At 44.8% G+C, this 65,936-nt stretch overlaps 1 protein-coding gene across 1 annotated transcript; it reads left to right on the top strand.

Annotated features, from left to right (window-relative positions):
* The first annotated feature begins 24,840 nt into the window (after positions 1-24,840).
* Positions 24,841-38,440, top strand: ROR1 (receptor tyrosine kinase-like orphan receptor 1). The gene is made up of 5 exons (XM_008937090.1): positions 24,841-24,979; positions 26,145-26,462; positions 27,301-27,546; positions 32,303-32,514; positions 35,719-38,440. Exons 1-5 carry the CDS (start codon positions 24,841-24,843, stop codon positions 37,141-37,143), a joined length of 2,340 nt encoding a protein of 779 aa, XP_008935338.1. The 3' UTR covers positions 37,144-38,440.
* The last annotated feature ends 27,496 nt before the right edge of the window (positions 38,441-65,936 follow it).

Consider the following 65,936-nt stretch of genomic DNA (forward strand, 5'->3'; position numbering starts at 1 on the left):
GGTAAGAGTTGAGCCCACGTTACACAAGTCAGTGTCACACAAGAGCATTTGAAGGACTGCTGGCTGGAGGCAGCAGTGCTCCTCAGCACAGGGGAGCACAGCACCTTGTACAGCTCTCCTAAATTCGCTGAAAAGAGAATTTGTTTAAGTTGTTCTAGAGATGAAAGGATAGTTTTTCTGATATTTTGATGGCAAATTTCTGCAAATATGAAGAGAAATTGGAGCCTGCTCCCTGTGAGACCCTTTGAATGCATCAGTCCTCAGACTGTTATGTTGTTTCATAGTTTTGGTGCCATTTTAGGACTCCTCATTGTTATTAGATGAGCATTAAGTATGGTCATAAAAAATACCTGCTTTTCTCAGTCAAAACCAACCTCATCTATGCCAGCCTCAGCTGTCAAGTTCCAGGGTTATAGATGTGCTCTGTGGTCAACTTCCCACCCTGTCATTCAAGACTCATGGGAGTCCAAGGGGGAAACACTTTCCTCAGGAACAGTCCTGGAAGCTGCATCATGAAATATCTTTCTGCCTTTTGTTTGAAAGTGAGGATGTTGGTGCTGGTGCTTTGGCTAAACTGGCTGTAGCTCTGTGGGTTCAGTGGGTTTTGGTTCCCCAAAACACACTGGTGAGCACCTAGGTCTCTCTCCCCTTGCTGTGCAGACTGAGTGCTGGTCTTGAGCAAACAGACACTCACTTACCTCATCATCAGGACAGATCACATTATCTTATAGTGGATAAATGAAGGCTAAAGATGGAAAGCACTTTGAAGGATGTTTTGGAAATGAAAACTTGGATAGTGTTTGTGCCTTATCAGCGTGAGTTTCTTTCACTCTGATAAGACAATGAGCAAAATTGATGTCAAGTAGCAGCCGTGTTCGGTGGGTGTGCTTTTCCCATGTTGTCTTTATCAATCTTCCACGAGTGGAAGGCTCTGTTCATTTAAGGATTTAATTGGAGGGTCATGTTTTTTAAAAAAATCCATAGGCTCAGCACTTTTTCTTCTCAGAATTTATAGATGCAGAGTTCTGCACTGGTGTGATGGCAGGAAAACAGATGGGCCAACTGCAGCTTAAAAAGGTTAAACGGATGACTTTTGTAAAAGTCTTACTTGCAAATCAGTCTGAAGTGAAGGAGAGAAAATCCAACAGAAACATATCACTGCAGTCCATAAGGGCATCAGGAACCCAAAGTATTGCTGCCCTGCAAAGCACTGCCTGACCTGAACGTCCTTCCTTTAACTCTCTAGTGCTTGGCAGAGCTCAGCTTTAGAGCCCTTATCTGTGAGTGTGGAGTTGCATTCCATTAACGTGCTCTGCTGCTCTGCATCTCCAGCACAGCTTGAGGAAGCTTCTTTCCTTAGTAAAAAAAAACCACATGACCAAACCATGCTCCAGCTTTGTAAATAAATCGTTATTTTATCTGTTTTACTATTGTGTCTTTGCAGATACAGCACCAGCTTCAAGCAGCTCAGTGAGCTGTGGGGTGAGTGCCACTGCCCTGAGAGCTGGGTGGGTGCCCAGGAACCTCATGGGCTGCTGGAATAGTTTCCCTCAAGTGGGTGGTGTCAAGGGCACCTCCACAACTGGCAGGAGTCTCGGGGGGCCTCTCCTGGCAGATAAGTCAGGTCCTCCTCACTCTTGGTGTAAAAGGCCCTCCGTCAGTTAATTTAACCCCTTCTTTTTTCCATGAAACATATGAATGCAGACTCAAATTTAACTGATTGAATGATTTGAGGAAGATCAAAAGGAGCATTTTCCTAATTAACTCATGCCATGCTTGTGCACTGCATATTTCTGTGCATGAACTGCACACACATATATAGGCACTGCTGTAGCCATTGCTTCTAGAAGTTTCCTGAAAGACCACAACTTTAACACTGGTTTTGAAGTTCCCATGTTTCACAGCACTTTGAAACTCACTTTTTATCCATCCTCCATGGTAAAGTTTGGTCCTTTAAAGACATAGAAGTGTGTATCTTAACCTCTCTCTGGTTGCCACAGAGATTGAAATGAGGGCTGAGGTCAGAGCACAGCAGATTCCTGGAGATCAGAGAATTTGATGTAACAATAGAGACACTTTTCCCTGGAAAATAATTGTGTGCCCAATCTTTGTTATTGTCATCATTTTTTTTTTGTCATTCTGTGTTTCCAGTACCTGGAGTGATGGCCCTGTTCTTGCTCTGAACTTCACCCACTCCAGGAGGAATCCTAGGTGCAAGTCACTGAAATCAGAGAACGTGGAGCACACTTCCACTCTGTGCGAGCACTGCCACAAGCTATAGTGGGAAAGGAAACAAAAATGCCTTTCTACATCATCCAGTCTAAAAATGAGCTTGACAAACCCTTCTGGAGTGTAGTCCAGTGGGAAGAGTCCTGGAAAATGCTCTGCATGCTCTCTGTTGGAGCTGTACAAAACCAATTTATAGCTGTGAGCCTGTTGCAAATAGTCATAACCTGTGGGTGAAATAGTTCACTCAGCAACACAGGCTTTTGACTTTATTGCAGTGCAAACGTGGGAAGAACAGCGTGACACCTCTTGGAAGTGTTTTGCAAGCTTGCAAGGCATGGTGGTTTAGGTTTTAGAGGAGAAAAATGTCTAGCTCATCAATATTACTGCTCTTGGATGTGCAGCAGTTGCTGTGAGGCAGAGAGACAACGATGTGAATGTAAATCAGACTGGATGTGTATACCACAGACTGGCACCTCCTGAGTAGAGTATATTCAGGCTTTGTGTCAGTGTTGCTCCTCAACAGTCCTTTTTATTCTTAATGGAGCCTTTTCTCTCTATATATAAGCTAAATATGGTATTGTTTTGTTCTTTATTTAACCACGGGGAGTGAGGAGAGAAAGAGGAGAGGGCTGTAATTTTAAGGGGCATTCAATTCATAAAATCAAATGGAGTTTTTGATTCCCAGAAATAGCTTGCAAGGCTTGTGAAACCACAAACCCCACAGGGTTCTCCCATCCTCTTTTTCAGTGATTAAGATTTTTTTTTTTTTTTCAGTTAAACACATCTGGGTTTTTTAGTAGACCAGATCTTTTCTACAGTGGCTCTCTGTGGCTGTCAGCGTGGTTCCTTCAATGCAAAAACTCACAACCACTGGCCAGGATCCAGGTGAGACTGGGCCAACTGTGTATTTGATTGTGGATGTCAAAGAGTAACAGAGAGATCTTCCCCTTGTGGCCACAGACACTAAATTTTATAGAAGAAAAAATGCCAATAAAGAGACAAAAGCAGATTTACTGGAGAGCCACCCCAGCAGCACCCTGGGACTGACCTCTCTGCTGCTGCCTGCTGCCCGCCCACAGCACTTACAGGTTCAGGGCTGACCTGCTGGAAAGCAGCTCTACAGAGAAGGACCTGGGAGTGCTGGTGGACAACAGGTTAACCATGACCAAGCAATGTGTTCTGGTAGCCAAGAAGGCAAATGGTCTTCTGGGGTGCATGAAGAAGAGTGTGGACAGCAGGAGGTTCTCCTCCCCCTCTACTCTGCCCTACTTAAGCCAGCTCTGGAGTATTTGGTCCCATTCTGGCCTCCCCAGTTCAGGAGAGACAAGGAGCTACTGGAGAGAGTCCAATAGAGGGCTGTGGAGATGCTGAGGGGTCTGGAGCATCTCTGTGCCAGGACAGGCTGAGAGCCCTGGGGCTGCTGAGCTGCAGAAGAGAAGCCTCAGAGGGGATCTGAGCAGTGCTGAGCAAGAGCTAAAGGGCCCCCGGGGGGCAAGAGGCTGGGGCCAGACTCTGGTCAGTGGTGCCCAGGGACAGGACAAGGGGCAACGGGCACCAGCTGGAACCCAGGAGGTGCCACCTGAGCAGGAGGAGAAACTTCTTTGGGGTGAGGGTGGCCGAGCCTGGAGCAGCTGCCCAGAGAGGCTGTGGAGGCTCCTCCTCTGGAGAGATCCCAAACCCTCCTGGCTGTGCCCCTGGGCACCCTGCTGGGGGGGAGCTGCTGGATGAGATGTTCTCCAGATGTCCCTTCCAACCTCCACCAGTTCCAGTCCTGTGATGTATTTTGTGGCTGTCACAGAAACTGCCTCCCTACTGCTTAGTGACAGTGGAGGTTCTGAATGAGGACTGAAGGCAAGTCCCACAAGTTGGCACAGGACATTTTATAGCCCCACTGCACGTTGTGCCACAGCTTGTACGTATGACATAGAGGATTTGAGATGCAAACCTGAAGTGGGACACTCTATGTGGAGGGCACCTTAAATAGGTTTGTGCAAAAAATAGTCAGGGGATATGAAGATGAAGGTGGAGTCTGAGTGGCTGATGCTGACAGAAACCAGGTTACGTTTCATGGTGTTACTTCATTCAAGTGAAAATAATATTCTCTTCTTTTTGCCAGGGTTTGAGAGTCAGATTATCTGCTGTGAGCATGCCAGTTGTGGAATTGGAATGTTTCTGGGGAGAGCCAGACTTCTCCTCTTCATTGGGTCTTTGATCTGGTGCACACTTATCTGCTGTGCTGCTGTCTCACCTTTCCTTTGCTCTGATTACTCTGCTGTGGTTTTCTTTGGGACATTCCTGTAGCCTAGGGAGCAGTAAGACAACTGCAGAGGCACCAGGGTGTGTGGTTTAGGAAGGGACATGCTCTTGGAGCAAGCAAAAATAAGTTAAAACCTCTGGGTAAATGTAGTACAGGGTTTAGGAAGCCATATTTGTGTCTTGTATTAAATGAATTGGTTATAGACAGTATTCTAGTGTATTTTATCTACACCAGGGTAGTTAAAACCTGTGCCCCTGGATTATTGTTCTGTGGCCACGCATCATCCACTGCTTTTCATGTGAGCAACACTGAAAAAAAGTGAGTTCTTTGCCACAGAGCTCTTACCTCAGCTCATTCTGATGAAGTGGGTTATGTTGTATTTTGTTATGTCATGGTAAGCCTGCAGAAAAGAAACTGGCCTGTAGTTTGGGGAAAGATTGAGCTCAGAAAGAGCTTTTCAGTTTTGAAAGGGTATCTGAGAAAAATTGTTCCCAGTTTTAGCTGATCTGATCTGCCTGTAGGGCAAACAGAAAACCTTCTGTCTTCACACAGCATAGAGAGGTATGACACAACGTGGAGACATAGCTGTATTATCTGAAAACAAATTCATTACACTGATGTCAATATTTTTTTAAGTAAGTGGGGAGGGAGACACGTTGGCCATGGGGAGCCAGAGCTCCCTAATGCACTTGTATAATATGAGGGAAAAGATAATTTGCTGTTAAGAACTGGATTTGTTTTCATTCTGCATGGGATCACCCATAGCAACTACCTATGGAAATAAACATTTGGTATAGAAATGGCCTCTGTATAATGCTACAGTCAGTATTTAAAGAGTATTTGGGCTTTTATTTCTACGAGGCTTTAATACAACCTGATTTCATAGTCAGTATCCCCTGACGTTGCACACAGGAGTTGTAGCAAGGCCACAGGAGACTGAGGGAGCTGGAACCTTGACCCCAGCATTTTGTCCCCTGGTCCTGAGTGCAGTTTGGCTGCTTATGAGCAGCACCATTCACTGCTCACCACATCTTTCAGAGCCACGAGTCTACACAGGCAGCTTCATGCAGCATCCTGCTACACCCAGCTCACTCCTCTGGTACCTAAGGATGGGAACAACGAGCACTGCTACTTCATTGCCTGGCAAAATCAGTTCTCAGCTCTGTGTGGTGGCCTTGCTCAAGAAGTGGTAATACACATCCTCGTGCTAATTCCCACCCTGCATCCAAACAGAGCAGAGAAAAAGCCCAGAGAGTGAGTTTTAGACAACGAGAGTTTCTCGACATGCCCTCTGTGGTGGGCAGTGTGGGTTGTGTGAGTGGAACAAGGGAAGGTGAAATGCTGAAATTGTCTCTACTTGCTTAGGAAGTGTTCAGCTTTCAGCATTTTGGAAATTCTGGGCCAAGTCCTGTGTTTTTCTATATTTTGTTGCTTCTTAGCATATTAGTTCAGCCTGGCTGCATGAGTCCTGTTGTGCTGAGCTTGTTTCACCACCTTTAATAAATGCTGAGGGGGACACTGGAAGGTGAGTTTGTGCTGGCATTATAAACTAGGCTCAGGTACCTTAGTGTCATTTTTTAACACTGTTGATCTAGGAACTTTTCAGGTCCCAGGCAGAAACTGGGGAAGGGCTGATACATCAAGTGTGGACAGAGGATGGATTTTCCTTTCCCTAACTGGTAATCTCACTGGTCAGTGTTTATACAAACACTTAAAGAAATCCTGTAATTACCCTGTAATTATTATAAAAATCCTGTTTGACCCTGAGTTACAGACTGTGCATATTTTCCTGATTTTTTTTAAAAAAGGAACAAACTCAGGATCACTTGGAATTTTTTTTCAGTTGTGCAACAGAAAAGAAAAAAAAATCAGGAAAATCTGAGAAGTTGTATTACTTAACCTGATCATCTGCAGCCTTCCGGGTACTGTATTTATGGAGATACTGTTTAGCTGTTAAAAAAAAATAATAATTACACACAGTTGGCAATCTACATCTAAGTCTGATAATAAACTGAGTCTTATAAATTAAACCAAGTAGTCAGACCTGCCAAGTATTGCTCCCATTAATGCTGTACAGCCTTAATGTCACACAGAGGCCTCTTTCCCACTGAACTCCCTGGCAGGAGTTGTCTGGGTAGGAGTTCAATCCACCCCAGGACAGAGGATCTGTGCTACTAAGCTCCACTGGATTTGATTAAAAATATGGAGCCTGCAATATTTGGTTCTGTTCCATGCTGAAATGAAGCTCAGCCCATTAGGCATTTTTCTCAGAAAATAAATGTTGCGTAGCTCCTAGCCCAGCACACGCTGACTTGAGAGGAGGAAGGTGCTGGCTCTGCTTTAGAGCAGAGGTGGAACCTGGTTTTCCCATGTTTCATGTGGTCATTGCAGATAACAGCTGTTTTGAAGCCAACCCAAAAATTTCTTCTGGAGCTGCTGCAAGACTGCGGCAGGAATTGTATCCAAACCACTGTGTTTTTGTGAAACATTCCAGTTTTCAGAAGATGATGTTTTCTCTCCGAGACAATTTTCATCAGAAAAACTCTCATTTCGCTCTAATTGTAAGAGCAATTTAAATGACTTACAAGAATTTCTTTGAGCCCGAAGGCTGTGAGGCAAGATCTGACAATATTACAATTAATTTCACCCTTCCTGGACTGGGTCAGGTTACAGCTCTGGCTAAACAGAGCCTGTCTTTGTGCTGCTGTAGTTTGGAAAGGACTTGCCCCCATGAATGTATGTCTTGTCCTCAAAGAGGGCAAATCAAAAATTGTGTTTTGGAGTGTCTCTGATTCACGTGGGATTAGACCTGATTTGTGTTATGCTCAGACAACACAATATCTTGATGTTTCGGCCAGAGATTCTTGGTCTGTTGTTTTATTTGCTTGTATTTACGACACAGCACCTTCTTCAGTGGCTCTTCACCTAAGAGCTGCTAAAATGGAGATATGGGTGATGTTGTTTTGGGGAGGAGAGACTTATTTTATGATGTAGCCCAGGTGCCAGAACCTCCTTCCTCCCTGTCCCAGGCTCTTGGAGCATTCTGTTCTATTTTGGGGGTTTGCTGGTTGTCAGGGTTTACAGTCTATCTTAAGCAGTTTAAAAAAAAACACTATAATGAAAAGCTAAAATACTGGAAACCAGCTTTCTTGATTTCCCTCCCCACCAGCCTGTGTTGGGATAAGACAGTCAACGTGAGATTTTGGTGTTGCTGGAGAGTATTGTCTGGCTGTTGCCTCCTTAGCACTGTTGCCCAATGTGTACAGGTGTTATTTCTGAGGAGGTGGGTGTAAAGGTCTTTAAATGCAGGAGAAAAGATGGGGAATAATTGTACAATCTGGTATAAAATGATTTCTAGCTGTCATGGAATGAGTTAAATGGATAAATGAAACTGTGGATCAGTCATCTTTATTATGATGATTTTCTGATCACTTTTATTACGAGGAGCAAGCACATTTAAGAGTCATGTATGGTCTTGTTTTACCTCAAAACCTGCTAGTTCTGGTGGTCAAATGTCCTTATAGAACTTTCTGGGCTTCTGGTGGTTTGCACAGCCATGGAAGTTGGTCTGGTGTAAGGGCTGAAATAAAGAAATAGCCAGTTAATGTCTGAGGTCATGTCCAAGGTACAGTGGGATTCCCCTACACCATAAGGCCTTTAATTATAAGGGAAACCCTACTTAAAAAAATCCTACTTAAAGGCCTATAATGTTTCTGTGGTTGTAATAAAATATCCTGCATAACCAGGTAATAAAACCTCAGTGGGCAAATCTCAATCTCTTTCTCATTTTGTTCTTTTACTTAAGTGTGCAGCTGTTGTTGATATTCCTTAAACAAATGGTCTTTGGCTATTTTCAGTTTGTCTTGATGAGGAACCAAAAAAAGGAGGAGCAATGAGGGATCTGTCAGAGGTTCTTCAGATCGTAGTGGCATGTGGTGGCTCAGCTCTGGGCACAACTTCAAGCAGGTTTTTGTTTTATCTGCTGGCTGCCAGCTTCGCTACCAGTGAGCTGAAAAATGGATTAAGATGAAACATTGGAAAATTAGGGTAGTGAAAGCTCCAGTTGCTTGTGGTAGGAATTATTCAAGAGAACAAAAAAATAGTAATAATAATAATTACAGTCTTGGAAACAAAGCGTGGGTGCTGGAGGGGGGAGAGGCAGTGCCTGTGGCCTCTGTGTGGTGAGTTTGTTTCCTGTCCTGGGCTCTCCTACACCACATGAAAAGACATCTCTGTCCATATATAACCCCCTTCTTCCTGACCCCCTCCTGCTGGGTCCTTTATGCTTCTCCTTCCTCTTCAGATGGACTCAGCACCAAGACTTTGCTTTTTCTCCTAATGAGGCATCCCAGGACTGGGTCACTGCTTGTACCTCCAAAGCACTACCCCAGCCAAGAGCTGGGTGGCTGCAGATTTTCCTTCCTTCATCTCCCCCTGTGTATCTTTAGATATGTTAAGTCTTCTTTAGATCTTCCTCCTATCCCAAGGAACAAGTGCTAGGACAAGAGTAAGTGGCCTCAGGATGTGCCAGAGGAGGTTTAGGTTGGACATTAGGAACAATATCTTCCCTGAAAGGGCTCAGGCTGCCCAGGGCAGTGGTGGAGTCCCCACCCCTGGAGGGGTTTCCAAGCCGTGGAGATGTGGTGTGAGGGACACGGGGCAGTGGGGACCTGGCAGTGCTGGGTTAACAGTTAGACTTGATGATCTTAAACGTCTCTTCCAATCAAAATGATTCTGTGACCACCTGAAAATCAGCAATTTAAAAGGGCCACCCAATGCTCTTGGCAGCCACACTGTAATCAGCCAACGTCAGGGGTGTTGGGAGCCAGAGCCCTGTGATGAAGGGGCTGTGAAAGCCCATGTGAAGCTGGAGGGAACAATCTTCACCCTCAACTAACAGTGTGGCTCCTTGTTGCAAGGACGTGTCAATCACACGAGCTCAGCTTAGGAGTTTACCCTGGGCTTCCGCAGCCTTTAGGAGAACCCGTGGTTTCAGTCTTGGGGCAAGTGTTTATTCAGCCTAGTAAAAACATTAAAAATGGGAATAAATCTGTATTGACCCAAGGTGTTTTCACTGCTGCAGTACAGTGTAAAACCTTCAGAATAAGTTCTCCTCTAAAGATAACATCATTGTGCAGCCTGCCTGTATGCAGTTACCTACTCGGTCACAACTTGTGTTACTTCATCACAAAATCATTAAGTGTGAGGAAGAAGATTATAAGGTGTTACATTATTTATCCTGATAATTAAAAACACACACGAAGCTCTGGCTTTGGCCACTCAAAGCCATAACCTTGGGCAACTTCAAATACTGTAAAAGGAGTTAATCATCGATTGCAGAATGTGTCAAGTTTATTGATCTTGTTAACAGGAAAGTGAGTGTGGTTACCTCGTTGGGGAAGGAAGGTGGTTATCATCTGACCTGTTATTAGTTGGATGCTATTATCGATGCCTGAACCAACAAAGGTCCATGTTAAGCAAAAATTAATCACAAATGTTCCCCTGCCATAGTTTTCCAGACAAATTTCTTGTGTCAGTAAATTTACTTTAAATAAATAAATTTTCTCTCAGTCCCAGTTTTGCTGGAGATGAATGGGCACATTCTTTTGCCACGGTTCTGCCTGGCAGTTAGCACCGAGAGCACTTAGCAAGCCCATCTCCTTTCAAAGTTTGCAGCTAGTTTAGAAATTTGGAGGTTGTAGAGAGAGGAGAGAACGTTGCAGCCTTGGGACTGACCATCCCAGGGACTACACAGGCTGTAGTGCTCCTCTCAGCTATGTTATATTCTGAATCCAGTGGTTTTGAATTAACAGGGGCACATCCTTGGGGGGAAAAAAAAAAAACAACAACAAAGAAGTGTCATGTTGATTTTATCTAACTTTGACTTCTGAACATGCTTGTGCTGTGTCAAGTCAAATGCCTTTATAAGATTCTAAATATACAAACGTTGTTATCTTTACAACCCAACTCTTGACTTCCCCAAAGTGCGTCTGAGAGGTCTCCTTTCCATAAGCTCCTGGGAATTGCCACCAGCTCCATTACTGCCTCAAATCCTGTGTTGTTTAGGCTTCATTTCAGCCATTCCACTGTTTTGTCTTGGATGGTGTAGGACTGGCAGATGTGGAGTCACTGGGGTCTTTTCATGATGTGTGTGAGTACGGTCAAGGCCAGGGTTAAGTTGATGGCCACAAAGAGATCATGGGGACATGATCTTACAGTTCTTGAATGCAAGGAACTGACTATGATTGAAAGATCTGGTTTTAGCAGGTGCTGTTTAATTAATGTCTTTGGATAGTTTTGGACTAGAAGTTATTTTGTTGTATTTATTTGATAAATAAGTGCATTTTCTCAACAGTTCCACTTCCATCTTGTGAGAAAAAAAAAATACATCAGAATCTAAATCTTGGACTTAAAAGCATAGTAAGAGCCTCTTCTCTACTTTTTAGCTATAGTAGTTTCAGAGTTCTCCTTGTGTGATTTTAGCATCTCATGGTAAATTTTAGCATTTATTTAAAATGTAGTGTTAGCAGTTTTTCCTCCTCTATGGATGCCAACGAGCTCAGGAACAAGGAGCAGATGAGGATTTGACCTTCTGTGAGCACACTGTCTTTTGCAGATTTCAACGGAACAGAAGATAATGAGAGAAAATATTATTTCAGTAGTGATAAATGTAAAGGAGTGTTCTGGAGTGTGTTTGCTTTGAGTTGGGAGCTGTTTGGGGCAGTGGTTGGCATCGGGAGCTCCGACTGTTTCAGAGCGGCCTCGGCTGTGTGGGGATAAACCCAGAGGAACTCCCTGGGTTTCTGTGGAGCTGCTCCATATTTTTGCTCAGTGTGAATAACACAGGAATGTCACTGCGTGCTTGGGTTACAAGGCTTTTTTGTGAGACAAAATAGGCAATGGAGGTCTTGCCAAAACAAAGTTCCTGGGCCGGATCAAAGGAGCAGTGGTACATAAATACCAGTGTTTCCTTTCATTTTCATCTCACACACACTGTGCGTAGATGGCTTTGCTACATGGATTGTGTGTGTGTGTGTGTGTGTGCCCTTGGCTTCATCCTCATCTAGGTTTTTATGCAGCTGTAAAATACACTTTTTTTACTACCAGCCCATGAGAAGAGTTAGTATTGATAGGAACCAGCATTTCACCTCCTCAAAGATAAAAAACAGCTTTTAGATTTCATAAAGAACAAGTACAAAAATATGCCAGGACAGACTTTATTAAAACAACTTTCTAGAAGCAGTTCTGTTATCTTAAATAATATTTTCCCAGTGAGGGAATACATTAATATACTACATCGTGTGCATATAACCTTATCAGTACCAATTAATTTCAGAGTTACAGTTGAAGTTTTGGTGGCAGCTCAGCCCATCGTGCATGCAGAGGCAGAGAGGGAGTCTGGCAGACATGGGTGCACTTTTTTAGGAGAAATGGTAAAGGGGGTGTTGTGAGTACCTTTAATGTAGTTTGCATCAAAGAACCCAGGTAATTGTGCGTAAAACATCTTAAAAAATTGTGATCCAGTCACAAACGCAAGTTAGCAAAATTATTTCTACTGCAAAACTCAATTGAATTACTATTCTCAGTTGCTGACATGCTGGAATAATGAAATAAAACTAAATAAAGCAACTGGAATAGTTTTATTTGTTGGTAAATACAAAATGTAAAAAAAAAAAAAATTGCTATCTTGCAAACTTGGACAAGTCCAGAGAAATATGTATCTTTTTCTTCTTCTACCACTCCCATCATGAAAAAAACGTGGTTCTGGGAAGAGCAAAGAGCATTTTTCACCTTGAATGCCAATTACTGGCTGTGAATGAGCTGCAAAGTGCCATTATCTTACAAGTTTTCTACAAATACTGTAAACAAGCTGGGCTTGTCTTTGAGCTGACCTTGCAAAATTAGATGTTTCCATCTTTTTTTAGCACAACAGTAAAAAATGTTTACATAATAATTCCTTTAATGTTCCTGTGAGAAAACAGGCAGGAAGGTGACTTGCAACCTCTTTGCTCCTTTGGTGCAGCAGGAGGAAGAGGCAGTAAGTGCCTTCTTTAGGAACAAATATTTCAGAAGGGATTTGGTCCATTTCTGACTAGAAGACAGTTTTCCACAGTTCTTTCTTCAGATTAGGAGTTTCAGAATGTAGGGCTAGGCATCCTTCTCAAGGCTAACCAAAATATGAATGTTTTTGCCCCAAAATGCTTACTGAATTGTAGTTGCTTCATGCTGGTCTATGCAACCTTCTTAGAGAGGCAGGATGCTTTTAAAGGAGAGAAGTTCTCTGTGCCTTATCCAATTACCAGTAGAGAATGGATGGACAGATCTTAATTTTCACTGAAGCATATTTTCACTCATGTTTGTTGTGTTAAGAATGAGTTTCTTATCTCAAAAGGGATCTTTTTCACAAGACATTCTCAGTTTAATATAACTCGTGATGCCCTTTAAAGCAGACTGGCCATTCCCAGCTGAGGAGCCTCAATTTATGTGTCTGTCAGGAGCAGAATTTATCATAGACCTGCAAGTTATGTGAACTTTAAATGGTTTCACAGTTGTTCAACTTGACCAACAATTTCAGTAAGACTAACTGCTTAGAACAATGTTGGACTTACCAGCTACCCCCAGCTGAAGCATGAGTATGATGCTCAGAAACCCATAGTGCCCAGACTGCTCATCAGTGAAGAAAAACACTGGATTCCTACCTTGATATAGTTCCAAGGAAGGCCACTTGGAAAGATAAGTTTCCCACTAGATTTTTTAACAGAGTCTGGAATTTCAGGTCATCTTTTTCTGTGTAGTTGTTCTCCTTCCACTGTCCTTACTCTATAGTGCCCGTGCCATGAAAGGGAACAACAGATACACAGTGCAGGGCAAGAGTCACCACACGGAGCGGAGCAAGGCTACGTGTCTGTACAATTAGTTATCTGCAACTCATTATTGGTATCTGAATTAGTATTGGGACATCTAACAGTGTAGACCAGTGCTGAGCAGGCAGAGGCTCATGCCCTGTGGTACCAGTGTGCTGGATCCCCTGGCCCAGGTTCAGAAAACCCTCATGTACACCATGTGCTCGGCGTTGCTTTGGGCACAGCTCAGCCATTCAGCTCAGCAGCTTCATCACAGAATCACAGAATGGGTTGTGTTGGAAGGGACCTTCAAGATCATCTAGTTCCAACCCCCCTGCCATGGGCAGGAACACCTCCCACTAGACCAGGTTGCTCAAAGCCCCATCCCACCTGGTCTTGAACATCTCCAGTCATGAAGTATCCACAGCTTCCCTGGGCAACCTGGGCCAGTGTCTCACCACCCTCAGAGTGAAAAACTTCTGCCTAAATCTAATCTAAATCTCCCCTCTTACAGTTTGAAGCCATTACCCCTCATCCTATCACTACAAGCCCTTGTGAAAAGTCCCTTCTTAGCTTTCTTGAAGGCCACCTCAAGTACTGGAAGGCTACAGGAAGGTCTACCCAGAGCCATCTCCAGGCTCAACAACCCCAACTATCAGCCTGTCCTCATAGTTTTAGATCTGCAAAAACTTTAGTTAAATAAAAGGAGAAGTAACTTAGCTAATTTTTGCAGTAAGTTTGAGCTTATGTTGGTTACTGTTATTTTTGTGGCAATTGTGGTCTATAGTAGTTATTGATGTGTGCAAATTTTTGGTTGGATAATAGTTTAAACAAGCTAACATTCTATGTATTATTTTTAATTAACTTGTGCTGAGGCATGTGCTTCACTTTTTAATTCAAGTGTCAGATTTGTGAAGTCTGTTTTTCATCATGCTTAAGGTTAAAATATTAGGTCACCAGAAGAAAGACCTGTGTGAGCCATGTAAGACAAATTAAATGTTAGAAGGAAGGAGAGGGGAGGGAGGAGCAGAAATAAAGCTGTGACTTCAGAAAATAAGGGAGAACAGGAAAGAGTTAGGGAGAGATAAAATGGGCTGCAGAAGTTCTGTAACTCATTTTGGAGGGTTCAATATTGACTCTTGGTGCTTACAGGTTTTTGTCTCAGTTGGGAATAGCTGGAAGCTGTATTTGCAGTGTTCTGAGGCCCAGGAGTGAGTGAGATATTGCTGTCTGTAAGAAGTCCTCCTGGGCAAAAAACAATCTGCAATAGTTTTATCCAGGAATAAATAAGGTCTTTAAGACACGTTGCTGGAGAATGAGAAGTTGGGATGTCCTTCCATAGGAGAGAAAGACAAAAAAAATGCATAGGATGGAAAAATAGCTTGAAAATGAAGATACTTAACTGTGTTATTTAAATAATCTATGTGTTAACACCCTAACAAATTGTCTTTTACTCCAGATTTTCATTTTTTATGTCCTCATTTATGGATGTGTTATTTCCTGTGCATTCCAGCAGGCTTGACTATCCTGTTGTTGTAGGTGTGTATCATACAGTAGGGAGCAAAATATCTTTTGCTGAACACTTTCAGTCATCAGCAATGATTAAACAATTGTGAGAGAACCAGGAATCATCATCAGTGCTAACTGGAATATTTAAAATGTTCATTTTTCCTTAAAAAAAGGCCGTATGAGAAAAACGATTTCATGGAAGGCAAAAAGAAAGAAGTTATTTAAAACCTGGTTCTTATTCTCACCCTTTTCCAATCACAGGAGTTCAAAGTACTCTTGTCCCTGCTGTTTTCTCAAACCAATGGTCCCAAGGACCCAGCTTCTTATGCATTAAAGATGCAAGCTGCAACTTATTGCACAGTGAAATCTGAACAACCTCTGTAACTTCACAAGGCTAAATAATGAATAAATTCCATAGTATTGGGGATTTTTATCTGACCAGAGACTGAATCCAATCTAGAAGATGTCCTTGGCACTCTGACCTGTTTGTAGTCCTGTGTATATCCTCCTGGCAGACCCTGAGAGGCACAAGGGTGTGGAGTTCTCCTGTTCCTACATGGAAAACTGCCAACCTCAGACAGCACCAAGCCAACCCCATCGTAACTCTCCCATATGGCAATGCTACAGGGGGAGAGTGGTCTCTGGGGAATATCAGCTTCCTGCTCAAATAGGCTGCCTCAAAATTTTTCATGGGATGTTTGATGAAGGAGCTCCATCAGATCTGGTGGCTCGATATCCCATGTTCAAGCACAGCAGCACCAGGCTGTGATGGTCAGGCGTGGGTGGCTGCTGGAGGTGCAGCAGCTGGGCTATGGTACACTTTGAGGCTGCTCGGGAAATGTGCATTCAAAATCTCCCAGTTATTAGGGATTTGGACAAAAATCTGAGGGAATGAGCCGAGGCACTTAGAGGAAGACTCTTCTCTTTGCTTGTCTGTCTTGGTAGGGTCCATCAGCCCCTAAGGACCATCAGGGTGATGGCCTCAGCCTGGCAGGGTGGAGAAGGGGTCTGGTACCACTCAGGGCAGAGCGGCTGCGCCCGATTTATGAGGTGAAGCCGATGATCGTTCCATCAAAAACTCCTTATCTAAAGGTTAATGCCTGATGAGAGGTGGATAAGGAATGTGTGTGTGAGATCAATGCAGCTCCGTGAGGGAATCCAGGAGGAGGGAGTGTGTTTTTCTCTGCAGTACAAAGGTTTGATGGAAGAGGCAACGTTTAGCACTTGTAATCTTACCCTGCTTGACTGCTCTTCAAAAACATTTTACCTTTTTTTTTTGGCCTTTGCATCTAGAAACTCAGCCTAACCAACCTTCCAAAAGTAACCTTAAAATAGCTTTGTCAAACAAAACATAAGTGCAAGAAGTTTCCTGCCATTCCCATAACTACGAGCATATGATTTGCAGTTCATCTTGAATAATGATGTAAGAAATCTGCCAGGAAAGAGCCAAACGCTGTTACCAGGGTTGTTTCCTAACCAGCTGCAGCTGCTGAGCAGCCCCAGCCGACTCGCACCCTCGCTTGCAGGAAGGCCCATCAGATTTGCAGCCGGAATTTTGGTAGGGAAAAAGCTTGTTATAAAGTGTTTAAGAGGAGAAAAAGAGTGAATCTCAAAGGCTGACATCCCAGCTAAGTTAGTTACGTTTGGTCACTATTTCGATGCGATTCGTGGCCGCCGTTGTTGGGGTTTTCGGGGCAGCTTTTGCTTCCCCAAAATGAGTCATTCTGGGAGAGATGCTGTAAAACTTCCTTCTGATGACAAAGGAAAACACGCAGTAATTGCTTCGCTGCATCCCACCGAGGGATTAATTGCAGGAGAGATGTATTTTATTAAGCTTCCCAAGCCGTGGATGCTGCTGCACTGCCCAGATGAGGTTAGTAGAAAACACATGTCAGCTCTCACCAGTGATGTTTATGTCTCGGCACAAACCTGCCTCCTTTCAGCACTGAAACCCTCTAACGAGAAGTGACTGGGGGAAGGGAGCACAACCACGTGCAGCCCTGAGAAACGCCCAGACCGATGTGTTTGGGTTACGGTACGACTTGGGGGGGGGGGAGGTCAGGGAATTTTGGCTGTCCTAGTTTCAGCAGAGAGTGACCACAACACGTCCTTGGCGCTGGCCTGGGCTGCTCAGTGCCACCCCGTGTCCTAAGCTGTGTAAAACCAGCACCCCAAACTCATTAATTTTGGATGTTTTCTCCATCTCTGAATTAGATGCATCATGTTAAACCAATATTCAGTCTGGAATGTGAGAGAACCACCGAGTAAAGTAGTTCCTTTGGCAGATCATGCTTGCTTATTCATTTTTTAAAGTTATTATTACTATTTTTAGGAACCAGGTGTATCGGCGGTGCTGTGGGATTCTGTAAATTTAATGATGCCAAAGGACAGCATGATTTTTTTTTTTTTATTTTATGCCTGTGCTTTTCTATTGACCCATTTAAACCCTACCTGCCCTGCGACTTTAAAAGGGTGTCAAAACCGCAGCAGTTTATATTCCACAGAACTGTTCCTTAAATTACACAGTGACGTGCAAGTCTGGGCAATTCTCTTCTTTCTGCAAAGTAAAATGCAGCCCTCGCATTTCTGAAATATTGTTATGAAACAGAGCCAATACGTTCCCATTTCCAAAGCAAGGCCCAAGCAACTGGCTTTTGCTTGTCGGAAAGTATGACAGAATTTTATTCATCTGTTTGCTTTAAGGGATATCTGCCAAGTAAAAACTCTTTTCATTTTATTCTGTGTGAAGCTGGAACACGTGTACAGAACAAAATACCATTTATTTAACAATGTACAAATAGTTTACACAGCATTACTGCACGGAGAGAAGGTGTAGTGGGTATATGTAATAATAGAAATGATTTATTGATACACCTTTTAATTAACCGCCTAGTTTTCCAGAGCATGTTTCTTCTCTCCGTGCTGTCACCTATCAATGCTCATGATGAACTTGACTCCCCTAAAGCAACACCCTCTGTAGCTGCAGTTTTAGGGTGCAGCTTTGTAGGTGCATGACTCAAGTGTTGAGCAGGAGCCTTTGGTGCAGCTCTTGAGAGGACATAGGATTGTCCCCAGGCGCCGTACGGGTCCCCGGCTGTGCCGAGGTGGCCGGAGCTGAGCCCTCCACTCACAATTCTGCTGTCCTGCTGCAGCAAGGAGCAGTTTTTCCTTGGAGAAGAAGGGTGTAAAGTGCTTGGTTTTCCAAACTAGGCAAGGTTGGCTGCATTCTCCCCATCAGTACTTTGTGTTGGGTGTGAATCACTTAGTTAAACAGCTCTGACAAGTTTAGTAGTATGGTAGAACAATTTTTTTTAAGCAAGACAAAATGCCTTTCACTTTGTAAGTGACAAAATGTCTGGACAGTCTTTACACAGAGCCAGAGATACTTCATCTCCACTTGGTTGATCTCTCAGATAATTTTGCTTTATTTGCTTTGGATTTATTTGCTTTTGCTCTTCAAACTGGTTAATCTTCATCAGTCAGCCTGGCTTTGCACACACACCTTAATCCCGAGCTGGCAGTCTTAATCCTGTCTTCCATTGTCACTGATGGCCTTTCCCCTGCTGCTTTTCTTAATCTTCACTGCCTTTATACACACTCCTCTACTTATATTGCTGTCAATTAGAGATTTTGTTACCAAAATAACAGTAATCCAGCAATCCCATCTAACCAACTAACTGGCCTAAGCATAAGTATATTTTGTAGCAGGCTGGTGTTGGAACAGGCATGGGATGGAGAACAATGGTCCTACCTCATGTCTTGGGACATTCACAACATCTAAGACTTTTTCTTGCCTTGTCCTACATCTCTCATTTGCCCATTTTCACTGAAGTTGTCAAAATTAGTCCTGTATTTATGATTCTTTCTCGTTGGGTACTCATTAAAATTATTCTTAAAGCAAAAAGGGGAAAAAAAAAGACAGAAAGAAATCCTTGGGGTGTGGTAGAAATGACCACACAGTTACACCATCTTTGGAATATGAATTTTTAATACATCAGATGTCAAAAAAATAAATACAACATGATCTCACAACATTAATTTTTTTCTATTAATTTATTAGCAACTTCTAAGTGAACTCATGTAAATCTTTTGCTAAATTAAGTTCCTGGACCTGTTGCTGACATTTGCTGGAAATGGTGTTTAGATTTGGGCAAAGATATTTCGATTTTGGGCAGTACATTGGGAAGCAGACTCTGATGGAGAATCTTGCAGAAATGGTTTGCATTTGGGAAACCAGAGTGCAGAGATGCATTTGGAGGCAGTGGATACCCTGCAGCCCCTCCAGGTTCAGCACGAGCTGCTGAGAAGTAAATAGTGAGCTGCTGGTGGTTGCTTTTCCACTGCTCCAAGCTGGTTTGCCTGGGGATGCCTGAAAAGCTGCTGCTGTTTCAAGGCAGAGCAATTAGAAATTCTCCCTGGTTTCAGGCTGCAAAACAAAGTTGCTGTGCTGGGAGGCAAATTAACCTTTCAATTCACTGGAGCTGTCACACCACCAGCAGATGAGATAAAGAGACCTCTCCTGATAGATCTCGTGTAACTACCTCCCCTGGGATCCCAGTGCAGAGTCAGAGATTTTGGTCTTCCCTTCCCTTCCTGTTTTTATGCATTGCTGTATCTCCCATAAAAACCAGCCCTCTGGGGGGCTTCTGTTAATGAATCACTGTCTGAGGAGAGCCTGTTGCTGGTCCTGGGTTTGCCTGGGGAAGAGCCGAGGAGTTTGTGGCACGTGGGAAGCAGCAGCCATCAGTAAGGGGGTAACCTTTATGGAGAGGAGCACTTCCATGGCATGGCATGAAGCACCCCTGAATTTCGACGGCTCGGTGATGGATGGTCTTCAAACCACCCTGCCTTTTCTGAACGTGCCTCTTCGGTCACTGTAAGACCTTAGCACGTGGAGCCACAAGCACTCTTTTGCTTTCATGTTTACCTCTTCAATATGCCAGAGTCAGGTGGGGTGAAAGGATTTCCCAGAGTGAGGAGCAGGATCTGTCTGTGGAGTTAGGCGACACTGAGAAAGCCATTGGGAGGGTCTGAGTGAGAGAAGCAAAGGGAAGGAGGAGAGGCACAAACTTGCACCAGCCAGTCTTTGGGTTGGGGTTGGGTTTTGTTTTGTTACCATTTCAGTGTGTGAAAAGCTTCTGGTGACCCAGGGTTGACAGTTATAAATATTGCTAGCACAAAGCAGAAGTAAAGAGAGGAGATGAACCCAAGTGGTGACAGCAAATTCTCTCAGTTGTTGGCCAATTTTTTTTGCATGCTGTGACTTGGCCTCTCCTTCTGGCTCCATCTACGTGACTCTTGTTGAGACTTTTTCTGTTTTAAACTGTATGCAAAGAATGGGGTCTTTTTACTCGTGCAGCCATGTACCCATGTTCAGATGGACCCAGGGAGACATGAGGGACCTTATTACTCCTCTTGTAGCCGAGTGAGGGTCCGTCTCTTCTCCCAGTCATCACGTGACAGGACAGGAGGAAACAGCCTCAAGTTGCACCAGGGGAGGTTTAGGTTGGACATTAGGAAAAGTTTCTTCCTCTGGTGGGTTGCCCAGGGCTGTGCCAGGCTGCCCAGGGCAGTGGTGGAGTCCCCACCCCTGGAGGGGCTGCCCATGCCCAGCTGGGTGCTGAGGGACATGGGTCAGTGGTGACCTGGCAGTGCTTGGTTAGTGGTTAGACTGGATGATCTTAAAGGTGTTTTCCAACCTAAACAATTCTATGATTACAGTGCTGAGCTTTCTCTGTAGTCTCCTTGATCTGTAGAAGGGAAGATGGTGGTCAGGTCAGGGCTGCATGAAGAAGACCCAGTGCATCCCATGTTGCTGCAGGCTCTCAGTTAGGTCAGATTACAGTGGTGAATCAGTGTGGACACTCTTCAAAGCTCTCACTCAGTCTGCTGTAGACTTTGTGCAACCAGATACTTAAAGACACTGGAGTATGGTGTAAATTTGATCCGTGGTACTATTATTCCATGAAGCCAGAAGTATTGTTGCAGGAGGAACTGCAGTGGGATCTGAAAGCCACGGGCAGCTCCAAGATAAACATCAATATTTAAAAACCTGAACAGCAAAGAGAGTGGAAACCAAATCTGAAGAGAAAAAGATCATAAAAAGCTACAGTGCTGCATCTGTCAGTCATTAAAATGCAGTGCTTTCCTTTGTCTTCTGTAGTCTTCTCTGAACAGCCTCCAGGGCTGTGTGGGGTGCAGGCAGCAGGAGAAGCACCCAGACCCCAAAACCTGTGCTGTGGTTACTGCTGAATTTGCTCCCATGAGCTGGGATCCGTGGTTTTTGCCCGCTGGCTGCTTACCTCTCTAGTTCAGCACAGAATTTGCACAAGGGATTAAGTCCATCCCCAATCAGCAATGCTCAGGGCTTAGGCTGACTTCCATTTCATTAGGATTTAAGCTTGTCCATAAATTTTAACTCGCTAATTGCTCAGTCAGGCTCTAATTCACCTCCTGTTTGAGCCAAAGAGGACTCCTCCTTTTGCAGTGGGTGAAATGGGATCAGGGCCGTGAAGCAGATACACATTTGAGGAGTGGTGCTGTGATGTGCTTGCAGAAGGCACGCGAGGTATGCAAGCCATGGACTCTGCAGAAGGAACCAACCATCTCAGCCTTGCTCCCAAGAAGCTGAGAGCTGCGTTTCAGAGCCAGCCATGGAAGCAGCCACCAGTTGGCAGCAGGAGGTGGGGAATGTGTTCAGGCCCTCTAGGAGCTCTGCCTGCTCCTGTGGGCTCCCTGCCGGGCTCTGGCTCTGCTCTGGGCTGGAACGCCTGGTGAGCAGAGGGTGTTCAGCCTCAGCATCAACCTGTTCAGTGGGAAACAGGCTTGGATGGAGAACTGGTGGCCACCCCCTGAAAATGTTGTGTTGTGGGGAGCTGTGTCTTGGGGTGAGTCTATCTGGCAGAGCAGCAGTAACATTGGCTCCAGGGCTGCCCTGGATATCTCTGGATACAGCTTTGGTTGCCCATCCAGGTCCAAACGAATGACCAGGGAGGCCCTAGATGCTAGATGTAAGCATTCTCATCCAAAGCCATCTCAAAGAGCTGCAGGAGTGAGGGAAAGCAAGAGACATTGTGAAGAGATGCTGAGGGAAGAGAGGATTCCGTGTGACCCTGCGGCACTGATGGAAACGGAGGCAGGGAGTGAGATGTGGCCACTTGCCCACTGAGGAGCACGAGCAAATAACTTCCCCACAAGGAAGGATCACCAGCCTGTGATCAGGACTCTATTGTGGGAGCTGCTGCTTTGAGTTCCTGATAGCTGTCAGGAGCAATAGGTGAACCTCACGGCCCAGCACTTCCCTTCTTTATCAGCATCACCCTGCAGAGCAGCTCTGCCAGCCAGGACCAGGGGACTTCTCCTCTCACGTCTCAGGGGTTTTTCTGTCACACCTTGATGCTCCTGTTCCTTTCAATTTATCCTTCTGCCCCATTATGTCTGCTCCATTTGAGCTCCTGATCTCATGTTTCACCTCTGAGAATCCAAGGCTGGCAATCACCCCCGGGGGCAGAGGTGGTGGCATCCAGGCTCTCCTCTCTAATCTTTATTTTCTGAGATTATCTCCAAAATCCTGCTACTCAGGGCACATCCATCCAGGTAAACTGGTGTCCCTGCTCTGCTGAAATCCTGGCTGGGTGCAGGTATTGAGGTGAAATCTTCTTTATCTCAAAGGTGAGCCACAGAGTGAGGTGAGTTTGCTTTGTTGATGTGTTAATCACATTCCTCATGGTTTTGTCCTCTCTATCTACTTGTGCCTAAATTGCACCTGCTTGATCAGAGCAGTTGCTGTTAGGTGTGTAGACCCTGAGTTAAATACCATAATAAATTATAATAAATAAAAAATCAATACTAAATTGTATCCTATTGGGGGATTTATTGATCAGAAGATGGAGAATTGCCCTCCAGAGCCCGCAGTAGCTATTGTGGTTTTTTGGCTCAGGTTTCAGCTGTTTTCTTTTCCCTTCATGAACCAACAGAGAAGAATATTTTTTCCAGAGCTGACTCCATATAGAAACACATGGATGTGGTTGTGTGGCTCCCTTTAGATCCCAGAGTATCTTTGTTGGCTGAATACTATCCATTATCTGAGGCATCTCAGCCTAACACCGCTCTGGTTAATGAAGAGTTTAATTGGTAGTATAAAGGTTGCACTTTTACAATCCAGTTTCCAATGCGGTTGGGAACATCTTGGGAGCATCATCCAATGAAGCTTGGACCCCTGCCCGTTGATTCCTCTGTTGATGTGAGATGCCTGTGGAAAGAGGGTTCCATCTTTACCATCTCTCTTCCCCACCCCCCTGTCTTCACGGTCATAAATCACTGCAGTTAATTCGTGGTGTCTGGCTTCTCCCTGTGAACTGGAAAACAACCCTGTGGGAATCCTGGGACGATGCTCTGGAGCTGGTAGCTCAGGAGGGTCGTGAGATGGTCGGGGTGTCCTGGAAGGCCATCCCAGCACTTCTTCCCACTAATCCCATTAGCTGGCCCAGGCGCTGTGACCAGGCGCTGGGGAGCCCGGCTGCAGCCCGGCCCTTGTTCTAAACCCTGCACACAATGAATGGGGACTTCAAAGAGGCTCAGTGTGATTTGCATTTCCAAGCTCTCACAGCCAAGGTCTTCGGGAGGGGATGAAAGTGTCTTTTGTTAAACTTAATGGCAGAGTTGATTAAAAAAGCTCTGATTTTTCCCTATTAAGGCATAGTCTGATTCCACCATTGGGCTTTTGGCATCTGGAGGAGTATGAATTCTGTAAAATAAAAAAAAAAAAAAGCACACAAACAAAGCAATCTGTGGCCTGCCTAGCTGTGATTGTACTTAGGGGTATTCCAATATAATTTTTCCTAATTTGAGAACCATCTAGTAGATGTCTTGGGTGGGCACCAGCATGAATAGCAACGAAATAATCAGCAAATTTTCATTAGGCATCTCCCTTTGCCCCCTGGAGCCTCAGCAGAGCCAAAGCAAAAATGGGACCCAAATATCTCCCACTGGCTTCTCAAAGGAAAGTCAAAAGGGCTGATTCATGGTGTTGGGTGCATGTTTCAGCTATCACGTATGCAAACCCCTCCTCAAAACATCCATAAAACTATCTGCTGTGTGCCAGCACTTAGCTGTTGATTATCTGTTCAAAATAAGCAGTGACTGGTCTGGCCTTCAGAGGTTTGGTAATTTCCTTTCTTTGCTTTGTTTGAAGAATATTGGCAAATAATTTCACATCTGGATTTATGTATTAAATGTCTCCTATATTGCATAAAACAAAGCAAGTAATGAAAGAAATCTGTCTATTTAACTCCCATCTTAGCTTTGGTTCTGTTTTAGCAATGACTGTTACCACACTGATGGAGGATTGAAGAAACATTTCCTATTTCAAGGCTATCAGTGCTGGGAGGGGTTTGATTTTCTAGATACACTTTAAATTCTGTCTCTGCTAGCATGACTCTTCCTGTTATGTTTATCAACATTCAGCACAAGCTTGGTTCAAAAATAGAAAACAGCATGTTAGCTGCTTTAAATAAACATAAATCTTCTTTTCTGTCAGGCAGTTTGTGTTTTCTTTTCTAATCAAGGCCAAGTATATTGCTGAATGGAGCCTTGCCCTCATGCAAAAACACTCATTCCATGCAGGATTCATACATGTTCTGGCTAACCTGAAATGCATCTCACTTCTTACCAGGTAGCTGAAGGGTTTTATAACAATATTCAAAATCTCGTTGAATATAAGGATACAGGCTCATTTGTGAGATACTAAAAACTACCTGCAGCAGTGTGGGAATTCTTTGGGGTTAAGATCCCCCGGGGCACTACCTAAAGACCATATAATCCCTTATCACAGCTCTTGAGGGAGGGGAAGGGGCCAGTGGGGGCTCCTGCACCGGGAGAGCATCACCCAGAACGAATCGCAGAGCCCCAGGCAGCCCCTGGCCTCAATGCCAGCGGCAGCTCCCCGGGGGGACGTTTTGTTGGGAGGTCTCCTGGGAAGTGTTTCACTCTTTTGTGTTTCTGATGGATTTCAGAGACGAGTATGAAGAGGACGGGTTTTGCCAGCCCTACAGGGGGATCGCCTGCGCCCGGTTCATTGGCAATCGGACCATTTATATGGAGTCTCTGCATATGCAAGGTGAAATAGAAAATCAGATTACAGGTGGGTAAAACTTCTCCCCCACAAAGCCATCTTCTCAAAAGCTGCTGGAGTTCTAGAAACTGCAATAAGATTTTTCTTTGCTCTTTACCCTCTCTTGCTGTGAGCTTCCCAGCTCAAAGCTCCTTCGTCGTGCCTGTCGGCAGAGGGAGTCATCTGAAGAGTGACAATTTGAGCAGCCTTCATGTCTCTGCACAGCCAGCTCCCCCAAAAGAAACTCAGGAAAGGTTTTCCAATGAGAAAGCTGTGTATTTACAGCTGCTGGGAGTCTCCTAGCCAGGCTCTCTTATGCTGCTCTTACCCAAGCAGATTTCAGAAAAGAAGGGAGACCAGACTTAGCTGATTTTCACATGGGTGAGATCACGTAGGTGCTGGAAGAGGCTGCATAAATCATCCAGCAGGTAGTGGTTTTCCTTTAGATGTAGAAAAGAACCAATTTTCATCGTTTCTGTAGGAGATGCTGTGCTGCTGAATTCAAACTGAGGCCTTGTGGATACCATGATACCTCTCTATTTTTTTGTGTGAATTAACCTTGGCCAGATGGTAGCCACAGTATTCACCTTCTCTATATTCAGATTTTCTCTTGCTGTCAGAATATCCCAAATTCTTTACCCTGTATAGCATTCTTCCTTTGTCTCCAGATGCTGTCAGCATCATGGAAGAGACTTTTCCATTGCTTACAAGAAAGGCCAATGGTTTCTGCACAGCCAACAGTTCATAATCTTACACCATTTTGTTTGAAGAGACATTTGGGACAGTATGAAATCTGTCATCTTCCATTAATATGCTGGTGCTGTCATCCTGCAGCCTGAGGGAACTTTGGGGCTTACCTGTGTGGCAAAAGGTGTCCAAATGTTATATGACTTTGCAAACCATTGTAAATTATTTGGGGGAAAAAAAAAGACGTATAATTAGGTTTTAGGTTTTGGTAACGTGCTTAACATTAATCCTGTGTTGAAAACGAGATGGATTTTCTCTGTCAGCAAAATCAGCATCGTTAATAACTTTTAATGTAATTAGTGCTCCTATATTTGTGGAAGGCCCGTTCATCACCTGAACATCTGAAATCAATAGTCACAATGGGAAGTGGGGGGTTATCCTGGGGAGGCGAGAGCGCAGCAATAAAATTCCCACCGGGTGAAGTCAAATCCTTGTGTATATTTTCCAGCTGCCTTCACCATGATTGGCACTTCCAGCCATTTGTCAGACAAGTGCTCCCAGTTTGCCATCCCTTCACTGTGCCACTACGCCTTCCCCTACTGCGACGAGACCTCCTCGGCTCCCAAGCCACGAGACCTGTGCCGTGATGAGTGTGAAATTCTGGAGAACGTCCTGTGTCAGACCGAGTATATCTTTGCGAGGTCTAATCCCATGATTCTGATGAGATTAAAGCTGCCCAACTGTGAAGATCTTCCCCAGCCAGATAGCCCTGAAGCTGTCAATTGTATCCGGATCGGGATTCCGATGGCAGATCCCATCAATAAAAGTAAGCGAAAAGCATCTGTGCCTCCGTGGAAAAAAATGCTGCTGTGAAAAATTGGGCTGTAAGGGTTTGGGCATCAGAGCTGGAGCTGGTGCTGGGCTTTGAAAGCTCAAAGTCACCCTGCTTTCGGATTAGCCCACTCCCACATCTCTCTAGTCTGGAGTGGGTGGAAATTCAGGAACGAATCTCTGGTTTTTCCTTTAGCTGCCCATGGGCTCACACTAAATGCTGTTTATTGGTTTCAGGTCTTTTCTATTTAATATGAAACATTTGAATACTGAGGACCATGGGTAGCTTCAACCTCCCAGTCTTCCCACAGCAGCCCTGTCTGCTCTAGCAAGACCGTGGGTGCAGTGTAGGGGTGCTGCTCAAGAGGAACATTCGTAGGGGTCGGGGCATCCATGGCTGTCCCTGCCTAATACAGCCTAATTTTAGGCTTGCTCTTTGATCGGGGTGGGCTGCAGCCTGTTCACAACCCTCATACATCTGAACAGTCAAATACAAAACAGGGCTCCCACAGATTCTCCACCTTCATATGAGAATAACGGCTGCGATTCAGGCTCCCACTGTAGTTTTTACTTCTTTTGTCTATCTTATATTAAAAACGCTTGGCATGAGCTGTTTTCATTACAGAAGCATGAGCTTTAAATCCTCCCAGGAATGTGAATGCAAAGCAGGCCCCGCGTTACGGCCGCAGCAAATTGGGAGCCCAAGCTACCAAACTGGGATTCCCAGCCCTGGGCCAGCAACAGCGTGCTGGGGGATGCCAGCACCTCACCACCCTCCAATGCTGCAGCCACTTGAGCTTTGGATTATTGGTGTGACTTTTTTTTTCTTCCAGATCACAAATGCTACAACAGCACGGGAGTGGACTACCGGGGGACGGTGAGCGTGACCCGGTCGGGGCGGCAGTGCCAGCCCTGGAACTCGCAGTACCCCCACACTCACACCTTCACTGCCATCAGGTACCCCGAGCTCAACGGGGGCCACTCCTACTGCCGCAACCCCGGCAACCAGAAGGATGCCCCGTGGTGCTTCACCTTGGATGAGAACTTCAAGTCTGAGCTTTGTGACGTCCCGGCGTGTGGTAATGACTGAACTTTTGTTACTGTTGCATTTTGGAAGCAAAAGGGTCATGTCCCAACCATCCTGCAGAACAGGAGCTTGGGAGGGCGGTCCACAAAGTGTCTTTTTTGAATCCCTGATAAGAGAGCTGTAGGAGAGATTATCTGCAGTTTCATAGAGTCATTAAGTTTGGAAAAGACCTCCAAGATCATCATGTTTGTAGCTACAGCCACAGCATCCCTGCTCCAAGGAGACCTTCAAGTACTTGGTGCCTGTGCAATTGGCAAAGTGGTGGCCTTAAAATATTTGACTGCAAGAAAGCTGGGGAGGCAGTTTATACAAAGGCTTGTGGGGATAGGACATGGGGTAATGGCTTCCAACTGGAAGAGGGGAGATTTGGATTAGAAACAAGGAAGAAGTTCTGAGGGTGGTGAGACACTGGCCCAGGTTGCCCAGAGAAGCTGTGGATGATCCATCCCTGGAGGTGTTCAAGGCCAGGTTGGATGGGGCTTGGAGCAACCTGGTCTAGTGGGAGGTGCCCCTGCCCATGGGAGGGGGGTTGGAACTAGATGATTGTTAAGGTCCCTTTCCCAAACCATTCTATGGTTTTATGATTCTAGGAGCAGGGAACATCTGAACCCTCCCCAGAAGGGGAGGAAGCTGTAGTGTGTTCCCAGCCCAAGTGTCCCAGGCTCTCCAGGTTGCTGTTACGATCAGTGCAACGCCCTAGTTCAAACTGGATCGGATTCCAGAAGTTGCACTGTTGGTACTGATTCACCAAGTGATTGTATAACGTTCCCCATTCCTCTTGGTTAATTATGACCCCTTTTAATAAATGCAAACCTCGTTTCACAGTGCTCAGATCTTGTTTAAAAAACAGAGATGATCTTGCCAGATCCTTTTAGCTAGATTTTAAGTTTGTCTTTACACAACTCTCTGGCTGCATTTTGGTTTTGCAAAATGGACAAAATTGGAGATTCAGCTGTGATTGAATTGCACTTTTCTGAGACCTGGATGAAGTGGATGAAAGACCTGAACAAATGGTTCCTAACTGTTTCATGTGCCTTTAGAAATAACAACATTGATAGCATGCCAAGCACAAAATACAGCCATTGCATGGACATGCCCAAAGTGCACCCAGAAATGTTCTGGAAATTCACCACACAAAGTTTCACACAAAATTTTCTGTTGCCTACAAGTTGTCACAGTAACATTACCTTTCCCCTTGGAAAGGAGATACCTTTTGCTGTTACTGTTTGATAGCCAGAACCAAATTAAATTATTTCTGGTTATGGTTATGAATATTCCTGCGGTGAGACATGTTCTGAGCCTACTCCAAAGTCTTTTTCAATTAAGGGAAAGATGGGAATCGATGCCAAAAAGGGGGTCTAAATTATGTTCTTACTGAAAGAGTAGATCAGGGGAGAGGCAGACAGTCTGGGCTGTATCATGTGCATCTCAAACCCTCTCTAACATTCAGAGACACTTTTTCGAGTCCTGTATCCCTTCTGCTATTATTTCAGTGCATTTAACTCCAGTTATTTTTCTTGTTAATTAGGTGCAGTGTTAAGACCGATGACACAAGAATAATTCAATCTGTATAAACTATTCCAAAGATCTTTTTTCAGCCCTCCAGTACAGAAGTTTGGATCTAAGCAGGAGTCAGCAGGACTGCCCTTAGCGTGCTGCCGGCTCCTGGCTCCGCACGGCTGCGGGCGCCGCTGCCTGGGCTGGTCCCATCAGGAGACGTAGCTCAGCCCCAGGGGCTTGGGGCTTTGGGCAAGCTCAGGGGCCTCTGCACATCCACAATTTTTCAGCCATATGCATTTTGTGTTTCCCACAACTTCTGGGTAACGGGGTAACTAAGAGTTAATCAGTGGGCTGCTTGGCAAGCTCCCTCCGGATGGGTGCCGAGATCCCAGGACTGGCTCAATCTTTTGATCTGAAATAGCTGAAAGCAGGATGCTTTTGGATCGTGTTGCAGAAAGCCTCTGATTTGAATGTTGTACTAGATAATAAATGAGATAGGCTGGCTGGCTTGAAGAATTCCTGACAAGGATTTTAATTACCTCTCAGCACTGCCTTAAATAGTACTTGCTGTACGGCTGGGTTATATGGCATTATTGTTCTAAGTAGAGACAAATAGAGCTATATCAGGTGAGCAGTAACTTAACTGTGAAATGCTAATCTGCATGTTAAACCCAAAATACCCTGTGGGACTTGCAGTCTGCTGGTTTTGCCCTGGCTGAAAGAACCATTTCAGGCAGATTTTAATACGTATTGTGCATTCCGCCTCACCAGGACATGCCTAGATGGGAAATGGATTTAATTAGGGTGGCTCCCAAGAAACCTATTAACCTAATGAGGCTTCACAGCAGGGGCAGCTACTTAATAAGAATAATAATTCCCTTTGACTGGAAAAGCTCAGGTGATGAACTAGTGCCCAGGTCTATGTCTGCCTCGTGCTGATGTTTTCTTTTTCTTTCTTCAACTGTGTCTTTCAGTTGTCTCACAAGCTGCAATGGGTTCATTTCATAAAAGTTTGTCAAGCTGAATATAGGAGGATGTGAAACAGGGAGTAATTCGAGCGTGAGGCTTAGCAAAGACAAACATAAGAAGGTTTTGAAGGAGGGGGAAGAGACACTGATTGTGTGTCCATGCTAGAGAGCAGCAGGACACGTGCAGTGGGTCCGTGCTGTAGAGCTGGATGTTCACTGAAGGCAGGGTGAGGGCACACACCAGCCTTCTGCTGGCCACAGACTGTCATGGGGTCTCTATTTTAGTCCTCTCTCATTTCCCAAAGGCCATAGAAATGTTTGGACTACGTCTTCTCTCAATTAAAAACCAGACAGCACAACTTAACCTGAGAAAAAATGGTCAGAAGGAGCGTGGGGGAAGCGGAAGGACAGTGGGAGCCTGTAAGAGGAGAGGGGTTATGCAAAGCGACATCAGAACCATTTGAACTTTACCTCTGTCACAATTTGAGTCAAACCCAAGCTTCAGATCAAGTTCATGTTTAATTAAGTGCATAAAAGATATCTGTGTGGCCCACTAAGCACCTGTACAAGTCCAGCCTGGAAAACACGGACAAACAAGCTGAAATGACCCTCTAGGAATAATAAAAGATCCCCCATTGCCAGAATCCACTGAGCCTGATGCTGCCACTGGCATTCACCATCTCCTGTGGAAACAACCAGGCTGCAGCCCTGCAGCTCAGAGGGATCCCCAGAGTTCCCAAGGTGCCCTGTGGTTAGTGTGTTCATGCGTGATGATGCTCTAAGCTATGAATGCTCCTGGGAAATACCAGAGCAGAGCAGGCTGGAGAGTGCCAGGCAGGCAGGGACCTGGGGGCACTGATCAGCACTGTCTAAATAGGAACCAGCAGTGTGGCCAAGAAGGCTGCCAGCAACCTGGCTTGGATCAGCACTAGTGTGACCAGCAGGACTAGGGCAGGGATCATCGCCCTGGACTCGGCACTGGGGAGGCTGCACCCTGAGTCCGGGGGTCAGTTTTGGGCCCCTTCCTCCAAGAAGGACCTTGAGGGGCTGGAGCGTGGCCAGAGAAGGGCAACGAAGCTGCTGGGGAAGGGGATAGAGTCCCCAGTGTGGGGAGGAGCAGCTGAGGGAGCTGGGGGTGCTGAGCCTGGAGCAAAGGAGGCTCAGGGGAGACCTTCTGGCTCTGCACAGCTCCTGACAGGAGCCTGGAGCCAGGGGGGGGTCGGGCTCTGCTCCCAAGGGACAGGACAAGAGGAAAGGGCCTCAAGTTGTCCCAGGGGAGGTTGAGGTTGTCCCTGAGGAACAATTTCTTGCCCTGGAGGGTTGCCCAGGGCTGTGCCAGGCTGCCCAGGGCAGTGGTTGAATCAGCACCACAGAATGTGTTTAAAAGCTGTGTAGGTGTGGTGCTGAGGGACATGGGTTAGCAGAGGACTTGGTAGAGTTAGTTTAATGATTGGACTTGATGACCTTGAAGGGCATTTGCAATCTAAAGAGTTCTGTGATTCTGTGATTATGCTACAGCTTTTGTCTGTGGTCAGACTTTTTGAACCCCTCTTCTGACTTCCTGGGATAAACCCAAAGTCTGTTCTCTCTGTTATTTGCCATTCCCATGCATTTCCTCCCATTTCCCAGGTGTTCTCCATTTGTTCTGCTCTAGAGTCCCTCATCAACCTGTTCCTGCACCTAAAACTTATACTAGAAAGTAACTTTTCAGTTCCAGATGTTATTTTTTCCAGTGCCTTGGGTTACCACACAGATAGTTCAATGCCAGGAGATAGCAGGAGCAGGAGGCTGGAAATAAACAGGGGAACAAAACTGTTATTTCTGACTACTTCCCACATTTCTTTTGGGTGAAGGAACCTATGGCACCAAAGCCTAATATACATATTAAAATAAGGAGTCCATAATCCCACTAGAACCCCCTTTCCATAAGCTATTTTAGAACTAACTTTTCTGTGGACCTGTATTAGACCATTTGATCATTTCACCCAAGGCAATTTAGCCACCTCACAGTGTTCAGCTCTTCCATGACCATGAGTAGGTTTAAACTGTCATACCACAGGGGTGTTGTTCCTGCCTGTCCTGTGTTCTTACAGAATGTTACTCAACAAAATTAATTGTTCTGTTCATAGTAAGGAGCTCAAACAGTGTTCAGGGTGGATTGCAGCATGACCTGGATGTTTTATTCCTAGTAGCACTTCTGGTTGACCCAGGGATGTGTTTGACTCTGTGGGATACTTCATTCTTTGCTTTGGTTTGTTTATTTGTTTTATTTTTAACCAGATTATAAGGATTCCAAGGAAAAGAATAAGATGGAAATCCTGTACATCCTGGTGCCAAGTGTCACCATTCCCCTGGCCATAGCTTTGCTCTTCTTCTTCATCTGCATCTGTCGCAACAACCAGAAGTCATCCTCCCCTCCCGTTCAGCGACAGCCTAAACACGTCAGGGGGCAGAACGTGGAGATGTCCATGCTCAACGCCTATAAACCAAAGGTAACCCCTCAGTCCTGCTTCAGCAGTGCCTCTCTGGAGAGGCAGGGGCTGAAATGCTTTGGGTTTTCAGCACTGAAATATAAAGCTGGTTTCTAGTTTATGTTTAGCTCTGATTTTTGTAAGGGCTTTTCTCTGCTGGACCTGTGGAGGTAACTCCAGTGTGTCCAGAGAAATAGGAGCTGGAGGGTTTTTTGTAATGAAGCGAGGAACCCGTTAGTGAGGCATCACTAAACTGCCTCATTGGAGTTAGAAAGTGGTTGCACATAAAGATGTGATTCAGCATTTTTCTCCAGAGAGTTTCTTCGTGGCTCTGCTGTAGTCATATGTCATCTCTCACTCACTTGAAATCACTTTGGAAAGATTTGTTCTGTGTTTTTCCAGGCTTACCCATTCCCTCGGTTAAAAACAGAAATTACCAAAACAGAGCCTTCAAAATCTGCCTGCAGCTGGGGCCAGCACAGCTGATGCATAGCAGCTCTCCTTGCTGCTGTTGGTTTGCTTCAGTGCAGTCCCAGGTTCATGAAGCATTTTGTAAAATCATTTAAGATTTAAGCGTGATTAACCTTGAGCTCCTTGTTTATTGGCAGGGCAGCCGGTCTGCAAACTGTTTCAGGGCTGTAACTGCCTTCTGCCACCTACAGACAGAATAATGCCCTGCAAAAAGGGGTTGCCTTGTGTTTCACACCGTGCCAGTTCCTTTCAACAACGTGATAGGGATTGCTCTTTTGAAGTATTTTGAAGTGAAAACCAATAGCTACAATTAATCAGAAGAAACTGTGTAGGCTGCGGCAGCTGAAAGTCAGACGTGCCTTTGAGTGAGCTGTTATTTTTGTTAGAAAATAGCATGGCAAAACGAATCCAAATTCTGAGTTTATTGAGTTTCAGCAATGTGAATTCTAACCTTCAGATATTGCTGTCACTGGCATTCTTTCAGCAGAGCTAATCACTTGTCACACTCGTCCTTCAGGAGCTGTGTTCTCCATCTCTGAAGAAATTCCAGACTAGTTTTCTTCCTGGTTTGATGAAGCAGCTATGGAATGCTGCTACTGCTTGCTCTTAACTGTCAAGTTTAGAGAATTAGGTTATAATGAGTCTGTCTCCTATGAAGAAAGGCTGAGAGAGTTGGGGTGGTGCAGCCTGGAGAGGAGAAGGCTCTGGGGAGACTTCCTTGCAGCATTCAGGACTTAAAGGGGGCCTACAAGAAAGGTGGGGACAGAAGAAATTTTTTTACCCTGAGAGTGGTGAGCCCCTGTCCCAGGTTGCCCAGAGAGGTCCCAATTTCCACAGGAAAACAACAGCAATATTTGCAAATACAGAACACACTCTTCTTTTTATGTTCAAAGTCACACGCTGCAAAAAGCTTTCCCTCTTATTTGCCCTAATTCTGTATTTTCCCACTGGGAAACCCAGCTCTCCCTGCCTCAAATGATTTGATCTCCTTTCAAACAAAATTTTCAAAGAAAGGAAGTAGAATCCTCTTTTTAAATACTGTATCCAGTGTTAATGCCAACCTGGGGTAAAAACACACTTAAGCTTCAGGCTCCCAAATGAGGTAGATACATGTTTGCTCCTAGGAAGGAAAAAGTTAGCATTTCATCCAAAAGCCTGTTTCAGTTTTAAGGGATTTTAATTGCCTTCCAAAAATATAATAAACTAAGCTCATCTTGTCATTCACCTAATGGAAGGAGCTGATGAAGAGATAGAGGTGGTGGGCTTCGCTCCTACGGCTCTGCCTTTGTACTGGGTTTACTTTGGCATGCTGCCTCCTATGTATTTTACACTTCTCTACATTTTGTACACCCATGTATGACAAATACTTGTCAAACAAAAACTAAGCAGATTTATAACTGCTTAACTTGCAATGAGCCCTTCCTGCCAAAACTTTATGACTTCATTTTCTTTCATAGTTTTCCACTATGTTGGTTCAAACAGACGAACCCAGCCTCGGGTCAGACAGAGGTCATTTCACTTTCATTACTAAAATATAATTTACAATATGCCAGACCTAAACAAGTTTTAGCCTAAAGGATTTGTATAATATAAACCATCTGTTCCTCAACAATATAGCTAATTTCCTGCCATCACCGTACGGTCTACTGGCTGCCTGCTTAAATGGCTTTATTACTATTATTATTATTATTATTATTGCAGTATTTGTCTAAAAGTCATAAGTGGTCAATACAATTAGAATTCTTTATTCTAAAATGCCTTTTTTAGATTAATTTTTTTAGATGTCAGTTCTTTTCCTATGTTGCTACTGTAAAGCTGCCGTTATGTTATTTCAGGAATGCAGATGCTCATGTTCACACTAATTTACAAGTCATAGATCCTAAGCTCATTAGCCTTAAATTACTACCTACGGCTATATTGAGGACTCTAAAGGAGTAAGTTTGAGTGTAGGTGTTACAGGCACATGTGGAAGTTAATGTCTGAAAAAAATACAACTTCTTTGTGGCCTAAGAGTGAATATATGCACCCAGAATAACAAATAACTTTAAAAAATTTGTCTTTCTTCTTTGACCTCTGTCTCATTTTTCCAGTTGACTGTCCTGAGTGTTTCAGGACCAGACATTGGGTCAAGTGTGAGCAGAAATTTGTACATTGAAGGGTTAATAGGCAAGGCAAAGAAGAATTGGCTACCAGGACATGGTTTAAAAAAGAAAAATAAAAGCCCCTTTTCTGCTAAAACTTTAGGCCCTGGCCCAGAAAGCACTTCAGCATGTGCTTACTTAAAGTATGTGAATTGCCTCAATTCCTGAAATTAGTCAGATTCAATATATATATATTGAAAATATATATATATATATAAATGTCCAAGCCTAAGTGTATAAATGCCTTTGCTGAAATGCTGATGGTTCCTGCATATATTTAGATCTAATACTTACTACTTTTATCTGATCTTTTGTGGAGGGTAACAAGTAATTCTAAAGTTAGTTTTGGAGCAGGGTGCACAGGGATTAGGCAGCACTCAGCCCAGGGCTTTGCTCAGGTTGGGCTCCTGGTGTCCCTCGGGCTGATGCCGTTGCTCCAGTGCCTGTATCTCCCAGGGCTGGGCAGGGTGGTTGCCAAAGGGGTCCATGACCCAGGGAGTTCGAGCTCAGTCTGTTTGGCTTTCAGATGTCCTGGGTGCAAAGATCTTTTCCCCTAAAAAGACATTTTCACTCCTGTTCTTCCGACGTGTTTTTGCTGTCGCTTCTTTCCCAGAGCAAGGCGAAGGAGCTGCCGCTCTCCGCGGTTCGGTTCATGGAAGAGCTGGGCGAATGCGCTTTCGGCAAGATCTACAAGGGACACCTCTACCTTCCAGGGATGGACCACGCTCAGCTCGTCGCCATCAAGACCCTAAAAGACTTTAACAACCCCCAGCAGTGGGCAGAGTTCCAACAAGAAGCCTCTCTGATGGCCGAGCTCCACCACCCCAACATCGTTTGCCTCTTGGGCGTGGTGACCCAGGAGCAGCCCGTCTGCATGCTCTTTGAGTACATGAACCAGGGGGACCTCCACGAGTTCCTCATCATGCGGTCGCCCCATTCGGACGTGGGCTGCAGCAGCGACGAGGACGGGACTGTAAAATCCAGCCTGGACCACGGGGATTTCCTGCACATCGCTGTCCAGATTGCTGCAGGGATGGAGTACTTGGCCAGTCATTTTTTCGTCCACAAAGATCTCGCCGCTCGTAACATTTTAATCGGAGAACAACTTCACGTGAAGATTTCAGACCTTGGACTCTCGAGAGAAATCTACTCGGCCGATTATTACAGAGTTCAGAACAAGTCCCTCTTGCCCATCCGCTGGATGCCGCCGGAGGCCATCGTGTACGGGAAGTTCTCTTCCGACTCGGACATTTGGTCGTTTGGAGTCGTTTTGTGGGAGATATTCAGCTTCGGACTCCAGCCGTATTACGGATTTAGTAACCAAGAAGTCATAGAGATGATCAGGAAAAGGCAACTGCTGCCGTGCTCGGAAGACTGTCCCCCCAGAATGTACAGCCTGATGACGGAGTGCTGGCACGACCTGCCGTCCCGCAGGCCGCGATTTAAGGAGATCCACGCCAGGCTGCGCTCGTGGGAGGGTCTCTCCAGTCACACGAGTTCCACAACCCCCTCTGGTGGGAACGCCACCACCCAAACGACCTCCCTCAGCGCCAGTCCAGTCAGTAACCTCAGTAACCCCAGGTACCCCAACTACATGTTTCCGGCCCAGGGCATACCGCAGGGCCAAATCGCCGGGTTCGTGGGGCCGCCCATACCTCAAAACCAGCGCTACATCCCCATCAACGGGTACCCCATCCCAGCAGGGTATGCTGCTTTCCCAGCCGCCCACTATCAGCCCCCGGGGCCCCCCAGGGTCATCCAGCACTGTCCTCCTCCAAAGAGTCGTTCTCCCAGCAGCGCCAGCGGATCCACCAGCACGGGGCACGTCACGAGTTTGCCATCATCGGGATCCAACCAGGAAGCAAATATCCCTTTGCTGTCTCACATGGCGATTCCCAGTCATCCAGCGGGGATCGGTATTACAGTGTTTGGAAACAAAACTCAAAAACCCTACAAAATTGACTCGAAGCAGTCTTCCCTACTAGGAGACTCCAGCCTCCACGGACCTAACGAATCTATGATCTCAGCTGAATTGTGAATAAGCGAGGCCTTTGTACATAGAACTATTTACAGGACAAACTAGAAAAGTCGTAGAGAAGATTTATATTCAAATATTTTATTAAAGATTCTTCTGGTGGTTTAACAGACATTGCAGCAAGTATCTTCTGTGAAGTTTAACTGCTTACCAGGACGGGCAGGCTCAACTAGATGCAGATCCTTGTGGTATGAACACTCAGCTCTGGCAGTGGACCTGTTGTTTCTTTTAAGTGCCAACGACAAAAAGGGCAAGTGGGATTTTTTATTTAAAAAAAAAAAAGAAAAAGAAAAACACCAAAATGTTTTTATCCTATGCTTTTTTTCACAGCTTTTTAAACCTCTGCTGTGGTTTAAATCACAGAAACTTTTTTATACTGAAGACATATTTTAATATTTGTCTCTTTTTTTAGGAGATGCAAATATTCGGAGATCTTCTGGGTGTGCAATTTCAGTTCCAATAGCTAGTTAAAATATTTGTAAATCTTGCAGGCAAGGATTATGTTTCAAACACGTGATCTGAGAGCTGAAGAAATGGCTTCAGGTAGGATTTTGGTCTTTTGTCAAGTTGGGAGTCTGAGTTCAAGCTCAGACTAAAAAAAGTCATTTCTATGACAGCGCAATAGCTGGAGTTACCAACTTGCAGTCTACAAAATTCACCTCCTGTTGGCTGCTAAAGATGACTGGAGTTCCAAGAAATTGCCTTAAAGGAAATGAAATTAAAGTGTTTTAATTTCAGGACCTGAATCAACTTTTATTCAAAGATAACATTTCATAATCTTGTAGTTAAAGCAGAAATTTTATATCCTTTTGTTGCTATGCAACTGTTTAATGGAAAGGCTCCAAACCACAATTTTATATATGACAATCAGTTTTCCCAGGAATATTTATTATTTCAGATCAATGTCTAATTTCAGTGACTTATGACTCCAGGAACCTCTCATTCCATTAGGCAGCAAATCCATCGATAGCAATTCTGTCTGTCAATTCTAATAATGTGAATTAGTGTCAACTTTCAACTTAGAAACCTGACATTTGTGTAATTACTAAAAATTCATTCAGGTATAAGCAACCTAGATTATTCATTTGAAACCACTTTAATGAGTCACAAAAGTTCTGTGTACACTACAGTTTTTCACAGACTTTTTTTGTACTGAATAGTGTTTTAATTGTACACGGAACGAGAACAATCTTTTGCTCAGTTGACAATGTTGTATGATATGACTTTATTTTTATCTTTTTTGCACAAAAGTGTGATGATGTTTTGTACAGCAGAAGTGAAAATACATCTCTGCATTTTATATCTTGGTCTGTTTCTTTTTATTTTTAACCTGATGTAGATGTTCTTGAAATATATTATGGTGATATTCAGCCACTACCTTATACAAATACTTTTCTTTGTTTTCACTGCATGCGTTTAATCACTGTATTACTTGATGATTGATTTATTAATTACGGGCATTTCAATTAGGCAAGCATGAAAATGTAATAACAAAGGCTATTTTATAATTAAGATATGTGCATTTTTGTATTTCACGTGCCAGAGATGATATTAAACACTGATTATTTTATGCTGCTGTTTATTAAAACATTGTTTTAACATAAACACCCCGGTATTTGCTCCATCTTGGTGTAAGATATTTGGAAAGTTTCACATTTAACAGAGAGCCACAACATGCTCGCTCAGCTCAGGTCGGGAGGCTGCTGAGATGCTCACTCAAACAGGACCATGAGTTTTGCAACTACTATTTGCAGATGGATTGCTCAGGGGTCACGTGCAGAGCCTGAAATGAATATCTGACTGTGCAAATGTTTGCAGAGCGCAGGGGAGAAGCAGGGTGGTGTAACTGCTCTGTGTGCAGCCTTTGCTGTCACCTCATGGGGGTCGTTCAGCTCTGTACCAAGGGTTGGCGTTGCCCTCACAGCTCCTGGCTGATGTTCCATGTCCCATTGCATCCTGTGACCTGTTGTGGGACGTTGTGTCAAGCACCCAGAGCTGCCAAGTGTCCTCTCCGTTGTGCAGGTGTGAAACTGTGTCAGATCAGGAGCAGTCACTGATTGTACAAGCAGGATTTCTGTGAGTTCTGAGGTACTTTATGACCCTGAGATGTCAGCTTCCAACTGGATTGAATTTGCATCTGGATCAGTAATGAAACTGTATTAGTGGTGGACTTGGCAGTCTTAGGTTTATGGTTGGACTCAATGATCTTAAAGGTCTTTTCCAACCTAAATGATTCCATGATTCTACGTTATCTGTTGAGCTAAAATGTAGTTTTGAGTGAAACTTCAGACAGTAATTACATCTTACTAACTTCTGGATGTGTGTCAGGTTATCACAATCAAATGTTAAAAAATCACTTCTGAACAGAGGTAGCACCACATTTTCAGATATTTTTCTCTTGAGTTGTAGCTGCTTCCACCACCAGAGCCTAGGGAGCTGCTGTCTCACACAGACTCAGCCTTGAAGCACTCACCTGGCACCATGTTCAGCCAACAGTAACTGTGGTGTTGTTCTTGTTCCATCTTTGCTCTCATGTACTCCTGCAGAGGGGCATCAGTGCAAACAATTCTTCTGCATCTTAAGCATCAAACGGAGCACTAAGAAGGAGGAAGCCTTTTTTCCCCCCCATTTTTCCAGTGGTATTTCTTAGCTTGTACCATTAAAGGCTTGAAATTTCAGCAGCGCCAGTTTAAAGACAGTTTGCCACTTGGGAAGTAACTGGTTTCAGAAAGAGAAGAATCTATGCACAGCCAAACAAGTCTGTGGTCCTTAGGTTATGCTGCTGTTGTGAAACCTTCAGTAAAGAACAAATGAAGTCAATGGAGAAATAAGAATCTTTGTGCCATGGTTGACATGCAGACATTTGTGCAAGAAGATGTTGAGATGCCATCATCAGTGATAGCAAAGTATTTGCTCATCACTGTTGAACCACAGCCTTCACTGAGTGAACATGTGAAGAAGATGGATCTTCAGGAGGCTCTGTCTTCATCTACACACACTGGAGAAGACACCGTGGACCCATCTCACGAGACATCTGGATAGCTGGCCCCACACTGGTGGGGCTGCCATGGGGCTGTGCAGCAATGGGACACATCAAATAGTCCCTCACACCCCTCGTGGGTTTCTTTTAGAGAAACAGGAGGCAGGGTGCAAACCCATCACAGCTCTGTTGAGGGCTTTTCTTTTATCTTAAAGTAAGCCAAGTCTTTAAGGCTGAAATATTTTCAGGCTCCCAGATGTGAACCAGCTCTGAGCAATACACCTGAAGGACGTTTTCCTGCCCCTCTCCCCCTCTCTCAGCGGGTGAAGTTTGTGACCTGTGAGGCTGAAATCACTGTCGGGCTCCCAACCCCTGCACAGGGAGCAAACACCAACACGCAGAGGCAGGAATTCATCAGGGAGAGATCAGAGAGGGGCAAAAAACCTTCTAAAAAACAATTAGATAACGTGGAAAAGAAACGTTGCCAGAAATGAAGGAATTCCTCCTCAGGTGGGAATGCAGCCATGCAGATGAAAGCTGGTTTTGTGGCAGTGGAAGGAAGAAGGAATTCTCCAGATTCCTGATGCTCCATGCGAGAATCATCATCCCTTCTTCTTTCAGAGGGAGAGGACAGCCAACACTGCTGGAAATGCAGTAATGGATTGAGAAGCTCTAGAGGTTTGGAAAGAAAACCCTGAATCAACACTGTTTAGTAAGCCTTCGATCTGGAGAATCTCATTCTCTCCAGCTTAGCTTATGTTTCTGTAGAAGAGAATAAATATTTGCTGATTTAAAGACTGAAATGCAGAGTCTGGAAGGGAGGTTTGTGTCCTTTGTTCCCACAGAGGGGTGATTATAGCAGGTTTCTGCCTGCTCTGGATTGAAAGCAGAAGGTGAAGCAGAGAACTGCTTGTGGAGACATTTGGGCTGGAAAAATCAGAAATACCAGCACATGTTTATCCAGAGCATGAGAAATTGTCAAAAAGGAATCCAGTCTTTGCTTTGCTTGAGGAAGGATATCTAAGAAGGTTGCAGGCTTGGAAATACTCAATGACATTTGCTTCTTGTTCCAGTATTGTTCTGTAACCTTCATTCACCAGGAGAACTTTAAAGTCTCCACCTAACTCAAACCACTCCTGTCCATCAGGCAAGCAATACAAAAACTACCTCAAGTACAACCATATGCTCTTCCCTATGGATCCAATTCCGTGGAATGTGCACCTTCAACATCCATTGGCTCTAGTTACCACATTCATCAGAAGGTCTTTGGCTCCTTGGCAGGCTTCACTCAGTTCAGTATATTTGAGCGTTGCCTTTGCCTCCTCACCAAGTGGAGACATCTGACCAGAGGATGCCTTTTTCCTTCTGCTCCACAGCAGTAGGCCTAGCTTGGTTAAGCCAGGCCAGGCACAGCTCAGGCTATAAAGAGGAACTACATAGCCAGGACTACAACTCAGGAGGCAATGGGCTCAGCCACCCTCTGCCCTTGCACACCGTGTCCCACTAGGTGTTGGGTACACCAGAGCACTTAGGCAGCCATGACTTTTTCCCCATGCAAGCACTGGATACCATAACTGGTTATAAATAGCATATATTAATTAGAAATTCATGAATGTGATAGGCAGTGAAATAGTGCTGCCTAGATATGACAATCTACACTTATCTCAGGAAGGCTGGTTTTATGGGAAAAAATTCTTCTCATTACTTATGGCTCGGCATAAAACACACTGAAATCAAGAGGAGCCTTTGTGGTGGCTGAATTGGGCTTTCTACCTTCTGGAGAGTCCTTAGAAGTTCTAATGGGATTCATGAAACCCCTGAGCCTTCAGTCAGTACCTGTGAGAACTTTGACCTTGCAGGAGAAGCTCACAAACGGTTCTAATGCATGCACAGAATGGTATAAAGGAGGCATCCAGCCCAGCTAAGAGAGAGATGTTAACACATTGGTTCAAAAGAAAGCCTGACTTTTGGTCCAAAGGACTACAATAAACTGAAAAAAGGTCAAGTTTTTATTTGCAGGAAAAAATGACAGCATCTTTCCTGTATGTTAGAGTATTTTAAGCAGCATCTCCTTAGAACAGGAATTTGTCATCGTGCTGTGGTCAGGGGATGGAGTGAGCAGCCATGCCACACTGACTTCCCCCGCCTCTGGTTCTCCTGGAGAACCTCAGTGGAAAAAACAAGGACATTGGATTCTTCCCTGGGTTAAGCTAATGGGGAGCAAACATCTTCGGGAGAGGAGACACCTCCTTTGCACCCGAAAAATCTGCAGACTGATTCCTAAATTCCTCTCCCCAGATAGCTCAATGTCTTCGTGCACCTTTGTCCCAGATATTTCTTCAGCTTGAGGCAGAGCCAGCACATTTGTTCCAGTGAGAAGACAGTAGCCAAATGCTTCTCAGCTGCTAGACTTGCAGAGCGTGGCTAAACTGAGGAGGTCTGAGGGTGCTGGGACCAGTCTTAAAGCGTGTAGTCACCCAAACCACATCCTTGGGTTCCACGAGAGCATGTGTTCTTCTGGCTGCCTCCTCAGTGGTGACATGTTTTTGTGGCCCCAAGGCTGCTCTCTCCGTGGGCCCGTAAGCCTCCCTGAAAGATAGGATGTTCATGGAATCCAAGAAGCAATTTTTATCTTCCTGTGGGCTATCTTTTATAGGAGGAGAGAATATTGCCCCCAAGTCAGTCACTCTCTATCCCATCATATTTCTTCCTGTTTGATCTCTCAAAGATTAAAGTTCAGTATATTTCAGGACAGTTATATTGCCGAGGTAATATAAAATTATTAAAAACAGAGAGAGAGACAATATTGTGACTATACATCAAAAGCTCTTTAAAACAAAGGAGGGAAAATCATCTCGAAACTGGGATTATTAGAAGCATCTGTGGTGTCCTTTATTTTCCCTTGAGCAGTGCAACACGTTTTGGAATGGTGTCTGACTGGATCCAGCTCCCAGCCTGCTCGTGTTTTACTTTTCTGATTATTTATACCCTAAACCCAGTGGTTTATCTCCTGAAGAGGGAGCAGCAACAGCTCATTAATGAGCTCTGACCTTAAGACATGAAGAAACTTTGTCCAGTGCACCAACCTATAGACTGTGTGAAGAAGAAGAAGTTGGGTTCTTTTTTCCTCATCTGATGAATCTCAAACAGAGCAGAGATATCTGTTAGATTCATAAGAAGCACGTGAGCTTTTAAACCACAGCTGGTGCTTGGAGTCCAATGGGCATATGTTTGTTTGTCTGTCTGGGGGCATGTAGCTGGACACAAAGGTTTTCAGGAGGTTTTTCCATATTTTTTTTTTAAAAAATCCAGTAATGTTTTGAAACAGTAACTAACAGGCACTAGGATAATGTCTAAATGTTCATGGTCACCCATGGTGCACAAGCACAGCCGGTCCGTGCCGTGGGTCGGTCCCTCTGTGGAAGGCAGAAGTGCTGTGTTTGTGATGTGGTCTGTGACTGCTGGGTCCCTTTGGAAGGAGCAAGGCCAGGTCACTGAGGTCTGGATGCTCGCTCAGTGCAGCTGTGGGGAGGTTCAGATGAGGATCCAGGTGGCCAGAGCCGTGGGGAGAGGGAGCAAAACATCTCACCCCTGGAAACAGTGCCCTCGAATGTGAGCTCACCTGCTCTCCTACATATGTGCCTTGAAAACAGAGCCCAGGGGTGCAGCACAGGCACCTGCCTGGAGAGCAGCTCTGTGCAAAAGGACCTGGGGGTCCTGGTGGACAATGTGAGTGAACCATGTGCTGCTGCAGCAGAGAAACCCGAGGGGATGCTGGGTTCCATCAACAAGGCATCCCCAGCAGAGAGAAGTCATGGTGCCACCTCTGCTCAGCACTGGTCAGGCCACTCCTGGAATTCCATGTTTACTTTAGGTCCCCACTATGCAAAAATGATGTGAACAGTCTGGAGAGGGTCCAGAGAAGGGCCACAAAGGTGCCCCAAGGAAAATACCTGTGCCAGTGCAATAGGGGTATTGCTAGACAAGGAGAAGGAGGTAACACAATAATTAGTTCTTTAACGTGACTCCACCCAGCGACGCTGACCTCAGTTAGGAGAAGGGGATACAGAAGTGTGAAATCTCCAGTCAGGAGTTCAGCCATGGCTGTGGACAGTCATCTGCATAGAGTTCACTAACAGTGGCAGCGCTCTCCTTTCTCTGGAAGATCATTGCCTCTTCTCCCCTGGCACTCTGAGAGCTCTTGCAGAGCCTGATAATTCCAGTGGCTGCCATGGGGAGTACAGGCTGTGCAGGGGGCAGCAGGTCCCAGGGGGACAGCACAAACCCTGTGAGCTGCTGTGCTGAGGGTGGGTGGGATGCTCAATCACAGAATCACTATGGTTGGGAAAGACCTTTAAGATCATTGAGTCCAGCCATTAACCTAATGCTGCCAAGTCCACCACTGAACCACGGCCCTAAGCACCTCATCTACATGTCTTTTAAATACTTCCAGGGATGGTGACTCCACCAGCTCCCTGGGCAGCCTGGTCCAGTGCTTGAGAACCCTTTCAGGTTTTTTTGTATGTATGTGGGCACGAGTCAGCTTATGCTGAAAAACTCTCCAGTCCTAAGGAAGCCTCCATGAAGATTGCACAAGAAGCCATAAATCTGGTGTTTCCTTATTTCTGAGTGCTCAGCAGTGCAGTATAAATAACACCCCTTCCAAACATTGCTTTCCAGGCAGTTTCTTTACAAGATAATTTATGTATTTATTTTCTTATCTGGTAGCTCATCTCAGTCCTGAAAATATGCAGACCACCTAACAGAGCAGAATCAAGGCGTCACACACTTATTGTTGGTCTGCATCATATAAAAGCTGCTGCTGTGCCTGGTGGGATTGACATTGAGGGTGCCAATGGTGGTTTGTTCCACCCCAGTGAGGAAAGAGGGCTTGTGTCCTGCTTCTCCCGTATTCTGCTGTTGCTGGCAGGGAGATGAGCAGAGCCTGGTTCATGTGTTGTTGTTTTTCATCTCACTGGCTGTAAGGCAGTTGTATGAGGAGTTGTTCAGCTCCTCAAAATGGTGCTGTTCCAAGAGGCTTGTGTGGGGTGGCAGGAAAACAGAATCATTTAAGTTGGAAAAGACCTTGAAGATCATCAAGTCCAACCATAAATAGCACCATCCACCTCTTGGTTTGATCCTGTGGTGGTTCAAAACATTTAGGCTGTTGTTAACAGGAGGTGGATGGTGTCATCTAGAACCTCAGAGAGAATTGTGTGAATTCCTGAAAGATCAGGAAGAACAGAGGAGAAAGGGGAAGATAACAGCCAAGGGTCACCTGGGTAGTGTTGCCATATCTTCAAGACAAAAGGCAGGGACACCTTCCAGGTAGGACTTGCTGCACAGTGCTGTTCATTTCATCGGTACCTTTGTCATCGCCAAAATTTGCAGGGTTGATACTCCATGTGTAGACTTTCCTCACAACCCTGAGAAGGAAGTGACATAAATAACATTCTACTTGCTCTCCAGGTAAGGAAAAAGGTGGAGGTTGAGATGTCTGCCAGAAAACATTAAAACATGCTTCTTGTAGAGGTTGTGAGTTTGAGACTCTTTTGGCAGTGGCTCTTTTGGCAGCTCCTTAACTCTGATGCACACAGAAGCTGATAATTTTAACTTTTCTGGGCTATCATATGGATCATCTTGACCAAGAGTGTTGGGATGGGTCTTAAGATCAGTGGTAACTGAGTGTTTCAGATTTACTACCCCTTCTGGATTTTGTTGCTTGTGTTTTTTTTTTTAAGACAAATTAATCCAGATTTTTTTTCATGGAGCACTCTTTGCCCCTCTTCCTGTCCTCATGTCCAACATCACTTTAAATTTAAATTTATCATTGCTTTAATTAAGTTAAAATTACTTTAAGTTTACTTTAAGTTACCTTAAAGTTTAAGTTACTTAAAGTTACTTAATATAACTTTTAAATGTATAATTCTAAATGATACTATAATGATACTGTTCTCTCCTCTTACAACTGAGTATGTCTCCCAGGCGTATCCATGATTCTTCCAGACAACTTCATATTGATTATGAGTAAAACAAAAGGCAAAGTCATGTATCCTTTCTGGCTCTCTATTGGGATTTAGAAAATAATTAAAGGGAAAATTAAATCATGAAAACCATTCTATTTTTATACAGGCAAAAGATGTTAGAAAGAGCCCACAGCCCAACACTGTCTCTTCTTCTGTTACTATTCATAAAGAAATGTTAAGAATTTTAAAACCTTTTTAAAGCATTCTAAAACCTGCTTCAGAAGTAAATTTGAATGTTGCTTTCATTTTCATGAGCAGGAAGTCGAGTTTTGGAAGAAAATATGTGGCCTGGCCTTACAAACAGAGTAGTGATGAATGAGACCTGGTGCAATTCGTGTGTCCTGGTGAGACAAAACAGGGAGATGGGAAGGGCTGATATTCTCTCCCTGACACACCAGCTGGTTCCTCTGCCCTCCAGTCTAAGCACAGCACAGATGCTTGACAAATATTGGCTTTATTTCAAGGAAACAAACCTCTGTCCATTCAAACCACCCAGCAAAAGCAGCCAGGACCCCTCATTCATGTCTTTTCCACCTCCTCTGCACAGATATTTTGAGAATGGAGGGAAAAAAACCTTCTTTCCCAAAGGAAGAGAAGCCTGTTGCTGTGACTCCTTCCTAGCTGGCCCTTAAAGAAGACTTTTTAGCCAGGAATCCTGTTCCTCAGTGATTCCCAGCAGCAGCCTGTTGGTTCTCAACACCCTGGAACAAGCTCTTCTCCAGGGCTTTTAAAGGGTACGTGTGTCCTACAGCAGAGGGGCTGATGGAGCCCAGTGCTTCACGTGGGTCCAGAGGAGGCCACGAAGATGATCAAGGGGCTGCAGCCCCTCTGCTGTGAGGCGAGACTGAGGGAGTTGGGGCTGTTCAGCCTGGAGAAGAGAAGGCTCCAGGGAGACCTTATTGTGACCTTTCAGTGCTTAAAGGGGCCTACAGGAAAGATGGGGAGGGACTCTTATCAGCAGGGAGTGCAGTGATGGGATGAGTTTGAAACTGAAAGAGAATGGGTTCAGGTTAGCTATCAGGAGGAAGTTCTTCACTGTGAGGGTGGTGAGACCCTGGCCCGGGTTGCCCAGGGAAGTTGTGGATGTTCCATCCCTGAAGGTGTTCAAGGCCAGGCTGGACGGGGCTTGGAGCAACCTGGTCCAGTGGGAGGTGTCCCTGGCCCATGGCAGGGGGTGGAACTAGATGACCTTTAGTGTCCCTTCCACCCAAACCATTCTGTGCTTCCATGATTTTGTTGTACAGTGATGCCAGACTGAATTGCCTGGAGGGCAAGACTTGTGGCAGAACTTCTCCCAGTTTGCCCAGTGTGTTCCCACAGGGGATGGGAGGGCACAGGTATGGATTTTGTGTTGGTTTTTTTTTTTTCTGTGGTGGCACAAAGTGTCCAGAGTCTGGTGATCATAAAGGAGTTCCCATCAGCCTACAGGCTGGATGGCTGTGCTTTCAGAAGTCCATCAGAGTCAAAGGTCAGCTGCCTGTCCATGTTCCTTCATTTCCCACAGTCCTTTCATATGCTGCTGGGGTGAGACACACCACACACAGACAAGAATCCAGCCCAGTCTCTACCCAAAATGCATGCAGAGCCTGTTCTTGCCTACAAGACTCTTAAAGATCTGGAAGGAGGGTCAGTTCCTCCCCTCTTACAAAGCCAACGCAGCTTCCACTGAACTCAATCACTTTATACCAGTAGGATCTAGATGAGAAATGTTTTAAAAGATGCTGTTTTCCACTCAGAACTTCCTGATATTGAGGTTTCTTCTCTGCTCACCAGCTAAAGGGGCTTCTTTGGCTTTGCCAGGTAACAAATTACAACAAACATTTTGCTTTCACTGCCACTCTCTCAGAAAAAGCAACCTAAGTCCAGGATGTTTGGGTCTGTGTACTAAAGAGAGCAGTTATTTTCTTTTTCCTGCTAGTGAATATTCTCAATTATTTCATTTCCTATGGAGACATTTGGCAAGCAGTTTCCTTCCCAGCTACTGCCAGCAACTCTTGTTCCTAAATGAAACAAGTTCTTGGCCTACAGGAGAGCAGCCAGGAAATTTGTCATTGTTGGGCCAAGTGATATTTTTATTTGCCCTAATCAATGACATTTATTTAAGGCGATACATATTTTAAGGTCATTTGTTATATGAATGAATAGAATAGGAAATCCAGCGAATTCACTCTAAAGAAAATAACCAAACCTGGCTCTATTTTTATGATGTATTTCTTTTTGTACTGCTAGGGTTGTACATGGCATCACTGGTGAAATATTTCTGGAGTTAACTTTCAAACTAGCAGATGGAGCCAGATTCTTTTTCTCAGTTCAACTGCCTTTGCTTCCCTCCAGAATCTGGCAGTACTTGGCCTGCTGACAGTTTTCTTGAGGACAAGAAGTTCTCAGCCCTGGGAATACTGGTGCAGTGGATTCCTAACTTGTTCTATTTCCAGACCCTAGCAATGGGGAAGTGTCTGGGACATCAAGGATAAAGCCTTGGCCCTCTTGAAGTTAACTTCTAATTCACTCTTGTGAAAAGAGGGTTCCATTGTAGAATTTTTGCTCAGCTCCAGGATCAGATTGATTGCAAACCTCAACAAACGTCTTCACTTTATCTTCAAAGTGTTGTTGATCTAGTTGTGCCTTCAGTGCTCAGGTACATCTTCCACCAGTTTCACCACAAGTTCTGAGTGTAGAGTGGAAGGAAATTGAGATTTGTAATGGAATTATTTCCTTTTATGTACACAGCTTTAAACATTGCTAATAGCAAAAGGCCTCTGGCAAGCAGCTTTTGACATTTCACAGGCCTCCAATGGCCAGGGAGGTTGGAAAGATATCAAAGAGACAAAAATAACCTTCATTCCTGAGCTCAAGAGTCCATGTTTTCTCATAACTGGTGTCTTCCTCTCACTTTCATTGTTACTTCCTGGAAGACAATAGACAGTAGTGGGATCACAGGGGATTTCATCATTCAGTCAGTGGGTGATTCAATGTTCTGTGATGTATAAAATTGCTTTGGCCCAATACGTTCTGTTTACAGCTTAATCCTCCTCCAATCAGTTATTTTTATAGAAGCAGGAGGAATCAGGCTGAGAGAAGGCAGAGCTTTAGGAGGGCGCCGAGTCAGACAGGGCTGGCTGGCCACGAGCAGACAAGAGCCTCCAGCACATTTGCCAGGGTTCTGGTGGGGGCCAGCAAAGGGGATGCAATTTTTAATTCTCCTCCTTCCCATAAAAACATCTTGCTGAAGAATTGTTCAGTGTTCTGAGTTGTTTCAGCAGTGCCCTGAGATGGGGTTTAGGGATGTGGTCGGTGCTGGCTTCCAGCATTCTTGACAGCTATTCAGTTTTATGGTGGTGGGGCCAGAGAGCCACAATCTTCAACCAGACCCACTGAGGAAGGAATCCTCTGAGGAACGTAGGAGGAAAAGTGCTTCCAGTGCTCTCATGTTGGGCCTCAGGAACTTCTTTCTTACCTTACTCTAGAAGAGACACACATCTAATCAAAAGTCTCATCTCATGAAGACAATGTTAAAACCATCACCTAAAACCTCACAGGGTTTGGTGGGGGTGAGGAGGGTCGTTCAAGGTGAGATGAGATGAGTCAATGTGACTTCTGTCAATAAAGGGAGGGCTCCTTCCCTGCCCACCCCCAGAGGCACAGCCCCACCGTGTGCCCCTGCCAGCCCTCTTGCATGTCACCCCCTCAGGAGTCCTCTCTGCTGGGTGACCATCCCATCCCCAGAGTACATCTGAGGCAGGAGCAAGGTCTCCAGGGTGCCTCTTCCAGGCAGGAATGGGATGAACCAGAAAGGCTTTGAAACTGAAGAAGGAAACATGCAAAATTTCTAAATGGATTTTTCAAAATGCTGCCTAATGACAAAAATATTTTTTTTCTCATTAAGATTTGCTTGATAAACCATTTTAAACAGTATTTTATTTTCCTTGGGAGAGAAGGGAAGGACAGAATATTAAAATAATCTTTGTTTTTGCTTTTAGCAGCAGTAATGAGCAGTAATGGACACACCAACTCCTTGTGGTCCTCTTGGGTTTGTTGGAGCTTTGTGCACCTCCTTCTGTCAGTTGTTTCTCAACCATTAAACCTGTTGGGGTTTAAATTCACTTAACTGATTATGTTCTTTTGTGAAAGCTGTACTGTGTTATCTAATAAATTCTGTAATTGCTGGAAACTCCTCCCTGGTTCTGTATTTCTGTTTGCAGAGGGATTAGAAGCATTTCATTTGAAGAATTAGAAGCATTTCATTTGAAGAATTAGAAGCATTTCATTTGCAGATTGCCAAAGGATGTGGTCTAGAACAGCTGTATCAAAAGAAAAAGAGGATCACCTCTCCTACAAGGCCAGGCTGAGACAGTTGGGGTTGTTCAGCCTGGAGAAGAGAAGGCTCCAGGGAGAGCTCATTGCAGCCTTCCAGTATCTGAAGGGGGCCTACAGGAAAGGTGGGGAGGGATTTTTCACAAGGGCTTGTAGTGATAGGACATGGGGTAATGGCTTCAAAGTGAAAGAGGAGAGATTTGGGTTAGATATAAGGAAGAAGTTCTTCACTGTGAGGGTGTTGAGACCCTGGAACAGCCTGTCCAGGGAAGCTGTAGATCACTGGACATGTTCAAGATCAGGCTGGATAGGGCTTTGAACAACCTGGTCAAGTGGGAGGTGTCCCTGCCCATGGTAGGGGCGTTGGAATGAGATGATCTTTAAAGTCCCTTCCAACCCAAACCATTCTGTGATTTTGTGAAAGGTTCATGTAGGAAAATACACCTGGTTTAGCAAAGTTGGACATAATGGACTTGATGCTGTCCTCGTGCCAGATTGATCCCAGTGCAACTGGGATGTTGTCTGTAGTCAGTCTGGTTCAGGCAGGTCAAGGTGATGTGTTGGCATGAGCACAGCCACATCAGCTGACATCCCTTGGAGATCCTGCAGCACCTGCTCCAGTCAGGCAGTGTGCTGGCATTGCAGAACCCCAGCACCAGGAGGGTCCTTACCTCAAAGTCCTTCCAGTCAGACAACAGCCTTGTTGGCCAAGGACAGCTGTGGGAGTCTGAATCTCAGCTGGGCACTAGCATGTTGAGAAGTCATAAATCACAAGTATTAAAGCATCAAGAGGTGGGAAGGAAGGTGTCTATATCAGCTATGACCTTTGTGAAGACCAACACTCTGCTGATGGATTTTGCTGTACCTAAATTACTAAACAAACTGGGTACCTGGTAATATTTCACAAGGGTTTATGAGGGCTCATTACTAATTTGGGTTTGCAGCATGAGGTTTGATTTATTATTTTTTTGTGCTGTATGGAAAACATGTATGTTCCCATTTTCTCTTTTCCTCCTGCCAAGCAGCTCAGTGCTGCTTCTGGACCCCATCACGAAGACAAATCCCACCAGTTCTGTGTTGTCCAGGAGACTGGGGGTGGTGGAGCATGAGGAAGCTAAGCAGCATGAGTAAAGCAAAACCCCTGAGTAGCACTGCTGCTGCTAGACCCAGGTAGCTCCTAACAAAGCTGTGTCTGGTGCTGGAGTCCTCAGTGGGTTTGGTTCCAGGAAAACTCACCAACAGACCCAGCTGATGTCCAAGTGCAATTGCAGGGGAGGCCAAAGGGACCAGCTGGTTCATTCCTTTCCTTTTCCTCTGCACACTTGCACTTTGTATTTGGGGAAGTCTTCTTCTGTAAGACCAACAGAGAGAGCCCAAACTCCATTAGAAGCTCAGATCCTACAGAGCTCGATGAGGGACATAAATTCAGCCAAAGGCAGCTGCCCATCCTCTTGTTCTCTGGTGTCTTTAGGAGTGGCAGAGCTGCATTTTCGTGGAGCAGTGCCTGAGCAAAATTCATAGTGACTTCCAAGAAAATAAACTGGGTATAATGAAGTGTCATAAAAATCTTATTTTATTATGAGCACTGCAAATATCAGCAGGACTTACAGAGTCACTAATTCTGGAGGATTTAATGATTGGTAATTCTCTCTGAATGTGATTTTTGATAATTATGGCATGTGAGTTTCTGAAGACCCAAAATTCATGGGGAACTACCATGACTGGGAGGAAAAATATGTGAAGAGAGCAAACATCTGGTATGACAATACATAAAACTTTTACACACAGAGCTCTTTGTAAGTGCAGTGGCAATATTTGGGCATTGTGGCCTTAAGTTCTCACCTTATCTTAAATTTCAACTCCTACATCAAATGTTCCTTTGTAAGGTGCATCTCTGTGGGTACAGGCTGGGGAGGGAAGGACACATGGTAGCCAGGAGGGGACCTCTCCAAACCAGGAGCCTCACTCCTCAGAAAGGAGAATCTCTCTACTAAATACTGCTCTGACTTACTGTTATGAATTCCTTGTTCTGTGAAGTTACACACACTCCAAGTCATCTGAAGATGTGATCAATGTCCTTAAATTCTTCATGAATCCTCCCGTGGCTTAGTTAGTAAAAAACAATATAAGGAACTTGAAAAGCCAGGATGGTGCCTCATGTCTCAGAGGTGACTGGAGTTTTCTTCCTTTTTCTTCAGCAGTAACTCTATAACAGTTTAAAAAATTAAAATTTCTTTTCCCATGGGGTCCCATTTGTTTTCAACAGCAATGAGAAAGGGATTGCTACACTGAATTTGAAAGACAGCAAAGCCTGAATTCAAATTAAGGGTATTTTCTCTTTCACAAGAAGCCCCCAGAATACAGGGTTAATTTTCTTCTGACGTGGCTTCCTTATTTTTATGTCCTTTAACAGAACTCCTTTGTTTTATGTGTCTGATAACCCTTTCACCCTGCAGTGGCACACCAGCAGGGAAAGCTGTGGACAGCCCTTTCTGTGCCTACAACTCTGGCAACCTGGAGCTGTTTTGGGGTGGGACGTTCATCTCCCACCGCAGCGACTTCTTTCTGACCCCCATGAAATTCCTGCAAAAGAAAGAGGAAATTGCAAAGGTGAACTCTCTGATTTGGGAGGCTGGAGACGAGACCTGGGGACATCTCGGTGCCACCTGGTGGCAGCAGCTCATGGGCTTTGAGCAGGTTTCTTCTTGCCTTTGAGCTGCTGGGTCTGATCAAAGACAGGTCCACCCGTTCAGCTGCAGGTTCAAACATGGGTTGCCTCTCATTTGGTATTTTTTTCCTTTTTTTCAGCTCACAAAACATGGTTCTTTTTTAAAAGCTTGCAGCCTGGTCTTAACTCCTGGCATGGGATTAGAGAGGAAAGAGGCCAAAAATTTGCTGACATAAATGCAGCAGCAATCTTAATTTCAGTTACATAATAAGGCAAATGTTCATACTTAAATGTGTTTTCTTCATAAAAGCGACTCTCTAAATTCAATTACTTCTATAAAAGAGACTTGAAAACCAGCTTGTTTTTGTCTAATCTACTGTTCACATTACTGGGAGCAGTCTGCCCCTGTGGAGTTTTTACATGCTCACTAATTGCTGTGGCACTGAGTCAATTTTTACATCGTTAAATCAGTGCAAGCCTTCAACTGATTCGTCCTGGTGTAATGAGCAGTGGGATGCACCTCATCCTTGGGAAGAACTGAAGAGGGCTGAAGAAACCATGGTGAAACACGGGGCAATGGGGAGCTGCAGGGTACAAACGTGATGTGGGTTGGGTGAGCTTTAGGAGTCATAGGACAAGGAGCAGAAGGAATCTTGAAGTAGCACTGAAGTAATCACAGTAGAGCTTGGGGGTTTGTTTTCTGCTGGTGGAGGGCAGAAGTGGTTCTTGTGGTGCAGGGACAAAAGGATGAAACCAAAGCCCGTGTTTTTCAGAAGACTGAAGTTTGTGCCAGAATTAGTAGAAATAATAATAGAAATGTGTTTAGATCCTTTATCATGGAATCACAGACTTGAGGTTGGAAGGGACCTTTCGAGGTCATCTGGTCCAACCCCCTGCAGGGACAGGGACATCTGCAGCTAGAGCAGGGTGCTCAGAGCCCCGGCCAACCTCCCCTGGGATGGTGCCAGGGATGGGGCAGCGACCACCTCTCGGGGCAACCTGGGACAGGGGCTCACCACCCTCAGCATCATAATAGAAACGTGTTTAGATCCTTTATCATGGAATCACAGGCTTGAGGTTGGAAGGGACCTTTCAAGGTCATCTGGTCCAACCCCCTGCATGGAGCAGGGACATCTGCAGCTAGAGCAGGGTGCTCAGAGCTCCATCCAACCTCACCTGGGATGGTGCCAGGGATGGGGCAGCGACCACCTCTCGGGGCAACCTGGGACAGGGGCTCACCACCCTCAGCATCAAAAATTCCCTTAGATCTAGTCTGAATCTCCCCTCTTTTATATTAAAACTACCACCCCTTGTCCTGTGCAACAGGTCCTGCCAAAAGATTGTTCCCATCTTTCTTATAAGTGCCCTTTAAGTACTAGAAGGGCACCAGCAGATCTCCCCAGAGCCTTCCCCTCTCCAGGCTGCCCCAGCCCAACTCTCTCCTGCTGGGCTCCCAGCAGAGGGGTTCCAGCTCTTGGGTCATCCCTGTTGCCTCCTCTGGAGCAGCTCCAGCAGGTCCAGGTCTCCCTCTCTGCTCCCTCAGGCACTCTCAGCATCGTGCTCTCTACCTGTGCCTTGCTAAGCTCCCCAAAAGCCAGAGCTGGGATTTTCTCGCATGTTAAAAGCTCGTTTGCCATCTCGTGGCTGGAAAGAGAAGGCAGTGGCCAGATGCTCTGTTTTGATGCCTCCTTGATTTCATTTCGTGAGAGGCAGATTAAACATCTGATCAGCAGCAGCATATTTAGGGACCGTTTCCCCCCACCCCCCAATAAATGAAGCATGAACATAAAAAAATACCTTCTAAAAGTCAAGCCAGAGTGACAGGTGTTAGAGAAATTACTGTGGTGGCTCATATTTTAAAGGATATTATTCTCTGCTTCTTTTTTCCTTCACAGCAGTTCTCTCTGCAGTTCCAGTTAATTTTTGGCACAGTGGAGAAGAAATTATGAGAAGTCAAACTGGTGAGTAGTGCAGAGGAAGGAAAATAGAGGACATGAGGGATTTGTAAGGGTTTTTTTTTAATTTAATCTCCCTTTTTTTTACAATTTCAGCCCTCATACACCACTGCTGTTCAGAATTTTGGGGTTATTTTAAAAAATTAAAAGTAGAAAAGACGGTTGGTTTGTTTGCTAAAACTGGAAGGGGTGTGACAAGGCTGAGAACCACAACAGAACAAAATTCTGTGTACGAATAGCATCAGGATCACCTCTCCTAAGAAAAAAATGTTAGGATTCAAGCAACACAGCACATTTTTTGGTGTTTTCTCACGGTTATCTTTTACACTTCTCATCTTTTGGAGGATGTATTTTGTTTCATCTGCTTCTAAGACTCAGCCCTGAGAGGTGTTCAGCAACCAGGTCTTGAGCCAGCAAAGCTCTTACCACATAATTACTTTCAAAATGGGCAAGCTGTCAATTAACTCCAAGCTATTAACATCAGAGTGCCCTTAATAGTGCCTCTAGAGTTAGTTGTGTGATTAGAGATTTACGGAGTCTGGGTCAAAGCTCTCAGCACTTTACAGGATAAAACCTCCCTACCCTGTGTGGTTTTCAGCCCTTCATAGGCTACAGCTACTCCGTCAAGTGGCTTTTGCATCTTCCAGAGGTTTCTCACTTAAAATTGGTTTTCTTAGAGAAAGATACCTGTGTACATCCTAGATTCCTGGCCTCAGACAGAAGATGGGATGGGCCACTTCTCTGCTTTGACTCAAGCATAAACCTTGTCTTTGAACTTCAGAACCAGAGGGTGGGGAGGAGGCTGGGTGCAGAAGGGGAGGGAAACCTTTTAGGCAGGTGAAGATAGAGAGCTGCCAAGAGGAATGACATCTTTGTCAAAACCAGTGTGTGTGTGTGTGTGTGGCCTTTCAAGCTTGGTGCAGGAGTGAAGAGCAAAACCCCAAATTAAACACATTTCTTCAGAAAACTCTCACTCTCCTCTGTCTCCACCTGCTTTTGCTAAGCCCTTGTTGGAACAGCAGCTGAAGTGTGTATGGTGTCTGTTATACAAAGCTGTCTTAAAGAAGCCTGTGCTAAATTGATTTTATCCTTCAGCTTGTATTTTTGTTTACAGATGCAATGCTCCCATCCTTCTACTCAAAAAAAAAAAAGAGCCCCAAAAAACGAGGTAACAGCCACAGGATTGTTTGAAATGAGGAAAACAGAGCTAGGAAACAACTCATCTCCAGGTAAAGAGTCAGTACCACGTAGATAAATCCTCCCTCTGAATATGAGTATCATTTTCCCCCCCTCTTTCACCAGGGTAAATGTGCCACAGCTTCATTGTCATGTAATGTTATTGGGAGTCTCAAATCAAGGCTATTCATGTCGTTTGTGGGTTTAAATGTGCTTCCACCAGGGGAAAAAAATCATGTTGGGAATTATAGACAGAGCAAGATGCTATGAAATTAAAATCAATGTCATTGTAAACACACGTGCAGCTCCCCAGCACGTTAGTAGTAGGCACAGGTTATTTTTTGACCTATTCAGAAGCCTAAATGTGAACCATATATGATTATTTCTTCAGAGAGAGTTGAGTAGGAGCCTGCTCTAAGCCATGCAGTAGATTGTGTTTGGGCTGGAGTTTGCAGGTTTGAGGGAAACTGGGATCAGCTCAAATATGTGGAATTTTTACCAAAATGGAAATTATATAAATAGAAAAAGAATTGAGTCCTACATCTCTAAAGACACAACGTCGGTCACACACCTTTAGTAGAATAAGGTTTTATTTTTAATTATTTTTTCATTTTTTTCCAAAAGAGAAGAGCTGTGAAGTTGTCATGTAGAGATACTGTTGAAATTCAGCTGTTCCACACTGATGTTTAACATTTATGACTTCATGGGAGCACTGTTAGTGGCTCTCCAAAGTTTCTCATTGTCCACAGTGCTGCTGATGCCACCCAGCACCCTGCTTGCTTTAACTTCAGGGACCTGCAGCCAGTTGTCACATCATCTCCTCTAATGTCTATTTTTTTTTGGCCAAAGAGACTGAAAACTGTAAAATCCTGCACAGCAAATCACTGCAGCTTGAATGTTTCACAGTAAGAGGAGGAGGTTGGACTAGATGACCTTTAAAGGTCCTTTCCAACCCAAACTGTTCCATGATTCCATGAAGGAGCAGGACTTAATGTTGGCAGCCCAAGAGCAAGGGGAAGCTCTTTAGTGGGAGCACACAACTGAGCAGTGAACTTTAGCTTGACTGCACCATCTTATGATTGCTTTTTGCCTTATAAACCTCTCTTTTTAATGAATCCTGTGCTTGGAAAAAGGTGACACATTGAAAATGGTGGTTTTGCCAGCACCTTAAAGGGGAAATGCCATTTGTGCTCTTCATAATTGTCTGAGCTGTTGTTTCATAACCTGAAACATTTCAGCTACAAGTTCTTCATATGAGAAAATAGAAGTTTCTAAGCTCTTTTTTTTTTTTTTTTTCCAAAATAGTACACAAAGCAAGAGTTTAGTGGTTTGGAGCATTGTGATTTTCTAACATTCAGAGTAGATGACATCACCAACTGGCTGCAAATTAGTCAGGAAAAAAATAGCACCATTTTCACAATAAATCTGTTCCTGGTTTGTAGTAGAGTCATGTGGGCTAACTGAACTGACAAAAACAAATTATAATACTGTTAACACAGCAGAGGCCTGGGGCTATAAAAGAGCAAAAGAGAATCCTGCTGACAGGGCTGTTCATCCTGATAGTGCCTGGAGCAGTGCAAAGGGCATTTCACTCATTCAGGACACCAGACCCTCAGAAAGAAACTTGATTTTGGACAGGTTGAAAAGCAATTGTCCAGAATGGTTTGGAGGAATCTATAAAGTCTGAGTTTGAATAGATTAGTGGCCAGGTTTCAGGCAGAGCTGTCATACAGATGAAAAATGTGGTTTATTACATGATTCTGCAGCTTGTTGTACAAATGCTTCTCTATTTATAGTGCATGTGAGTCCCCATGTTCCTTGTGCCTTCCCAGCAGATACAGTTCTGTAGATTATGACAAATTCAGGCCTGCATTTAAAATGAAAAAATATGGTTTGGGCTTGTTGTAGAAGCATCCTTTCTACTCTTTCCTGCTGTAGTTTTTTTCCTTCAGTCATTATTGATCTTCCTTGTTTCAAACCATTGATGTGCCTGAGCTCCTATCAGAAAGGCAAGGAGCTGATGAAGATGGACAGGACAACCCAGAGGAAGGATGTGGGGTGAAAGAGGACAATCTACTAGCTTGAACTAGTTCTTTAACCAAGGATTAAATCAGGAAGACTGTATGTACAAGTGCTTTATTACCTTCCAAACAGCCTAAGGATTTTTGTGTCATTCCTACCAGGCATATCTTCAGTTGCTGCTTAGCTGGGTTTTGGTTTGTTGGTTATTTTGCCAGCATGGTGCTGTCAGCTTCAGTTGGAGGTTGAGTGGAAATGGAGTCAGAATGTGTTTTGTCCATACAAGGTTAGCTTTTCACCAGGACTTGTGCTTTCCTCTTCACCTTGGTGGTTTGTTGCTGTGTGATTTTTTGAACCTTATTGTCTAAACAGCTTGGTATTTTTGGGTCTTCTACCCTCTGCTGGCCTAGAGCAGTGACAAGGTGTAGGAACTACTATGAAGAAACATGTAACTTTGAATGCACAGGAGAGCAGATCTAGTGAGTGAGAAGATGCCATTGCTTATATTAAAATCAAACCTTGGAAGACTGCAAACATTGGACATGCAGGTGCAACCGTGCTTGCAGGAGTCAGTCTCTAAGAGAAGAGCTCAGGACTGGAGGGTGGAGAGTTTGTCACCTCCCCACGGCTGTGCCACCGTGATGGGACCATGGTCAAGCCACTTCACCTTCCTGAGGCTTCCTTCTCATTAGATCTGCTTCTTATCTACAGGGTCACTAAAGTTTGGACCAGCATTTGTTTCTGTGATGTGCTGTAATGTTCATAGCTGGTCTGCTCAGGCTCTGGAAGTATTGCACTGTTTCTGAAGCAAAGCAGGAGTCTCAAAAGTTATCAATAAGCTCATTTTTCCTAAGGAAATCCTCATGTTAGCCTTGCAATACATGGGGAATTATTTTATCTTATGTGCATTATGATCTCTTTTGAGTTCTGGCCTCTGCTTAAATCTGGCCAGGAACACAACCAGGAACAATCCTACATCTTGTATGGGCTTAAACATGTACATCTGGGAAAACTAATAAACATTCTTGGTCCAAAAAAGGTATTCACAGGCAGCACAGGACACAGACTAGGTCTGAAAACCAGGTGTTGGCTCTGTAAGACAGGCAGCTGCAGGGGTGGAAGGTCACTGCAGTATCTTTGAAGGTGCCTTTCTAGAAAGGGTTCCCAGGTAGGAATGCAAACGAGCTGTGAGTGAAGCTGCAGTTTGTACTGGTCTGGATGCAGATGGTATCACTTTAATCCTACTGACCACGTGTGGGAAACAATCTCCAGCTACAGATGCCTGGCACCTTTTCTAATGAAAATCCAGCTCCAGATTTTCCTGTGCACAGGGTGGTGGGATGCTGAACTGCACTCCTTTAAACTTCACACTTCTTTATGAGCTCTGATCTGCAACCTGTGCTTCATGTAAGGTGCTGGAGGCAGGGGGTGGCTCCCACCACGTGTGCCTGCTCTCAGCAAAGCAGCCTGTAGCCCGCGGTGGTGTCATGAACAGAGGAGATTGTTTACCTGCCTTTTATCAATCGCCTGGAGAAAAACTAGTTACCAGCAGCCACTCTCTGGGCCTGGTTCTGCTTTAGTCCCAGGTGTGAGGCTGAGCTGCTGCTGGTGCCCACCAGGGCTGAGGTTCCTGCTGCTGGAGCTGCTTCTCCTCTAGATGGCCCCGTGCCCCTGCCTGGGACACAGAGATGATGCTGCTGCTTCCACAGCTCCCACAGGTACTCTGCGGCTTATAATGCTTTAGAAAAGCTCCTCGGCTCTTCAGTAGGCAATGTGTCTTCTTCCCTGAGAGGGTGTTTAGTGCTGCCTAGGGAGAAGCCCTTCAGAAGGCTGTCTGAAATGCTGTCTCTGTCTTCTGGAGGACTTGGTGTCGTGTGTGTGGCTGTAGTTGTGGTGTGGGGGCTCTGCTTGTTCAGTCTCCCCCATCAGCAGCTCAAGGAGTGCTGGTAGAAGAGTCACCCTGGGTGCTACAGTGCCATGAGAGGGTTAAATGTGTGGGCACTGCGCAGCCCTGCTCCCACCCCAGTGTTCAGGGTTTGTGTGTTGTGCAGCCCCTCAGCTGAACCTGAGCACTGTAAAGAGCTCATGAGGGAAACCCTGAGTCTCTGGAGCTGCACTGGAGGGGATGTAAATAGGGCAGTGGGAGATGTGCTCTCTTATTTTGCCACGTGGATGGCTGACAATGTTGTCACACAGCTTCAGACACACGTTTGGGAATAAGCACAGGAGTGCAGCCAAGACCCTGTGCTGCCTTTGGGCTGTGAAACAGATCTGGGATGTGAGCAGACGTGCTTCCATGGAGCTGAGGGTGCTCTGTCTGCTGCACTTCCTATGGGCCAGCCTGTGCTACTCTCATCTGAATAAAATACTCCATAACCCTGGGAAAAGCAGCAGTGCTGGATGCTGAGGAAGGTACCACCCATTGCTCTGCACTCCTGTATCACAGTGACATTTCTTATTCTGAAATATATCCTTGCAAAACAGCTTAGAAGGGGTCAGTGAAGTGCAGAAGCCCTTGTTTGTAGTGATACCAATCTCAAAGGAGACAATAAACAGTTTGTTACCCCTGGTAGCAACCTCTCCTGGTGGAGTATTTGTAACCATGTGTACTACACTCCCTGTTTAGGGTCTGAGGATGTTTATAACAAACACGAACTCCTTTTTATAGTTAGGCTTTTCTGAACATTAAGGGTGACCTCTCTCAGAGCCTGGCCCTAAGCTTAACTTCAAAGTGCTGCCTTAGCTCAGCAGAAAATTCTGATGGCAAGGGATTGCTGAAAGGCTTCCTCCTGATTCTTTTCTCACTAGGGGTGTCCTGTGGTTTAACATCCGACAAGCAGGTTGATCAAAGGTATCCAGTGAGAAACAACATGACTGGCTCAACCAAGGGGTGAGAGAATGAAAGTTGAAAGATCTCTTTTATCTTGAGCACACTGTAAAATATGTTAATAATTTAGAGCATCCAAGGACAAAAAGATAGCACTTGAAAGGGAGGTGAGAGAATGGCAGAAGTTTATAAGGGTTGTTTGCAAAGCAGCGAAATCAAACAAATCTTTCATTTGACTCTAAGCATAAGAAAGAGGTGTGAACAAATTCTTAATTAGATTGATGCCCAAGGCAAAGTGCTTTATGCTAAAGTTAGGCTGCCTGGTTCTTTTGTGGTTTGGGTTTTTTTTTGGTTTTGTTTGTTTGCTTTTAGCAAAAAAATAAAATAAAGAATGATCTTGAAATCTTGATGCCAGGTTGCCTGTTTCGTTGGTTTTTCTGCCCACCCAGGCAGGAAGCAACCAGGACTGCATTGCTGTTGAGGTGGAGCAGCCATCCTTCAGTCAGGAGTTTTGGAAACATTGGATAGCTTTGAGGTAGCCAGTAGACACTTCATAGTAGCCACATGGCCTTCTTGTAGAGCCTCATGTTTTGGGACATGATGGAGGCAGTCGTTATATTTTGTTTTCCTGAGAAGAGCATTCCCTGTTCTCCTGATAGCAACACCCTAGTAACAAACCATATGGCACTCTGCATTTGTTTTGTGGCACCCCCCTCCCCAAAATACCTTCCCCAGGTGTGCCACTTCTGCAAGAGATGGCTCTGAACCTTTTCATCTGACCAGCTTAGCAGCTCCAAATAGAAGGTCTTCTAAGGAGCTTCCCTCTGCAGTGCTTGCTGTTGGTGAGAAAAACTCAGCTTCTGAGTTTCTTAACCCAACAGCTGAGTGGGTTAAGAGCAACTTTGCAATTTCTTTGGCTTCTGTCTGTATTTTAGCTATATCCAGGCATTGCTTATGATTCTTCTTCAATATTTTTGGGTACAGCAGTTTAAACAACCTGATTGCATATGCTTCTCGTGGCTAATTAAAAAGTTGTTTGTATGAGCAAATATAGGACCAGCCTTTCTTGGGCGCAAGCAACTGAAGAAATAGTCCTAAGTGGACTGGGGAGAGGGTGGGGGACAAAACCAAAGCACTCAGAGCTGGGCAGATGAGCCTCCCAGAAGCCAAGTCTTTGAAGGCTTTCCAGCTATTATCCCACCCCTGTTGGAAGTCGCTGCCCTGATGATTCCCGTGTGTCTGCAGAGCAAGGAGAGCTGCCCTTTAAAATGATGGTGCATTAATTGTTAAATTACATTGGAGAGCCCAGGAAAAACATGTTAGTGCCACATTAATTTAGCATGATTAATTGCCCAAGGAATATCAAACGAGTTATTGATTGGCCTGTTATTACCACAGCAGCTGTCTGTCATTGCTGTGCGTGGTGGGTTGGGATAACTATTACCCTTGTCGTTTTTCTGGGCTGAAACTCTGTGATGAATCACCAGCCACGTTCCCACAACTACCAGATGCCAATTTTCTTGCTTTCGGTGGTCAAATGAGTAGATATTAAAGTTTGGTGTAGACACAGACTAAATGATTTATTAGCATTTAATACGTCGTTAAGGATTGAAGGATTAAACTGTGCTGGAAATACAACCCAGAAGGGAAGAGAGCACCCCTGAGCACAGGCAATGTTTGGAGAAGAGAACTATGAGGTTCTGCATGTTGAGGTCAGCTTTCCTTTTGGCTCTGCTGGCCTGGAGTTCAATGTTACACAGCATGGATCCACCCTGCACAGGAAGGAGAGCATACACCAATGTGGAATTTGTTTGTGTTTACACCATCCCTTTCACTGTTTCTACTTGTTGGTGACTCTTCCCTCATGCTCAGAGCAGGCAGAGGAAGGTTTTTATCCTGACCTCAAAAGATATAGTCCTGCATTTGCAGAAGAGCCCATCACATCCTTAATTTTTAACTGTAGGTTATTAAATGAACTCTCCCATTTCTGGTGCTTCTCCCCAAGCAGAGCTCCTGGCAGTCCCTTCCTCTGGGTGCTCCCCTTCCCGTGACATCCATCAGCCAGCTTTGTTCCTGACACTATAGGAACGACTTGGTGAGATGTGATATGTGAGGATTATAATGCCCTGAGAGGGTGTGACTAATTGCAATGACAGGGCAGAGCTGGTGGATTCATTGCAGAGAAATTAAATAGCACATTCCACACCACTGTCTGATCAGCTGTCGGCGAGAGAGGAAGGCACATACAATGGGAAAGAAAGGGCAGGCTCCAGAGACAACACCCAGATCCCCTCCTCAGCCAATCACCCATTCATACTGGGAATTATACCAGTGGATGTATGTCAGAAGAAGCCAAGCTGACATAATGGCCATTGGTGATTGATTAGAGAAATAAAAAGAATAAAGCTGGAGTGAAGACAAGCAAAAGCATCTCCTTGGGGCAGGTATTCTTTGTGCTGTGCTGCAGCCAGCATAGTTTTGTCCTTGCCCACCATTCTAAATTGATTTTAAGTAAAGCTCTATTAATCCTTGCAAGTCTCAGCTGAAAGCTGCAATTTCCAACAGCAATGCATAGAAAAAACATCATATGCTTTATTCAGGAAAGCACCACTGCCAAAGCCAGGGGAGGTGAATTAACTTGCAGTCACTGGAAAAAAATGGAAACCAGTGCCTAAATCCTGCAGGACTGCAGCATCCACCAGCACTGCTGCTGCTAACACCAGTGGTGGTAGCACACCCCAAACTGCACCAGCATAAACCCCAAAGGAACCCCTCAGAGTAACAGAATGCTTTCAGGTTTTTTTTCATAACAGAATGTGGAGAGTAATAGCTGCCAGGCTGTGACCCTAAATATAAAACCCATAAGATGCTGGGGAAATGAAGAGTAGAGCCCAATTTGGCAGAGATCTTCTCCTTTCTCTAGGAAGTACGTGTCTGGCAGTCAAAAAAGAGCTCTGTGCAGAGTTGCTGCTGGGTGCCAACAGCAAGGGGACTGACACTTGTGGCAGAGCCTCACACATGGTTTGAAAACACTTAAAAATGGAGAGCTGTTATAGGAGATAATATTTTTGCCTGCAGTGAAAAGAAAGCTGGAGAAGAATTCAAATACGACTAAGTTGTCTGCTGCAAATTGCAATTAAAGCTTAGGCCAAATGGTGAGTAAATCTGCATTAAGTTCAGTGTCTGCAGCAGCCTTCTGTCATGATGTTGAGGGGTTGCTGCACTGCAGGTGGTAGGAAAGCAGATACATGGAGTAGTATCATCTTACACGGAGTAGTATCATCCTACACAGAGTAGTATCATCCTGCACGAGGCCATTCAGGTCCATGAGGGCTGTTAGCTGCAAGCTGGCTCCATCCACACTGTCTCTGCACCATTTTTTCATGAAGCTCTGCCTCCTGGGAGCATCTGTTGGTCCTCCCAGCATCAGGACTGGGCTGGCTTTAGGGACATATTACCATAGAAAGGTTTGGGTTGGAAGGGACTTTAAAGATCATCTGGTTCCAACCCCCCTGCCATGGGCAGGGACACCTCCCACTGGAGCAGGTTGCTCAGTGCCCCATCCAGCCTGGTCTTGAGCACTGCCAGGGATGGAGAATCCACAGCCTCAGACACTGGGCAACCTGTTCCAGTGTCTCACCACCCTCACAGTGAAGAACTTCTTCCTAATGTCTAATCTAAATCTACTCCCTTTCAGTTTAAAGCCTTTACTCCACATCCTGTCACTGCACACCCTGATAAAGAGTCCATCCCCAGCTTTCTTGTAGGTTCAGCACATCTTAGATTAAGCCCACTAAGCAAAGAAACAAAAATCTTATAATCCCAAACCTCTTGCTGTAAAACCTTCTGATAATATTCAACACTACCTCCGTGTCGAGGAGTAACAAGGGTGGAGAAAATGGGAAGAAAATCTTGCTTTCTATGTAAAAAAAGGTCTTGGAGGCTGCAGTGTGGGGTTGGGAAGATGAAAGCTTTTTACTTGCTTCTGCTAGAGGCCAGGAGTACCATGCAAGGTGCCCTGCTTCTCACTGCTGCATTTCCCCGAGTGTAAGCAGGGCAGTAAGAAGTCTTTAGTAGCTGTAGGTGAAAAAGTGCAACTTAGGAGCTCTGTGTTGCTACCTAAATATCTCTGGTTTGCCTTGATAACACTCATGGAATCTTTTGCAAATTCCTTATCCATTAATTTAGCTGCAGAACTGAAGCTGAGCAGGGTTAAAGGGTGCAGGAAGGGAGCTGGGGGTGGTGCATAGGGTGGAAGGATGGGGCCATGGACACAGACCTGTTTGAAGTGCCCCCTTAGTTCTGCTGCTTACAACTTTTATTTGGGCATTTCACCCAAAGACTTTTGAAATAACTGAAGGAACTAATAAAATTTGAGACGTGAATTGATGTACATGTTCTTGATTTGCCATGATAGCTTAATTTATTGAAGAATAAAACCTCAGTCTCACATTAACTTGTCCCTTCCTGTATAAGGCTAAAAAAAGCAGGCAATTAAATATTTAAACCTCTCAGTCTCCTTTGCTGTGCAGTGATACTAAAGCTTGCAAACCTCAGCTCTGCCTAATGGTGTGGGATCTTTCAAAGGCATTGGCGTGTAGTGTTGCAGTAACTGGATCCTAATGGGTGTAAATGGGTGTGTTTGCATTGGCTGGTGGAGCAGTGCCAGTTCTGGCCCTCTGTGTCAAAACCTGCACCTCTGGCTCTTAAGGAGAGTCATAGAAGGGAACCATAGATTGGTTTGGGTTGGAAGGGACTTTAAAGATCATCTGGTTCCAATCCCTCTGCCATGGGCAGGGACACCTCCCACTCGAGCAGGGTGCTTCAAGCC

The sequence above is a fragment of the Merops nubicus genome, unplaced genomic scaffold (assembly GCF_000691845.1).
Source record: "Merops nubicus isolate BGI_N331 unplaced genomic scaffold, ASM69184v1 scaffold11820, whole genome shotgun sequence".
NCBI lineage: Eukaryota > Metazoa > Chordata > Aves > Coraciiformes > Meropidae > Merops > Merops nubicus.

Excerpts from the sequence above, each read along its gene's own strand:
- ROR1 (XM_008937090.1), top strand. The coding sequence starts at position 24,841 with ATGGATTTCAGAGACGAGTATGAAGAGGACGGGTTTTGCCAGCCCTAC. Across the intron at positions 27,547-32,302 it reads TTGTGACGTCCCGGCGTGTG|ATTATAAGGATTCCAAGGAA; the intron begins GTAATGACTGAA and ends ATTTTTAACCAG. Across the intron at positions 32,515-35,718 it reads TCAACGCCTATAAACCAAAG|AGCAAGGCGAAGGAGCTGCC; the intron begins GTAACCCCTCAG and ends CTTCTTTCCCAG.